Raw genomic sequence first — 72089 nt, forward strand, 5'->3', positions numbered from 1 at the left:
AAAAATTAACGGCTAATGGCAAATATATTTCTTCAAATGGCAAAAAGTGCTACGTGTCAGAGCTCTTCAAATCTGTATTAATATTTATCATGTTGGGTGAGGTTTAGAAGTTATCCCGTGAAAACCTCACCCAGCAGGAACTACTTTCGTGTTTATGCATCAGAAATGCTTTAAAAATAATTAACGACTTTAAGGCTTAATAAAAAATTAACCGCTAATGGCAAAAATCAGAAATCCTATAAAAAATAATTAACACTTTAAGCTGAATAAAAAATTAACGGCTAATGGCAAAAATCAGAAATCCTATAAAAATAATTAACGACTTTAAGGCTTAATAAAAAATTAACGGCTAATGGCAAAAATCAGAAATCCTATAAAAATAATTAACGACTTTAAGGCTTAATAAAAAATTTACGACTAATGGCAAAAATATTTTTTCTAATGGCAAAAAGTGCTACATGTCAGAGCTCTTCAAATCTGTATTAATATTTATCATGGGGGGGGGGGGTGAGGTTAAGAAGTTATCCCGTGAAAACCTCACCCAGCCGGAACTACTTTCGTGTTTATGCATCAGAAATCCGATAAAAATAATTAACGACTTGAAGGTTTAATAAAAAATTAATGGCTAATGGCAAAAATATTTCATCTAATGGCAAAAAGTGTTACATGTCAGAGGTCTTCAAATCTGTATTAATATTTATCATGGGGGTGAGGTTAAGAAGTTATCCCGTGAAAATCTCACCCAACCGGAACTACTTTCGTGTTTATGCATCAGAAATCCGATAAAAATAATTAACGACTTGAAGGCTTAATAAAAAATTAACGGCTAATGGCAAAAATATTTCTTCTAATGGCAAAAAGTGCTACATGTCAGAGTTCTTCAAATCTGTATTAATATTTATCATGGGGGGTGAGGTTAAGTAGTTATCCCGTGAAAACCACACCAATGCTTTCGTGTTTATGTATCAGAAATCCTATAAAAATAATTAACGAATTTAAGGCTTAATAAAAAATTAACGGCTAATGGCAAAAATCAGAAATCCTATAAAAATAATTAACGACTTTAAGGCTTAATAAAAAATTAACTGTTATTGGGAAAAATATTTCTAATGGCAAAAAGTGCTACATGTCAGAGCTCTTCAAATCTGTATTAATATTTATCATGGGGGGGTGAGGTTAAGAAGTTTTCCCGTGAAAACCTCACCCAGCCGGAACTACTTTCGTGTTTATGCATCAGAAATCCTATAAAAATAATTACGAATTTAAGGCTTAATAAAAAATTAACGGCTCATGGCAACAATATTTCTTCTAATGGCAAAAAGTGCTACATGTCAGAGCTCTTCAAATCTGTATTAATATTTATCATGGGGGTGAGGTTAAGAAGTTATCCCCGCGAAAACCTCACCCAGCCGGAACTACTTTCGTGTTTATGCATCAGAAATCCTATAGAAATAATTAACAACTTTAAGGCTGAATAAAAAATTAACGGCTAATGGCAAACATATTTCTTCTAATGGCAAAAAGTGCTACATGTCAGAGGTTTTCAAATCTGTATTAATATTTATCATGGGGGGTGAGGTTAAGAAGTTATCCCGTGAATACCTCACCCAGCCGGAACTACTTTCGTGTTTATGCATAAGAAATCCTATCAAAATAATTAACGAATTTAAGGCTTAATAAAAAATTAACGGCTAATGGCAAAAATATTTCTTCTAATGGCAAAAAGTGTTACATGTCATAGGTCTTCAAATCTGTATTAATATTTATCATGGGGGTGAGATTAAGAAGTTATCCCGTGAAAACCTCACCCAGCCGGAACTACTTTCGTCTTTATGCATCAGAAATCCGATAAAAATAATTAACGACTTGAAGGCTTAATAAAAAATTAACGGCTAATGGCAAAAATATTCTTCTAATGGCAAAAAGTGCTACATGTCAGAGCTCTTCAAATCTGTATTAATATTTATCATGGGGGTGAGGTTAAGAAGTTATCTCGTGAAAACCTCACCCAGCTGGAACTACTTTCGTGTTTATGCATCAGAAATCCTATAAAAATAATTAACGACTTTAAGGCTTAATAAAAAATTAACGGCTAATGGCAATATATTTCTTCTTATGGTAAAAAGTGCTACATGTCAGAGCTCTTCAAATCTGTATTAATATTTATCATGGGGGGTGAGGTTAAGAAGTTATCCCGTGAAAACCTAACCCAGCCGGAACTACTTTCGTGTTTATGCATCAAAATCCGATCAAATTAATTAACGACTTTAAGGCTTAATAAAAATTTAACGACTAATGGCAAAAGTATTTGTTCTAATGGCAAAAAGTGCTACATGTCAGAGCTCTTCAAATCTGTATTAATATTTATCATGGGGGGGGGGTGAGGTTAAGAAGTTTTCCGTGAAAACCTCACCCAGCCGGAACTACTTTCGTGTTTATGCATCAGAAATCCTATAAAAATAATTAACGAATTTAAGGCTTAATAAAAATTAACGGCTCATGGCAACAATATTTCTTCTAATGGCTAAAAGTGCTACATGTCAGAGCTTTTCAAATCTGTATTAATAATGATCATGGGGGTGAGGTTAAGAAGTTATCCCGTGAAAACCTCACCCAACCGGAACTACTTTCGTGTTTATGCATCAGAAATCCGATACAAATAATTAACGACTTGAAGGCTTAATGAAAAATTAACGGCTAATGGCAAAAATATTTCTTCTAATGGCAAAAAGTGCTACATGTCAGAGCTCTTCAAATCTGTATTAATATTTATCATGGGGGGTGAGGTTAAGAAGTTATCTCGTGAAAACCTCATCCAGCCGGAACTACTTTCGTGTTTATACATCAGAAATCCTATAAAAATAATTAACGACTTTAAGGCTTAATAAAAAATTAACGGCTAATGGCAACAATATTTCTTCTAATGGCAAAAAGTGCTACATGTCAGAGCTCTTCAAATCTGTATTAATATTGATCATGGGGGTAAGGTTAAGAAGTTATCCCGTGAAAACATCACCCAGCCGGAACTACTTTCGAGTTTATGCATCAGAAATCCTATAAAAAAATTAACGATTTAAGGCTGAATAAAAAATTAACGGCTAATGGCAAATATATTTCTTCAAATGGCAAAAAGTGCTACGTGTCAGAGCTCTTCAAATCTGTATTAATATTTATCATGGGGGGTGAGGTTTAGAAGTTATCCCGTGAAAACCTCACCCAGCAGGAACTACTTTCGTGTTTATGCATCAGAAATGCTTTAAAAATAATTAACGACTTTAAGGCTTAATAAAAAATTAACCGCTAATGGCAAAAATCAGAAATCCTATAAAAAATAATTAACGACTTTAAGCTTAATAAAAAATTAACGGCTAATGGCAAAAATCAGAAATCCTATAAAAATAATTAACGACTTTAAGGCTTAATAAAAAATTAACGGCTAATGGCAAAAATCAGAAATCCTATAAAAATAATTAACGACTTTAAGGCTTAATAAAAAATTTACGACTAATGGCAAAAATATTTTTTCTAATGGCAAAAAGTGCTACATGTCAGAGCTCTTCAAATCTGTATTAATTTTTATCATGGGGGGGGGGGGGGTGAGGTTAAGAAGTTATCCCGTGAAAACCTCACCCAGCCGGAACTACTTTCGTGTTTATGCATCAGAAATCCGATAAAAATAATTAACGACTTGAAGGTTTAATAAAAAATTAACGGCTAATGGCAAAAATATTTCATCTAATGGCAAAAAGTGTTACATGTCAGAGGTCTTCAAATCTGTATTAATATTTACCATGGGGGTGAGGTTAAGAAGTTATCCCGTGAAAATCTCACCCAACCGGAACTACTTTCGTGTTTATGCATCAGAAATCCGATACAAATAATTAACGACTTGAAGGCTTAATAAAAAATTAACGGCTAATGGCAAAAATATTTCTTCTAATGGCAAAAAGTGCTACATGTCAGAGCTCTTCAAATCTGTATTAATATTTATCATGGGGGGTGAGGTTAAGAAGTTATCTCGTGAAAACCTCACCCAGCCGGAACTACTTTCGTGTTTATGCATCAGGAATCCGATAAAAATAATTAACGACTTTAAGGCTTAATAAAAAATTAACACTAATGGCAACAATATTTCTTCTAATGGCAAAAAGTGCTACATGTCAGAGCTCTTCAAATCTGTATTAATATTTATCATGGGGGTAAGGTTAAGAAGTTATCTCGTGAAAACCTCACCCAGCTGGAACTACTTTCGTGTTTATGCATCAGAAATCCTATAAAAATAATTAACGACTTTAAGGCTTAATAAAAAATTAACGGCTAATGGCAATATATTTCTTCTTATGGTAAAAAGTGCTACATGTCAGAGCTCTTCAAATCTGTATTAATATTTATCATGGGGGGTGAGGTTAAGAAGTTATCCCGTGAAAACCTAACCCAGCCGGAACTACTTTCGTGTTTATGCATCAAAATCCGATCAAATTAATTAACGACTTTAAGGCTTAATAAAAATTTAACGACTAATGGCAAAAGTATTTCTTCTAATGGCAAAAAGTGCTACATGTCAGAGCTCTTCAAATCTGTATTAATATTTATCATGGGGGGGGGGGGGTGAGGTTAAGAAGTTTTCCCGTGAAAACCTCACCCAGCCGGAACTACTTTCGTGTTTATGCATCAGAAATCCTATAAAAATAATTAACGAATTTAAGGCTTAATAAAAATTAACGGCTCATGGCAACAATATTTCTTCTAATGGCTAAAAGTGCTACATGTCAGAGCTTTTCAAATCTGTATTAATAATGATCATGGGGGTGAGGTTAAGAAGTTATCCCGTGAAAACCTCACCCAACCGGAACTACTTTCGTGTTTATGCATCAGAAATCCGATACAAATAATTAACGACTTGAAGGCTTAATGAAAAATTAACGGCTAATGGAAAAAAATATTTCTTCTAATGGCAAAAAGTGCTACATGTCAGAGCTCTTCAAATCTGTATTAATATTTATCATGGGGGGTGAGGTTAAGAAGTTATCTCGTGAAAACCTCATCCAGCCGGAACTACTTTCGTGTTTATGCATCAGAAATCCTATAAAAAAATTAACGATTTAAGGCTGAATAAAAAAATAACGGCTAATGGCAAATATATTTCTTCAAATGGCAAAAAGTGCTACGTGTCAGAGCTCTTCAAATCTGTATTAATATTTATCATGGGGGGTGAGGTTTAGAAGTTATCCCGTGAAAACCTCACCCAGCAGGAACTACTTTCGTGTTTATGCATCAGAAATGCTTTAAAAATAATTAACGACTTTAAGGCTTAATAAAAAATTAACCGCTAATGGCAAAAATCAGAAATCCTATAAAAAATAATTAACGACTTTAAGCTTAATAAAAAATTAACGGCTAATGGCAAAAATCAGAAATCCTATAAAAATAATTAACGACTTTAAGGCTTAATAAAAAATTAACGGCTAATGGCAAAAATCAGAAATCCTATAAAAATAATTAACGACTTTAAGGCTTAATAAAAAATTTACGACTAATGGCAAAAATATTTTTTCTAATGGCAAAAAGTGCTACATGTCAGAGCTCTTCAAATCTGTATTAATATTTATCATGGGGGGGGGGGGGGGGTGAGGTTAAGAAGTTATCCCGTGAAAACCTCACCCAGCCGGAACTACTTTCGTGTTTATGCATCAGAAATCCGATAAAAATAATTAACGACTTGAAGGTTTAATAAAAAATTAACGGCTAATGGCAAAAATATTTCATCTAATGGCAAAAAGTGTTACATGTCAGAGGTCTTCAAATCTGTATTAATATTTATCATGGGGGTGAGGTTAAGAAGTTATCCCGTGAAAATCTCACCCAACCGGAACTACTTTCGTGTTTATGCATCAGAAATCCGATAAAAATAATTAACGACTTGAAGGCTTAATAAAAAATTAACGGCTAATGGCAAAAATATTTCTTCTAATGGCAAAAAGTGCTACATGTCAGAGCTCTTCAAATCTGTATTAATATTTATCATGGGGGGTGAGGTTAAGAAGTTATCTCGTGAAAACCTCACCCAGCCGGAACTACTTTCGTGTTTATGCATCAGGAATCCGATAAAAATAATTAACGAATTTAAGGCTTAATAAAAAATTAACACTAATGGCAACAATATTTCTTCTAATGGCAAAAAGTGCTACATGTCAGAGCTCTTCAAATCTGTATTAATATTTATCATGGGGGTAAGGTTAAGAAGTTATCTCGTGAAAACCTCACCCAGCTGGAACTACTTTCGTGTTTATGCATCAGAAATCCTATAAAAATAATTAACGACTTTAAGGCTTAATAAAAAATTAACGGCTAATGGCAATATATTTCTTCTTATGGTAAAAAGTGCTACATGTCAGAGCTCTTCAAATCTGTATTAATATTTATCATGGGGGGTGAGGTTAAGAAGTTATCCCGTGAAAACCTAACCCAGCCGGAACTACTTTCGTGTTTATGCATCAAAATCCGATCAAATTAATTAACGACTTTAAGGCTTAATAAAAATTTAACGACTAATGGCAAAAGTATTTCTTCTAATGGCAAAAAGTGCTACATGTCAGAGCTCTTCAAATCTGTATTAAAATTTATCATGGGGGGGGGGGGGTGAGGTTAAGAAGTTTTCCCGTGAAAACCTCACCCAGCCGGAACTACTTTCGTGTTTATGCATCAGAAATCCTATAAAAATAATTAACGAATTTAAGGCTTAATAAAAATTAACGGCTCATGGCAACAATATTTCTTCTAATGGCTAAAAGTGCTACATGTCAGAGCTTTTCAAATCTGTATTAATAATGATCATGGGGGTGAGGTTAAGAAGTTATCCCGTGAAAACCTCACCCAACCGGAACTACTTTCGTGTTTATGCATCAGAAATCCGATACAAATAATTAACGACTTGAAGGCTTAATGAAAAATTAACGGCTAATGGCAAAAATATTTCTTCTAATGGCAAAAAGTGCTACATGTCAGAGCTCTTCAAATCTGTATTAATATTTATCATGGGGGGTGAGGTTAAGAAGTTATCTCGTGAAAACATCACCCAGCCGGAACTACTTTCGAGTTTATGCATCAGAAATCCTATAAAAAAATTAACGACTTTAAGGCTGAATAAAAAATTAACGGCTAATGGCAAATATATTTCTTCAAATGGCAAAAAGTGCTACGTGTCAGAGCTCTTCAAATCTGTATTAATATTTATCATGGGGGGTGAGGTTTAGAAGTTATCCCGTGAAAACCTCAGCCAGCAGGAACTACTTTCGTGTTTATGCATCAGAAATGCTTTAAAAATAATTAACGACTTTAAGGCTTAATAAAAAATTAACCGCTAATGGCAAAAATCAGAAATCCTATAAAAAATAATTAACGACTTTAAGCTTAATAAAAAATTAACGGCTAATGGCAAAAATCAGAAATCCTATAAAAATAATTAACGACTTTAAGGCTTAATAAAAAATTAACGGCTAATGGCAAAAATCAGAAATCCTATAAAAATAATTAACGACTTTAAGGCTTAATAAAAAATTTACGACTAATGGCAAAAATATTTTTTCTAATGGCAAAAAGTGCTACATGTCAGAGCTCTTCAAATCTGTATTAATATTTATCATGGGGGGGGGGGGGTGAGGTTAAGAAGTTATCCCGTGAAAACCTCACCCAGCCGGAACTACTTTCGTGTTTATGCATCAGAAATCCGATAAAAATAATTAACGACTTGAAGGTTTAATAAAAAAATTAACGGCTAATGGCAAAAATATTTCATCTAATGGCAAAAAGTGTTACATGTCAGAGGTCTTCAAATCTGTATTAATATTTATCATGGGGGTGAGGTTAAGAAGTTATCCCGTGAAAATCTCACCCAACCGGAACTAATTTCGTGTTTATGCATCAGAAATCCGATAAAAATAATTAACGACTTGAAGGCTTAATAAAAAATTAACGGCTAATGGCAACAATATTTCTTCTAATGGCAAAAAGTGCTACATGTCAGAGCTCTTCAAATCTGTATTAATATTTATCATGGGGGGTGAGGTTAAGAAGTTATCTCGTGAAAACCTCACCCAGCCGGAACTACTTTCGTGTTTATGCATCAGGAATCCGATAAAAATAATTAACGACTTTAAGGCTTAATAAAAAATTAACACTAATGGCAACAATATTTCTTCTAATGGCAAAAAGTGCTACATGTCAGAGCTCTTCAAATCTGTATTAATATTGATCATGGGGGTAAGGTTAAGAAGTTATCCCGTGAAAACCTCACCCAGTCGGAACTACTTTCGATTTTATGCATCAGAAATCCTATAAAAAAATTAACGACTTTAAGGCTGAATAAAAAATTAACGGCTAATGGCAAATATATTTCTTCAAATGGCAAAAAGTGCTACGTGTCAGAGGTCTTGAAATCTGTATTAATATTTATCATGGGGGGTGAGGTTTAGAAGTTATCCCGTGAAAACCTCACCCAGCAGGAACTACTTTTGTGTTTATGCATCAGAAATGCTTTAAAAATAATTAACGACTTTAAGGCTTAATAAAAAATTAACCGCTAATGGCAAAAATCAGAAATCCTATAGAAATAATTAACGACTTTAAGGCTTAATAAAAAATTAACGGCTAATGGCAAAAATCAGAAATCCTATAAAAATAATTAATGACTTTAAGGCTTAATAAAAAATTAACGGCTAATGGCAAAAATCAGAAATCCTATAAAAATAATTAACGACCTTAAGATTTAATAAAAAATTAACGACTAATGGCAAAAATATTTCTTCTAATGGCAAAAAGTGCTACATGTCAGAGCTCTTCAAATCTGTATTAATATTTATCATGGGGGGGGGTGAGGTTAAGAAGTTATCCCCGTGAAAACCTCACCCAGCCGGAACTACTTTCGTGTTTATGCATCAGAAATCTGATAAAAATAATTAACGACTTGAAGGCTTAATAAAAAATTAACGGCTAATGGCAAAAATCAGAAATCCTATAAAAATAATTTACGACTTTAAGGCTAAATAAAAAATTAACGGCTAATGGCAAAAATATTTCTTCTAATGGCAAAAAGTGCTACATGTCAGAGCTCTTCAAATCTGTATTAATATTTATCATGGGGGTGAGGTTAAGTAGTTCTCCCGTGAAAACCACATCAAGGCTTTCGTGTTTATGTATCAGAAATCCTATAAAAATAATTAACGACTTGAAGGCTTAATAAAAAATTAACGGCTAATGGCAAAAATATTTCTTCTAATGGCAAAAAGTGCTACATGTCAGAGCTCTTCAAATCTGTATTAATATTTATCATGGGGGGTGAGGTTAAGAAGTTATCTCGTGAAAACCTCACCCAACCGGAAATACTTTCGTGTTTATGCATCAGAAATCGGATAAAAATAATTAACCTTTTTAAGGCTTAATGAAAAATTAACACTAATGGCAAAAATATTTCTTCTAATGGCAAAAAGTGCTACATGTCAGAGCTCTTCATATCTGTATTAATATTGATCATGGGGGTAAGGTTAAGAAGTTATCCCATGAAAACCTCACCCAACCGGAACTACTTTCGAGTTTATGCATCAGAAATCCTATAAAAAAATTAACGACTTTAAGGCTGAATAAAAAATTAACGGCTAATGGCAAATATATTTCTTCAAATGGCAAAAAGTGCTACGTGTCAGAGCTCTTCAAATCTGTATTAATATTTATCATGGGGGGTGAGGTTTAGAAGTTATCCCGTGAAAACCTCACCCAGCAGGAACTACTTTCGTGTTTATGCATCAGAAATGCTTTAAAAATAATTAACGACTTTAAGGCTTAATAAAAAATTAACCGCTAATGGCAAAAATCAGAAATCCTATCGAAATAATTAACGACTTTAAGGCTTAATAAAAAATTAACGGCTAATGGCAAAAATCAGAAATCCTATAAAAATAATTAACGACTTTAAGGCTTAATAAAAAATTAACGGCTAATGGCAAAAATCAGAAATCCTATAAAAATAATTAACGACTTTAAGGCTTAATAAAAAATTAACGACTAATGGCAAAAATATTTCTTCTAATGGCAAAAAGTGCTACATGTCAGAGCTCTTCAAATATGTATTAATATTTATCATGGGGGGGGGGGGGGTGAGGTTAAGAAGTTATCCCCGTGAAAACCTCACCCAGCCGGAACTACTTTCGTTTTAAGCATCAGAAATCCGATAAAAATAATTAACGACTTGAAGGCTTAATAAAAAATTAACGGCTAATGGCAAAAATCAGAAATCCTATAAAAATAAGTAACGACTTTAAGGCTTAATAAAAAATTAACGACTAATGGCAAAAATATTTCTTCTAATGGCAAAAAGTGTTACATGTCAAAGGTCTTCAAATCTGTATTAATATTTATCATGGGGGTGAGGTTAAGAAGTTATCCCGTGAAAACCTCACCCAGCCGGAACTACTTTCGTGTTTATGCATCAGAAATCCGATAAAAATAATTAACGACTTGAAGGCTTAATAAAAAATTAACGGCTAATGGCAAAAATATATCTTCTAATGGCAAAAAGTGTTACATGTCAGAGGTCTTCAAATCTGTATTAATATTGATCATGGGGGTGAGGTTAAGAAGTTATCCCGTGAAAACCTCACCCAGCCGGAACTACTTTCGTGTTTATGCATCAGAAATCCGATCAAAATAATTAACGACTTGAAGGCTTAATAAAAAATTAACAGCTAATGGCAAAAATCAGAAATCCTATAAAAATAATTTACGACTTTAAGGCTTAATAAAAAATAACGGCTAATGGCAAAAATATTTCTTCTAATGGCAAAAAGTGCTACATGTCAGAGCTCTTCAAATCTGTATTAATATTTATCATGGGGGGTGAGGTTAAGTAGTTATCCCGTGAAAACCACACCAAGGCTTTCGTGTTTATGTATCAGAAATCCTATAAAAATAATTAACGAATTTAAGGCTTAATAAAAAAATTAAAGGCTAATGGCAAAAATCAGAAATCCTATAAAAATATTAACGACTTGAAGGCTTAATAAAAAATTAACGACTAATGGCAAAAATATTTCTTCTAATGGCAAAAAGTGCTACATGTCAGAGCTCTTCAAATTTGTATTAATATTTATCATGGGAGGGGGGGTGAGGTTAAGAAGTTTTCCCGTGAAAACCTCACCCAACCGGAACTACTTTCGTGTTTATGCATCAGAAATCCGATAAAAATAATTAACAAATTTAAGGCTTAATAAAAAATTAACGGCTAATGGCAAAAATATTACTTCTAATGGCAAAAAGTGCTACATGTCAGAGCTCTTCAAATCTGTATTAATATTTATCATGGGGGGTGAAGTTAAGAAGTTATCCCGTGAATACCTCACCCAGCCGGAACTACTTTCGTGTTTATGCATAAGAAATCCTATCAAAATAATTAACGAATTTAAGGCTTAATAAAAAATTAACGGCTAATAGCAAAAATTTTTCTTCTAATGGCAAAAAGTTCTACATGTGAGAGGTCTTCAAATCTGTATTAATATTTATCATGGGGGTGAGTTTAAGAAGTTATCCCGTGAAAACCTCACCCAACCGGAACTACTTTCGTGTTTATGCATCAGAAATCCGATAAAAATAATTAACGACTTGAAGACTTAATAAAAAATTAACGGCTAATGGCAAAAATATTACTTCTAATGGCAAAAAGTGCTACATGTCAGAGCTCTTCAAATCTGTATTAATATTGATCATGGGGGTAAGGTTAAGAAGTTATCCCGTGAAAACCTCACCCAGCCGGAACTACTTTCGAGTTGAAGCATCAGAAATAACATAAAAAAATTAACGATTTTAAGGCTTAATAAAAAATTAACGGCTAATGGCAAAAATCAGAAATCCTATAAAAATAATTAACGAATTTAAGGCTTAATAAAAAATTAACGACCAATGGCAAAAATATTTCTTCTAATGGCAAAAAGTGCTACATGTCAGAGCTCTTCAAATCTGTATTAATATTTATCATGGGGGGGGGGGGGGTTGAGGTTAAGTAGTTATCCCGTGAAAACCTCACCCAGCCGGAACTATTTTTGTGTTTATGCATCAGAAATCCGATAAAAATAATTAACGACTTGAAGGCTTAATAAAAAATTAACAGCTAATGGCAAAAATCAGAAATCCTATAAAAATAATTTACGACTTTAAGGCTTAATAAAAAATTAACGGCTAATGGCAAAAATATTTCTTCTAATGGCAAAAAGTGTTACATGTCAAAGGTCTTCAAATCTGTATTAATATTTATCATGGGGGTGAGGTTAAGAAGTTATCCCGTGAAAACCTCACCCAGCCGGAACTACTTTCGTGTTTATGCATCAGAAATCCGATAAAAATAATTAACGACTTGAAGGCTTAATAAAAAATTAACGGCTAATGGCAAAAATATATCTTCTAATGGCAAAAAGTGTTACATGTCAGAGGTCTTCAAATCTGTATTAATATTGATCATGGGGGTGAGGTTAAGAAGTTATCCCGTGAAAACCTCACCCAGCCGGAACTACTTTCGTGTTTATGCATCAGAAATCCGATCAAAATAATTAACGACTTGAAGGCTTAATAAAAAATTAACAGCTAATGGCAAAAATCAGAAATCCTATAAAAATTATTTACGACTTTAAGGCTTAATAAAAAATAACGGCTAATGGCAAAAATATTTCTTCTAATGGCAAAAAGTGCTACATGTCAGAGCTCTTCAAATCTGTATTAATATTTATCATGGGGGGTGAGGTTAAGTAGTTATCCCGTGAAAACCACACCAAGGCTTTCGTGTTTATGTATCAGAAATCCTATAAAAATAATTAACGAATTTAAGGCTTAATAAAAAAATTAACGGCTAATGGCAAAAATCAGAAATCCTATAAAAATATTAACGACTTGAAGGCTTAATAAAAAATTAACGACTAATGGCAAAAATATTTCTTCTAATGGCAAAAAGTGCTACATGTCAGAGCTCTTCAAATTTGTATTAATATTTATCATGGGAGGGGGGGTGAGGTTAAGAAGTTTTCCCGTGAAAACCTCACCCAACCGGAACTACTTTCGTGTTTATGCATCAGAAATCCGATAAAAATAATTAACAAATTTAAGGCTTAATAAAAAATTAACGGCTAATGGCAAAAATATTACTTCTAATGGCAAAAAGTGCTACATGTCAGAGCTCTTCAAATCTGTATTAATATTTATCATGGGGGGTGAAGTTAAGAAGTTATCCCGTGAATACCTCACCCAGCCGGAACTACTTTCGTGTTTATGCATAAGAAATCCTATCAAAATAATTAACGAATTTAAGGCTTAATAAAAAATTAACGGCTAATAGCAAAAATATTTCTTCTAATGGCAAAAAGTTCTACATGTGAGAGGTCTTCAAATCTGTATTAATATTTATCATGGGGGTGAGTTTAAGAAGTTATCCCGTGAAAACCTCACCCAACCGGAACTACTTTCGTGTTTATGCATCAGAAATCCGATAAAAATAATTAACGACTTGAAGACTTAATAAAAAATTAACGGCTAATGGCAAAAATATTACTTCTAATGGCAAAAAGTGCTACATGTCAGAGCTCTTCAAATCTGTATTAATATTGATCATGGGGGTAAGGTTAAGAAGTTATCCCGTGAAAACCTCACCCAGCCGGAACTACTTTCGAGTTGAAGCATCAGAAATAACATAAAAAAATTAACGATTTTAAGGCTTAATAAAAAATTAACGGCTAATGGCAAAAATCAGAAATCCTATAAAAATAATTAACGAATTTAAGGCTTAATAAAAAATTAACGACCAATGGCAAAAATATTTCTTCTAATGGCAAAAAGTGCTACATGTCAGAGCTCTTCAAATCTGTATTAATATTTATCATGGGGGGGGGTTGAGGTTAAGTAGTTATCCCGTGAAAACCTCACCCAGCCGGAACTATTTTTGTGTTTATGCATCAGAAATCCGATAAAAATAATTAACGACTTGAAGGCTTAATAAAAAATTAACAGCTAATGGCAAAAATCAGAAATCCTATAAAAATAATTTACGACTTTAAGGCTTAATAAAAAATTAACGGCTAATGGCAAAAATATTTCTTCTAATGGCAAAAAGTGCTACATGTCAGAGCTCTTCAAATCTGTATTAATATTTATCATGGGGGGTGAGGTTAAGTAGTTATCCCGTGAAAACCACACCAAGGCTTTCGTGTTTATGTATCAGAAATCCTATCAAAATAATTAACGAATTTAAGGCTTAATAAAAAAATTAACGGCTAATGGCAAAAATCAGAAATCCTATAAAAATAATTAATGACTTTAAGGCTTAATAAAAAATTAACGACTAATGGCAAAAATATATTCTTCTAATGGCAAAAAGTGCTACATGTCAGAGCTCTTCAAATCTGTATTAATATTTATCATGGGGGGGGTGAGGTTAAAAAGTTTTCCCGTGAAAACCTCACCCAACCGGAACTACTTTCGTGTTTATGCATCAGAAATCCGATAAAAATAATTAACGAATTTAAGGCTTGATAAAAAATTAACGGCTCATGGCAACAATATTTCTTCTAATGGCAAAAATTGCTACATGTCAGAGCTCTTCAAATCTGTATTAATATTGATCATGGGGGTGAGGTTAAGAAGTTATCCCGTGAAAACCTCACCCAGCCGGAACTACTTTCGTGTTTATGCATCAGAAATCCTATAAAAATAATTAACGACTTGAAGGCTTAATAGAAAATTAACGGCTAATGGCAAACATATTTCTTCTATTGGCAAAAAGTGCTACATGTCAGAGGTTTTCAAATCTGTATTAATATTTATCATGGTGGGTGAAGTTAACAAGTTATCCCGTGAATACCTCACCCAGCCGGAACTACTTTTGTGTTTATGCATAAGAAATCCTATCAAAATAATTAACGAATTTAAGGCTTAATAAAAAATTAACGGCTAATGGCAAAAATATTTCTTCTAATGGCAAAAAGGTCTACATGTGAGAGGTCTTCAAATCTGTATTAATATTTATCATGGGGGTGAGTTTAAGAAGTTATCCCGTGAAAACCTCACCCAACCGGAACTACTTTCGTGTTTATGCATCAGAAATCCGATAAAAATAATTAACGACTTTAAGGCTTAATAAAAAATTAACGGCTAATGGCAAAAATATTTCTTCTAATGGCAAAAAGTGCTACATGTCAGAAGTTTTCAAATCTGTATTAATATTTATCATGGGGGGTGAAGTTAAAAAGTTATCCCGTGAAAACCTCACCCAGCCGGAACTACTTTCGTGTTTATGCATCAGAAATCCTATCAAAATAATTAACGAATTTAAGGCTTGATAAAAAATTAACGGCTCATGGCAACAATACTTCTTCTAATGGCAAAAATTGCTACATGTCAGAGCTCTTCAAATCTGTATTAATATTTATCATGGGAGGGGGGGTGAGGTTAAGAAGTTTTCCCGTGAAAACCTCACCCAACCGGAACTACTTCCGTGTTTATGCATCAGAAATCCGATAAAAATATTTAACGAATTTAAGGCTTGATAAAAAATTAACGGCTCATGGCAACAATATTTCTTCTAATGGCAAAAAGTGCTACATGTCAGAGCTCTTCAAATCTGTATTAATATTGATCATGGGGGTGAGGTTAAGAAGTTATCCCGTGAAAACCTCACCCAGCCAGAACTACTTTCGTGTTTATGCATCAGAAATCCGATAAAAATAGTTAACGACTTTAAGGCTTAATAAAAAATTAACGGTTAATGGCAAAAATATTTCTTCTATTGGCAAAAAGTGCTACATGTCAGAGGTTTTCAAATCTGTATTAATATTTATCATGGGGGGGGGGGTGAAGTTATGAAGTTATCCCGTGAAAACCTCACCCAACCGGAACTACTTTCGTGTTTATGCATCAGAAATCCTATAAAAATAATTGACGACTTGAAGGCTTAATAAAAAATTAACGGCTAATGGCAAAAATATTACTTCTAATGGCAAAAAGTGCTACATGTCAGAGCTCTTCAAATCTGTATTAATATTTATCATGGGGGTGAGGTTAAGAAGTTATCCCGTGAAAACCCCAACCAGCCGGAACTACTTTCGTGTTTATGCATCAGAAATCCGATAAAAATAATTAACGACTTGAAGGCTTAATAGAAAATTAACGGCTAATGGCAAACATATTTCTTCTATTGGCAAAAAGTGCTACATGTCAGAGGTTTTCAAATCTGTATTAATATTTATCATGGGGGGTGAAGTTAAGAAGTTATCCCGTGAATACCTCACCCAGCCGGAACTACTTTCGTGTTTATGCATAAGAAATCCTATCAAAATAATTAACGAATTTAAGGCTTAATAAAAAATTAACGGCTAATGGCAAAAATATTTCTTCTAATGGTAAAAAGTTCTACATGTCAGAGCTCTTCAAATCTGTATTAATATTTATCATGGGGGTGAGTTTAAGAAGTTATCCCGTGAAAACCTCACCCAGCCGGAACTACTTTCGAGTTTATGCATCAGAAATCCGATAAAAATAATTAACGACTTTAAGGCTTAATAAAAAATTAACGGCTAATGGCAAAAATCAGAAATCCTATAAAAATAATTAACGACTTTAAGGCTTAATAAAAAATTAACGGCTAATGGCAAAAATCAGAAATCCTATAAAAATAATTAACGACTTTAAGGCTTAATAAAAAATTAACGACTAATGGCAAAAATATTTCTTCTAATGGCAAAAAGTGCTACATGTCAGAGCTCTTCAAATATGTATTAATATTTATCATGGGGGGGGTGAGGTTAAGAAGTTATCCCCGTGAAAACCTCACCCAGCCGGAACTACTTTCGTGTTTATGCATCAGAAATCCGATAAAAATAATTAACGACTTGAAGGCTTAATAAAAAATTAACGGCTAATGGCAAAAATCAGAAATCCTATAAAAATAATTAACGACTTTAAGGCTTAATAAAAAATTAACGACTAATGGCAAAAATATTTCTTCTAATGGCAAAAAGTGTTACATGTCAAAGGTCTTCAAATCTGTATTAATATTTATCATGGGGGTGAGGTTAAGAAGTTATACCGTGAAAACCTCACCCAGCCGGAACTACTTTCGTGTTTATGCATCAGAAATCCGATAAAAATAATTAACGACTTGAAGGCTTAATAAAAAATTAACGGCTAATGGCAAAAATATTTCTTCTAATGGCAAAAAGTGTTACATGTCAGAGGTCTTCAAATCTGTATTAATATTGATCATGGGGGTGAGGTTAAGAAGTTATCCCGTGAAAACCTCACCCAGCCGGAACTACTTTCGTGTTTATGCATCAGAAATCCGATAAAAATAATTAACGACTTGAAGGCTTAATAAAAAATTAACAGCTAATGGCAAAAATCAGAAATCCTATAAAAATAATTTACGACTTTAAGGCTTAATAAAAAATTAACGGCTAATGGCAAAAATATTTCTTCTAATGGCAAAAAGTGCTACATGTCAGAGCTCTTCAAATCTGTATTAATATTTATCATGGGGGGTGAGGTTAAGTAGTTATCCCGTGAAAACCACACCAAGGCTTTCGTGTTTATGTATCAGAAATCCTATAAAAATAATTAACGAATTTAAGGCTTAATAAAAAAATTAACAGCTAATGGCAAAAATCAGAAATCCTATAAAAATATTAACGACTTGAAGGCTTAATAAAAAATTAACGACTAATGGCAAAAATATTTCTTCTAATGGCAAAAAGTGCTACATGTCAGAGCTCTTCAAATTTGTATTAATATTTATCATGGGAGGGGGGTGAGGTTAAAAAGTTTTCCCGTGAAAACCTCACCCAACCGGAACTACTTTCGTGTTTATGCATCAGAAATCCGATAAAAATAATTAACAAATTTAAGGCTTAAAAAAAAATTAACGGCTAATGGCAAAAATATTACTTCTAATGGCAAAAAGTGCTACATGTCAGAGCTCTTCAAATCTGTATTAATATTTATCATGGGGGTGAGGTTAAGAAGTTATCCCGTGAAAACCCCACCCAGCCGGAACTACTTTCGTGTTTATGCATCAGAAATCCTATAAAAATAATTAACGACTTCAAGGCTTAATAGAAAATTAACGGCTAATGGCAAACATATTTCTTCTATTGGCAAAAAGTGCTACATGTCAGAGGTTTTCAAATCTGTATTAATATTTATCATGGGGGGTGAAGTTAAGAAGTTATCCCGTGAATACCTCACCCAGCCGGAACTACTTTCGTGTTTATGCATAAGAAATCCTATCAAAATAATTAACGAATTTAAGGCTTAATAAAAAATTAACGGCTAATAGCAAAAATATTTCTTCTAATGGCAAAAAGTTCTACATGTGAGAGGTCTTCAAATCTGTATTAATATTTATCATGGGGGTGAGTTTAAGAAGTTATCCCGTGAAAACCTCACACAACCGGAACTACTTTCGTTTTTATGCATCAGAAATCCGATAAAAATAATTAACGACTTGAAGGCTTAATAAAAAATTAACGGCTAATGGCAAAAATATTACTTCTAATGGCAAAAAGTGCTACATGTCAGAGCTCTTCAAATCTGTATTAATATTTATCATGGGGGTAAGGTTAAGAAGTTATCCCGTGAAAACCTCACCCAGCCGGAACTACTTTCGAGTTGATGCAAATAAAAAATTAACGGCTAATAGCAAAAATATTTCTTCTAATGGCAAAAAGTTCTACATGTGAGAGGTCTTCAAATCTGTATTAATATTTATCATGGGGGTGAGTTTAAGAAGTTATCCCGTGAAAACCTCACCCAACCGGAACTACTTTCGTGTTTATGCATCAGAAATCCGATAAAAATAATTAACGACTTGAAGGCTTAATAAAAAATTAACGGCTAATGGCAAAAATATTACTTCTAATGGCAAAAAGTGCTACATGTCAGAGCTCTTCAAATCTGTATTAATATTTATCATGGGGGGTGAGGTTAAGTAGTTATCCCGTGAAAACCACACCAAGGCTTTCGTGTTTATGTATCAGAAATCCTATCAAAATAATTAACGAATTTAAGGCTTAATAAAAAAATTAACGGCTAATGGCAAAAATCAGAAATCCTATAAAAATAATTAATGACTTTAAGGCTTAATAAAAAATTAACGACTAATGGCAAAAATATATTCTTCTAATGGCAAAAAGTGCTACATGTCAGAGCTCTTCAAATCTGTATTAATATTTATCATGGGGGGGGGGGGGTGAGGTTAAAAAGTTTTCCCGTGAAAACCTCACCCAGCCGGAACTACTTTCGTGTTTATGCATCAGAAATCCGATAAAAATTAATAACGAATTTAAGGCTTAATAAAAAATTAACGGCTCATGGCAACAATATTTCTTCTAATGGCAAAAAGTGCTACATGTCAGAGCTCTTCAAATCTGTATTAATATTGATCATGGGGGTGAGGTTAAGAAGTTATCCCGTGAAAACCTCACCCAGCCGGAACTACTTCCGTGTTTATGCATCAGAAATCCTATAAAAATAATTAACGACTTTAAGGCTTAATAAAAAATTAACGGCTAATGGCAAAAATATTTCTTCTAATGGCAAAAAGTGCTACATGTCAGAGGTTTTCAAATCTGTATTAATATTTATCATGGGGGGTGAAGTTAAGAAGTTATCCCGTGAAAACCTCACCCAGCCGGAACTACTTTCGTGTTTATGCATCAGAAATCCTATCAAAATAATTAACGACTTTAAGGCTTAATAAAAAATTAACGGCTAATGGCAAAATCAGAAATCCTATCAAAATAATTAACGACTTTAAGGCTTAATAAAAAATTAACGACTAATGGCAAAAATATTTCTTCTAATGGCAAAAAGTGCTACATGTCAGAGCTCTTCAAATCTGTATTAATATTTATCATGGGAGGGGGGGTGAGGTTAAGAAGTTTTCCCGTGAAAACCTCACCCAACCGGAACTACTTTCGTGTTTATGCATCAGAAATCCGATAAAAATAATTAACGAATTTAAGGATTGATAAAAAATTAACGGCTCATGGCAACAATATTTCTTCTAATGGCAAAAAGTTCTACATGTGAGAGGTCTTCAAATCTGTATTAATATTGATCATGGGGGTGAGTTTAAGAAGTTATCCCGTGAAAACCTCACCCAACCGGAACTACTTTCGTGTTTATGCATCAGAAATCCGATAAAAATAATTAACGACTTTAAGGCTTAATAAAAAATTAACGGCTAATGGCAAAAATATTTCTTCTAATGGCAAAAAGTGCTACATGTCAGAGGTTTTCAAATATGTATTAATATTTATCATGGGGGGTGAAGTTAAGAAGTTATCCCGTGAAAACCTCACCCAGCCGGAACTACTTTCGTGTTTATGCATCAGAAATCCTATCAAAATAATTAACGAATTTAAGGCTTGATAAAAAATTAACGGCTCATGGCAACAGTATTTCTTCTAATGGCAAAAATTGCTACATGTCAGAGCTCTTCAAATCTGTATTAATATTTATCATGGGAGGGGGGGGGTGAGGTTAAGAAGTTTTCCCGTGAAAACCTCACCCAACCGGAACTACTTCCGTGTTTATGCATCAGAAATCCGATAAAAATAATTAACGAATTTAAGGCTTGATAAAAAATTAACGGCTCATGGCAACAATATTTCTTCTAATGGCAAAAAGTGCTACATGTCAGAGCTCTTCAAATCTGTATTAATATTGATCATGGGGGTGAGGTTAAGAAGTTATCCCGTGAAAACCTCACCCAGCCAGAACTACTTTCGTGTTTATGCATCAGAAATCCGATAAAAATAGTTAACGACTTTAAGGCTTAATAAAAAATTAACGGCTAATGGCAAAAATATTTCTTCTATTGGCAAAAAGTGCTACATGTCAGAGGTTTTCAAATCTGTATTAATATTTATCATGGGGGGGGGGGTGAAGTTAAGAAGTTATCCCGTGAAAACCTCACCCAACCGGAACTACTTTCGTGTTTATGCATCAGAAATACGATAAAAATAATTGACGACTTGAAGGCTTAATAAAAAATTAACGGCTAATGGCAAAAATATTACTTCTAATGGCAAAAAGTGCTACATGTCAGAGCTCTTCAAATCTGTATTAATATTTATCATGGGGGTGAGGTTAAGAAGTTATCCCGTGAAAACCCCAACCAGCCGGAACTACTTTCGTGTTTATGCATCAGAAATCCGATCAAAATAATTAACGACTTGAAGGCTTAATAGAAAATTAACGGCTAATGGCAAACATATTTCTTCTATTGGCAAAAAGTGCTACATGTCAGAGGTTTTCAAATCTGTATTAATATTTATCATGGGGGGTGAAGTTAAGAAGTTATCCCGTGAATACCTCACCCAGCCGGAACTACTTTCGTGTTTATGCATAAGAAATCCTATCAAAATAATTAACGAATTTAAGGCTTAATAAAAAATTAACGGCTAATGGCAAAAATATTTCTTCTAATGGCAAAAAGTTCTACATGTCAGAGCTCTTCAAATCTGTATTAATATTTATCATGGGGGTGAGTTTAAGAAGTTATCCCGTGAAAACCTCACCCAGCCGGAACTACTTTCGTGTTTATGCATCAGAAATCCGATAAAAATAATTAACGACTTTAAGGCTTAATAAAAAATTAACGGCTAATGGCAAAAATATTACTTCTAATGGCAAAAAGTGCTACATGTCAGAGCTCTTCAAATCTGTATTAATATTGATCATGGGGGGTGGTTGAGGTTCAGTAGTTATCCCGTGAAAACCTCACCCAGCCGGAACTACTTTCGTGTTTATGCATCAGAAATCCGATAAAAATAATTAACGACTTGAAGGCTTAATAAAAAATTAACAGCTAATGGCAAAAATCAGAAATCCTATAAAAGTAATTTACGACTTTAAGGCTTAATAAAAAATTAACGGCTAATGGCAAAAATATTTCTTTTAATGGCAAAAAGTGCTACATGTCAGAGCTCTTCAAATCTGTATTAATATTTATCATGGGGGGTGAGGTTAAGTAGTTATCCCGTGAAAACCACACCAAGGCTTTCGTGATTATGTATCAGAAATCCTATAAAAATAATTAACGAATTTAAGGCTTAATAAAAAAATTAACGGCTAATGGCAAAAATCAGAAATCCTATAAAAATAATTAACGACTTTAAGGCTTAATAAAAAATTAACGACTAATGACAAAAATATATTCTTCTAATGGCAAAAAATGCTACATGTCAGAGCTCTTCAAATCTGTATTAATATTTATCATGGGGGGGGGGGGTGAGGTTAAGAAGTTTTCCCGTGAAAACCTCACCCAGCCGGAACTACTTTCGTGTTTATGCATCAGAAATCCGATAAAAATAATTAACGAATTTAAGGCTTAATAAAAAATTAACGGCTCATGGCAACAATATTTCTTCTAATGGCAAAAAGTGCTACATGTCAGAGCTTTTCAAATCTGTATTAATATTGATCATGGGGGTGAGGTTAAGAAGTTATCCCGTGAAAACCTCACCCAGCCGGAACTACTTTCGTGTTTATGCATCAGAAATCCTATCAAAATAATTAACGACTTTAAGGCTTAATAAAAAATTAACGGCTAATGGCAAAAATCAGAAATCCTATCAAAATAATTAACGACTTTAAGGCTTAATAAAAAATTAACGGCTAATGGCAAAAATATTTCTTCTAATGGCAAAAAGTGCTACATGTCAGAGCTCTTCAAATCTGTATTAATATTTATCATGGGGGGTGAGATTAAGTAGTTATCCCGTGAAAACCACACCAAGGCTTTCGTGTTTATGTATCAGAAATCCTATAAAAATAATTAACGAATTTAAGGCTTAATAAAAAATTAACGGCTAATGGCAAAAATCAGAAATCCTATAAAAATAATTAACGACTTTAAGGCTTAATAAAAAAATTAACGGCTAATGGCAAAAATATTTCTTTTAATGGCAAAAAGTGTTACATGTCAGAGCTCTTCAAATATGTATTAATATTGATCATGGGGGTGAGGTTAAGAAGTTATCCCGTGAAAACCTCACCCAGCCGGAACTACTTTCGTGTTTATGCATCAGAAATCCGATAAAAATAATTAACGACTTGAAGGCTTCATAAAAAATTAACGGCTAATGGCAAAAATATTTCTTCTAATGCCAAAAAGTGTTACATGTCAGAGCTCTTCAAAACTGTATTAATATTGATCATGGGGGTGAGGTTAAGAAGTTATCCCGTGAAAACCTCACCCAGCCGGAACTACTTTCGAGTTCATGCATCAGAAATCCTATCAAAATAATTAACGACTTTAAGGCTTAATAAAAAATTAACGGCTAATGGCAAAAATCAGAAATCCTATAAAAATAATTAACGACTTTAAGGCTTAATAAAAAATTAACGGCTAATGGCAAAAATATTTCTTCTAATGGCAAAAAGTGCTACATGTCAGAGCTCTTCAAATCTGTATTAATATTTATCATGGGGGGGTGAGGTTAAGTAGTTATCCCGTGAAAACCTCACCCAGCCGGAACTACTTTCGTGTTTATGCATCAGAAATCCGATAAAAATATTTAACGACTTGAAGGCTTAATAAAAAATTAACAGCTAATTGCAAAAATCAGAAATCCTATAAAAATAATTTACGACTTTAAGGCTTAATAAAAAAATAACGGCTAATGGCAAAAATATTTCTTCTAATGGCAAAAAGTGCTACATTGCAGAGCTCTTCAAATCTGTATTAATATTTATCATGGGGGGTGAGGTTAAGTAGTTATCCCGTGAAAACCACACCAAGGATTTCGTGTTTATGTATCAGAAATCCTATAAAAATAATTAACGAATTTAAGGCTTAATAAAAAAATTAACGGCTAATGGCAAAAATCAGAAATCCTATAAAAATAATTAACGACTTTAAGGCTTAATAAAAAATTAACGACTAATGGCAAAAATATTTCTTCTAATGGCAAAAAGTGCTACATGTCAGAGCTCTTCAAATCTGTATTAATATTTATCATGGGGGGGGGGGGGTGAGGTTAAGAAGTTTTCCCGTGAAAACCTCACCCAGCCGGAACTACTTTCGTGTTTATGCATCAGAAATCCGATAAAAATAATTAACGAATTTAAGGCTTAATAAAAAATTAACGGCTCATGGCAACAATATTTCTTCTAATGGCAAAAAGTACTACATGTCAGAGCTCTTCAAATCTGTATTAATATTGATCATGGGGGTGAGGTTAAGAAGTTATCCCGTGAAAACCTCACCCAGCCGGAACTACTTTCGTGTTTATGCATCAGAAATCCGATAAAAATAATTAACGACTTTAAGGCTTAATAAAAAATTAACGCCTAATGGCAAACATATTTCTTCTAATGGCAAAAAGTGCTACATGTCAGAGGTTTTCAAATCTGTATTAATATTTATCATGGGGGGTGAAGTTAAGAAGTTATCCCGTGAATACCTCACCCAGCCGGAACTACTTTCGTGTTTATGCATAAGAAATCCTATCAAAATAATTAACGAATTTAAGGCTTAATAAAAAATTAACGGCTAATGGCAAACATATTTCTTCTAATGGCAAAAAGTTCTACATGTGAGAGGTCTTCAAATCTGTATTAATATTTATCATGGGGGTGAGTTTAAGAAGTTATCCCGTGAAAACATCACCCAACCGGAACTACTTTCGTGTTTATGCATCAGAAATCCGATAAAAATAATTAACGACTTGAAGGCTTAATAAAAAATTAACGGCTAATGTCAAAAATATTACTTCTAATGGCAAAAAGTGCTACATGTCAGAGCTCTTCAAATCTGTATTAATATTGATCATGGGGGTAAGGTTAAGAAGTTATCCCGTGAAAACCTCACCCAGCCGGAACTACTTTCGAGTTTATGCATCAGAAATAATATAAAAAAATTAACGATTTTAAGGCTTAATAAAAAAATTAACGGCTAATGGCAAAAATCAGAAATCCTATAAAAATAATTAACGACTTTAAGGCTTAATAAAAAATTAACGACCAATGGCAAAAATATTTCTTCTAATGGCAAAAAGTGCTACATGTCAGAGCTCTTCAAATCTGTATTAATATTTATCATGGGGGGGGGGGGGGTGGTTGAGGTTAAGTAGTTATCCCGTGAAAACCTCACCCAGCCGGAACTACTTTCGTGTTTATGCATCAGAAATCCGATAAAAATAATTAACGACTTGAAGGCTTAATAAAAAATTAACAGCTAATGGCAAAAATCAGAAATCCTATAAAAATAATTTACGACTTTAAGGCTTAATAAAAAATTAACGGCTAATGGCAAAAATATTTCTTCTAATGGCAAAAAGTGCTACATGTCAGAGCTCTTCAAATCTGTATTAATATTTATCATGGGGGGTGAGGTTAAGTAGTTATCCCGTGAAAACCACACCAAGGCTTTCGTGATTATGTATCAGAAATCCTATAAAAATAATTAACGAACTTAAGGATTAATAAAAAAAATTAACGGCTAATGGCAAAAATCATAAATCCTATAAAAATAATTAACGACTTTAAGGCTTAATAAAAAATTAACGACTAATGGCAAAAATATATTCTTCTAATGGCAAAAAGTGCTACATGTCAGAGCTCTTCAAATCTGTATTAATATTTATCATGGGGGGGGGGGGTGAGGTTAAGAAGTTATCCCGTGAAAACCTCACCCAGCCGGAACTACTTTCGTGTTTTTGCATCAGAAATCCGATAAAAATAATTAACGACTTGAAGGCTTAATAAAAAATTAACAGCGAATGGCAAAAATCAGAAATCGTATAAAAATAATTAACGACTTTAAGGCTTAATAAAAAAATAACGACTAATGGCAAAAATATTTCTTCTAATGGCAAAAAGTGCTACATGTCAGAGCTCTTCAAATCTGTATTAATATTTATCATGGGGGGGGGTGAGGTTAAGAAGTTATCCCGTGAAAACCTCACCCAGACGGAACTACTTTTGTGTTTATGCATCAGAAATCCGATAAAAATATTTAACGACTTGAAGGCTTAATAAAAAATTAACAGCTAATGGCAAAAATCAGAAATCGTATAAAAATAATTAACGACTTTAAGGCTTAATAAAAAAATAACGACTAATGGCAAAAATATTTCTTCAAATGACAAAAAGTGCTACATGTCAGAGCTCTTCAAATCTGTATTAATATTAATCATGGGGGGGGGGGGGGTGAGGTTAAGAAGTTATCCCGTGAAAACCTCACCCAGACGGAACTACTTTCGTGTTTATGCATCAGAAATCCTATAAAAATAATTAACGAATTTAAGGCTTAATAAAAAATTAACGGCTAATGGCAACAATATTTCTTCTAATGGCAAAAAGTGCTACAGGTCAGAGCTCTTCAAATCTGTATTAATATTGATCATGGGGGGGTGAGGTTAAGTAGTTATTCCGTGAAAACTGCACCAAGGCTTCCGTGTTTATGCATCAGAAATCCGATAAAAATATTTAACGACTTGAAGGCTTAATAAAAAATTAACAGCGAATGGCAAAAATCAGAAATCGTATAAAAATAATTAACGACTTTAAGGCTTAATAAAAAAATAACGACTAATGGCAAAAATATTTCTTCTAATGGCAAAAAGTGCTACATGTCAGAGCTCTTCAAATCTGTATTAATATTTATCATGGGGGGGTGAGGTTAAGTAGTTATTCCGTGAAAACTGCACCAAGGCTTCCGTGTTTATGCATCAGAAATCCTATAATAATAATTAACGACTTTAAGGCTTAATAAAACATTAACGGCTAATGGCAAAAATCAGAAATCCTATAAAATTAATTAACGACTTTAAGGCTTAATAAAAAAATAACGACTAATGGCAAAATATTTCTTCTAATGGCAAAAAGTGCTACATGTCAGAGCTCTTCAAATCTATATTAATATTTATCATGGGGGGGGGGTGAGGTTAAGAAGTTATCCCGTGAAAACCTCACCCAGCCGGAACTACTTTCGTGTTTATGTATCAGAAATCCTATAAAAATAATTAACGAATTTCAGGCTTAATAAAAAATTAACGGCTAATGGCAAAAATCAGAAATCGTATAAAAATAATTAACGACTTTAAGGCTTAATAAAAAAAATAACGGCTAATGGCAAAAATATTTCTTCTAATGGCAAAAAGTGCTACATGTCAGAGCTCTTCAAATCTGTATTAATATTTATCATGGGGGGTGAGGTTAAGAAGTTATCCCGTGAAAACCCCACCCATCCGGAACTACTTTCGTGTTTATGCATCAGAAATCCTATTGAAATAATTAACGACTTTAAGGCTGAATAAAAAATTAACGGCTAATGGCAAAAATATTTCTTCTAATGGCAAAAAGTGCTACATGTCAGAGGTTTTCAAATCTGTATTAATATTTATCATGGGGGGTGAGGTTAAGAAGTTATCCCGTGAATACCTCACCCAGCCGGAACTACTTTCGTGTTTATGCATAAGAAATCCTATCAAAATAATTAACGAATTTAAGGCTTAATAAAAAAATTAACGACTAATGGCAAAAATATTTCTTCTAATGGCAAAAAGTGTTACATGTCAGAGGTCTTCAAATCTGTATTAATATTTATCATGGGGGGGTGAGGTTAAGTAGTTATTCCGTGAAAACTGCACCAAGGCTTCCGTGTTTATGCATCAGAAATCCTATAATAATAATTAACGACTTTAAGGCTTAATAAAACATTAACGGCTAATGGCAAAAATCAGAAATCCTATAAAATTAATTAACGACTTTAAGGCTTAATAAAAAAATAACGACTAATGGCAAAATATTTCTTCTAATGGCAAAAAGTGCTACATGTCAGAGCTCTTCAAATCTATATTAATATTTATCATGGGGGGGGGGGGTGAGGTTAAGAAGTTATCCCGTGAAAACCTCACCCAGCCGGAACTACTTTCGTGTTTATGTATCAGAAATCCTATAAAAATAATTAACGAATTTCAGGCTTAATAAAAAATTAACGGCTAATGGCAAAAATCAGAAATCGTATAAAAATAATTAACGACTTTAAGGCTTAATAAAAAAAATAACGGCTAATGGCAAAAATATTTCTTCTAATGGCAAAAAGTGCTACATGTCAGAGCTCTTCAAATCTGTATTAATATTTATCATGGGGGGTGAGGTTAAGAAGTTATCCCGTGAAAACCCCACCCATCCGGAACTACTTTCGTGTTTATGCATCAGAAATCCTATTGAAATAATTAACGACTTTAAGGCTGAATAAAAAATTAACGGCTAATGGCAAAAATATTTCTTCTAATGGCAAAAAGTGCTACATGTCAGAGGTTTTCAAATCTGTATTAATATTTATCATGGGGGGTGAGGTTAAGAAGTTATCCCGTGAATACCTCACCCAGCCGGAACTACTTTCGTGTTTATGCATAAGAAATCCTATCAAAATAATTAATGACTTTAAGGCTTAATAAAAAATTAACGGCTAATGGCAAAAATCAGAAATCCTATAAAAATAATTAACGACTTTAAGGCTTAATAAAAAATTAACGGCTAATGGCAAAAATATTTCTTCTAATGGCAAAAAGTGCTACATGTCAGAGCTCTTCAAATCTGTATTAATATTTATCATGGGGGGGTGAGGTTAAGTAGTTATCCCGTGAAAACCTCACCCAGCCGGAACTACTTTCGTGTTTATGCATCAGAAATCCGATAAAAATATTTAACGACTTGAAGGCTTAATAAAAAATTAACAGCTAATTGCAAAAATCAGAAATCCTATAAAAATAATTTACGACTTTAAGGCTTAATAAAAAAATAACGGCTAATGGCAAAAATATTTCTTCTAATGGCAAAAAGTGCTACATTGCAGAGCTCTTCAAATCTGTATTAATATTTATCATGGGGGGTGAGGTTAAGTAGTTATCCCGTGAAAACCACACCAAGGATTTCGTGTTTATGTATCAGAAATCCTATAAAAATAATTAACGAATTTAAGGCTTAATAAAAAAATTAACGGCTAATGGCAAAAATCAGAAATCCTATAAAAATAATTAACGACTTTAAGGCTTAATAAAAAATTAACGACTAATGGCAAAAATATTTCTTCTAATGGCAAAAAGTGCTACATGTCAGAGCTCTTCAAATCTGTATTAATATTTATCATGGGGGGGGGGGTGAGGTTAAGAAGTTTTCCCGTGAAAACCTCACCCAGCCGGAACTACTTTCGTGTTTATGCATCAGAAATCCGATAAAAATAATTAACGAATTTAAGGCTTAATAAAAAATTAACGGCTCATGGCAACAATATTTCTTCTAATGGCAAAAAGTACTACATGTCAGAGCTCTTCAAATCTGTATTAATATTGATCATGGGGGTGAGGTTAAGAAGTTATCCCGTGAAAACCTCACCCAGCCGGAACTACTTTCGTGTTTATGCATCAGAAATCCTATAAAAATAATTAACGAATTTAAGGCTTAATAAAAAATTAACGGCTAATGGCAACAATATTTCTTCTAATGGCAAAAAGTGCTACAGGTCAGAGCTCTTCAAATCTGTATTAATATTGATCATGGGGGGGTGAGGTTAAGTAGTTATTCCGTGAAAACTGCACCAAGGCTTCCGTGTTTATGCATCAGAAATCCGATAAAAATATTTAACGACTTGAAGGCTTAATAAAAAATTAACAGCGAATGGCAAAAATCAGAAATCGTATAAAAATAATTAACGACTTTAAGGCTTAATAAAAAAATAACGACTAATGGCAAAAATATTTCTTCTAATGGCAAAAAGTGCTACATGTCAGAGCTCTTCAAATCTGTATTAATATTTATCATGGGGGGGTGAGGTTAAGTAGTTATTCCGTGAAAACTGCACCAAGGCTTCCGTGTTTATGCATCAGAAATCCTATAATAATAATTAACGACTTTAAGGCTTAATAAAACATTAACGGCTAATGGCAAAAATCAGAAATCCTATAAAATTAATTAACGACTTTAAGGCTTAATAAAAAAATAACGACTAATGGCAAAATATTTCTTCTAATGGCAAAAAGTGCTACATGTCAGAGCTCTTCAAATCTATATTAATATTTATCATGGGGGGGGGGTGAGGTTAAGAAGTTATCCCGTGAAAACCTCACCCAGCCGGAACTACTTTCGTGTTTATGTATCAGAAATCCTATAAAAATAATTAACGAATTTCAGGCTTAATAAAAAATTAACGGCTAATGGCAAAAATCAGAAATCGTATAAAAATAATTAACGACTTTAAGGCTTAATAAAAAAAATAACGGCTAATGGCAAAAATATTTCTTCTAATGGCAAAAAGTGCTACATGTCAGAGCTCTTCAAATCTGTATTAATATTTATCATGGGGGGTGAGGTTAAGAAGTTATCCCGTGAAAACCCCACCCAGCCGGAACTACTTTCGTGTTTATGCATCAGAAATCCTATTGAAATAATTAACGACTTTAAGGCTGAATAAAAAATTAACGGCTAATGGCAAAAATATTTCTTCTAATGGCAAAAAGTGCTACATGTCAGAGGTTTTCAAATCTGTATTAATATTTATCATGGGGGGTGAGGTTAAGAAGTTATCCCGTGAATACCTCACCCAGCCGGAACTACTTTCGTGTTTATGCATAAGAAATCCTATCAAAATAATTAACGAATTTAAGGCTTAATAAAAAAATTAACGACTAATGGCAAAAATATTTCTTCTAATGGCAAAAAGTGTTACATGTCAGAGGTCTTCAAATCTGTATTAATATTTATCATGGGGGGGTGAGGTTAAGTAGTTATTCCGTGAAAACTGCACCAAGGCTTCCGTGTTTATGCATCAGAAATCCTATAATAATAATTAACGACTTTAAGGCTTAATAAAACATTAACGGCTAATGGCAAAAATCAGAAATCCTATAAAATTAATTAACGACTTTAAGGCTTAATAAAAAAATAACGACTAATGGCAAAATATTTCTTCTAATGGCAAAAAGTGCTACATGTCAGAGCTCTTCAAATCTATATTAATATTTATCATGGGGGGGGGGGGGGGTGAGGTTAAGAAGTTATCCCGTGAAAACCTCACCCAGCCGGAACTACTTTCGTGTTTATGTATCAGAAATCCTATAAAAATAATTAACGAATTTCAGGCTTAATAAAAAATTAACGGCTAATGGCAAAAATCAGAAATCGTATAAAAATAATTAACGACTTTAAGGCTTAATAAAAAAAATAACGGCTAATGGCAAAAATATTTCTTCTAATGGCAAAAAGTGCTACATGTCAGAGCTCTTCAAATCTGTATTAATATTTATCATGGGGGGTGAGGTTAAGAAGTTATCCCGTGAAAACCCCACCCATCCGGAACTACTTTCGTGTTTATGCATCAGAAATCCTATTGAAATAATTAACGACTTTAAGGCTGAATAAAAAATTAACGGCTAATGGCAAAAATATTTCTTCTAATGGCAAAAAGTGCTACATGTCAGAGGTTTTCAAATCTGTATTAATATTTATCATGGGGGGTGAGGTTAAGAAGTTATCCCGTGAATACCTCACCCAGCCGGAACTACTTTCGTGTTTATGCATAAGAAATCCTATCAAAATAATTAATGACTTTAAGGCTTAATAAAAAATTAACGGCTAATGGCAAAAATCAGAAATCCTATAAAAATAATTAACGACTTTAAGGCTTAATAAAAAATTAACGGCTAATGGCAAAAATATTTCTTCTAATGGCAAAAAGTGCTACATGTCAGAGCTCTTCAAATCTGTATTAATATTTATCATGGGGGGGTGAGGTTAAGTAGTTATCCCGTGAAAACCTCACCCAGCCGGAACTACTTTCGTGTTTATGCATCAGAAATCCGATAAAAATATTTAACGACTTGAAGGCTTAATAAAAAATTAACAGCTAATTGCAAAAATCAGAAATCCTATAAAAATAATTTACGACTTTAAGGCTTAATAAAAAAATAACGGCTAATGGCAAAAATATTTCTTCTAATGGCAAAAAGTGCTACATTGCAGAGCTCTTCAAATCTGTATTAATATTTATCATGGGGGGTGAGGTTAAGTAGTTATCCCGTGAAAACCACACCAAGGATTTCGTGTTTATGTATCAGAAATCCTATAAAAATAATTAACGAATTTAAGGCTTAATAAAAAAATTAACGGCTAATGGCAAAAATCAGAAATCCTATAAAAATAATTAACGACTTTAAGGCTTAATAAAAAATTAACGACTAATGGCAAAAATATTTCTTCTAATGGCAAAAAGTGCTACATGTCAGAGCTCTTCAAATCTGTATTAATATTTATCATGGGGGGGGGGGGGGTGAGGTTAAGAAGTTTTCCCGTGAAAACCTCACCCAGCCGGAACTACTTTCGTGTTTATGCATCAGAAATCCGATAAAAATAATTAACGAATTTAAGGCTTAATAAAAAATTAACGGCTCATGGCAACAATATTTCTTCTAATGGCAAAAAGTACTACATGTCAGAGCTCTTCAAATCTGTATTAATATTGATCATGGGGGTGAGGTTAAGAAGTTATCCCGTGAAAACCTCACCCAGCCGGAACTACTTTCGTGTTTATGCATCAGAAATCCGATAAAAATAATTAACGACTTTAAGGCTTAATAAAAAATTAACGCCTAATGGCAAACATATTTCTTCTAATGGCAAAAAGTGCTACATGTCAGAGGAATTCAAATCTGTATTAATATTTATCATGGGGGGTGAAGTTAAGAAGTTATCCCGTGAATACCTCACCCAGCCGGAACTACTTTCGTGTTTATGCATAAGAAATCCTATCAAAATAATTAACGAATTTAAGGCTTAATAAAAAATTAACGGCTAATGGCAAACATATTTCTTCTAATGGCAAAAAGTTCTACATGTGAGAGGTCTTCAAATCTGTATTAATATTTATCATGGGGGTGAGTTTAAGAAGTTATCCCGTGAAAACATCACCCAACCGGAACTACTTTCGTGTTTATGCATCAGAAATCCGATAAAAATAATTAACGACTTGAAGGCTTAATAAAAAATTAACGGCTAATGTCAAAAATATTACTTCTAATGGCAAAAAGTGCTACATGTCAGAGCTCTTCAAATCTGTATTAATATTGATCATGGGGGTAAGGTTAAGAAGTTATCCCGTGAAAACCTCACCCAGCCGGAACTACTTTCGAGTTTATGCATCAGAAATAATATAAAAAAATTAACGATTTTAAGGCTTAATAAAAAAATTAACGGCTAATGGCAAAAATCAGAAATCCTATAAAAATAATTAACGACTTTAAGGCTTAATAAAAAATTAACGACCAATGGCAAAAATATTTCTTCTAATGGCAAAAAGTGCTACATGTCAGAGCTCTTCAAATCTGTATTAATATTTATCATGGGGGGGGGGGGTGGTTGAGGTTAAGTAGTTATCCCGTGAAAACCTCACCCAGCCGGAACTACTTTCGTGTTTATGCATCAGAAATCCGATAAAAATAATTAACGACTTGAAGGCTTAATAAAAAATTAACAGCTAATGGCAAAAATCAGAAATCCTATAAAAATAATTTACGACTTTAAGGCTTAATAAAAAATTAACGGCTAATGGCAACAATATTTCTTCTAATGGCAAAAAGTGCTACATGTCAGAGCTCTTCAAATCTGTATTAATATTTATCATGGGGGGTGAGGTTAAGTAGTTATCCCGTGAAAACCACACCAAGGCTTTCGTGATTATGTATCAGAAATCCTATAAAAATAATTAACGAACTTAAGGATTAATAAAAAAAATTAACGGCTAATGGCAAAAATCATAAATCCTATAAAAATAATTAACGACTTTAAGGCTTAATAAAAAATTAACGACTAATGGCAAAAATATATTCTTCTAATGGCAAAAAGTGCTACATGTCAGAGCTCTTCAAATCTGTATTAATATTTATCATGGGGGGGGGGGTGAGGTTAAGAAGTTATCCCGTGAAAACCTCACCCAGCCGGAACTACTTTCGTGTTTTTGCATCAGAAATCCGATAAAAATAATTAACGACTTGAAGGCTTAATAAAAAATTAACAGCGAATGGCAAAAATCAGAAATCGTATAAAAATAATTAACGACTTTAAGGCTTAATAAAAAAATAACGACTAATGGCAAAAATATTTCTTCTAATGGCAAAAAGTGCTACATGTCAGAGCTCTTCAAATCTGTATTAATATTTATCATGGGGGGGTGAGGTTAAGAAGTTATCCCGTGAAAACCTCACCCAGACGGAACTACTTTTGTGTTTATGCATCAGAAATCCGATAAAAATATTTAACGACTTGAAGGCTTAATAAAAAATTAACAGCTAATGGCAAAAATCAGAAATCGTATAAAAATAATTAACGACTTTAAGGCTTAATAAAAAAATAACGACTAATGGCAAAAATATTTCTTCAAATGACAAAAAGTGCTACATGTCAGAGCTCTTCAAATCTGTATTAATATTAATCATGGGGGGGGGGGGGTGAGGTTAAGAAGTTATCCCGTGAAAACCTCACCCAGACGGAACTACTTTCGTGTTTATGCATCAGAAATCCTATAAAAATAATTAACGAATTTAAGGCTTAATAAAAAATTAACGGCTAATGGCAACAATATTTCTTCTAATGGCAAAAAGTGCTACAGGTCAGAGCTCTTCAAATCTGTATTAATATTGATCATGGGGGGGTGAGGTTAAGTAGTTATTCCGTGAAAACTGCACCAAGGCTTCCGTGTTTATGCATCAGAAATCCGACAAAAATATTTAACGACTTGAAGGCTTAATAAAAAATTAACAGCGAATGGCAAAAATCAGAAATCGTATAAAAATAATTAACGACTTTAAGGCTTAATAAAAAAATAACGACTAATGGCAAAAATATTTCTTCTAATGGCAAAAAGTGCTACATGTCAGAGCTCTTCAAATCTGTATTAATATTTATCATGGGGGGGTGAGGTTAAGTAGTTATTCCGTGAAAACTGCACCAAGGCTTCCGTGTTTATGCATCAGAAATCCTATAATAATAATTAACGACTTTAAGGCTTAATAAAACATTAACGGCTAATGGCAAAAATCAGAAATCCTATAAAATTAATTAACGACTTTAAGGCTTAATAAAAAAATAACGACTAATGGCAAAATATTTCTTCTAATGGCAAAAAGTGCTACATGTCAGAGCTCTTCAAATCTATATTAATATTTATCATGGGGGGGGGGGGTGAGGTTAAGAAGTTATCCCGTGAAAACCTCACCCAGCCGGAACTACTTTCGTGTTTATGTATCAGAAATCCTATAAAAATAATTAACGAATTTCAGGCTTAATAAAAAATTAACGGCTAATGGCAAAAATCAGAAATCGTATAAAAATAATTAACGACTTTAAGGCTTAATAAAAAAAATAACGGCTAATGGCAAAAATATTTCTTCTAATGGCAAAAAGTGCTACATGTCAGAGCTCTTCAAATCTGTATTAATATTTATCATGGGGGGTGAGGTTAAGAAGTTATCCCGTGAAAACCCCACCCATCCGGAACTACTTTCGTGTTTATGCATCAGAAATCCTATTGAAATAATTAACGACTTTAAGGCTGAATAAAAAATTAACGGCTAATGGCAAAAATATTTCTTCTAATGGCAAAAAGTGCTACATGTCAGAGGTTTTCAAATCTGTATTAATATTTATCATGGGGGGTGAGGTTAAGAAGTTATCCCGTGAATACCTCACCCAGCCGGAACTACTTTCGTGTTTATGCATAAGAAATCCTATCAAAATAATTAACGAATTTAAGGCTTAATAAAAAAATTAACGACTAATGGCAAAAATATTTCTTCTAATGGCAAAAAGTGTTACATGTCAGAGGTCTTCAAATCTGTATTAATATTTATCATGGGGGGGGGTGAGGTTAAGAAGTTATCCCGTGAAAACCTCACCCAACCGGAACTACTTTCGTGTTTATGCATCAGAAATCCGATAAAAATAATTAACGACTTTAAGGCTTAATAAAAAATTAACTTCCAATGGCAAAAATATTTCTTCTAATGGCAAAAAGTGCAACATGTCAGAGCTCTTTAAATCTGTATTAATATTCATCATGGGGGTGAGGTTAAGAAGCTATCCCGTGAAAACCTCACCCAGCCGGAACTACTTTCGTGTTTATGCATCAGAAATCTTATCAAAATAATTAACGACTTTAAGGCTTAATAAAAAATGAACGGCTAATGGCAAAAATATTTCTTCTAATGGCAAAAAGTGCTACATGTCAGAGCTCTTCAAATCTGTATTAATATTTATCATGGGGGGGGGGGGTGAGGTTAAGAAGTTATCCCGTGAAAACCTCACCCAGCCGGAACTACTTTCGTGTTTATGTATCAGAAATCCTATAAAAATAATTAACGAATTTAAGGCTTAATAAAAAATTAACGGCTAATGGCAAAAATCAGAAATCGTATAAAAATAATTAACGACTTTAAGGCTTAATAAAAAAATAACGACTAATGGCAAAAATATTTCTTCTAATGGCAAAAAGTGCTACATGTCAGAGCTCTTCAAATCTGTATTAATATTTATCATGGGGGGGGGGGGTGAGGTTAAGAAGTTATCCCGTGAAAACCTCACCCAGACGGAACTAATTTCGTGTTTATGCATCAGAAATCCGATAAAAATAATTAACGAATTTAAGGCTTAATAAAAAATTAACGGCTAATGACAACAATATTTCTTCTAATGGCAAAAAGTGCTACAGGTCAGAGCTCTTCAAATCTGTATTAATATTTATCATGGGGGATGAGGTTAAGAAGTTATCCCGTGAAAACCTCACCCAGCCGGAACTACTTTCGAGTTTATGCATCAGAAATCCTATAAAAAAATTAACGACTTTAAGGCTGAATAAAAAAATTAACGGTTAATGGCAAATATATTTCTTCAAATGGCAAAAAGTGCTACGTGTCAGAGCTCTTCAAATCTGTATTAATATTTATCATGGGGGGTGAGGTTAAGAAGTTATCCCGTGAAAACCACACCAAGGCTTCCGTGTTTATGCATCAGAAATCCTATAAAAATAATTAACGACTTTAAGGCTTAATAAAACATTAACGGCTAATGGCAAAAATCAGAAATCCTATAAAAATAATTAACGACTTTAAGGCTTAATAAAAAAATAACGACTAATGGCAAAATATTTCTTCTAATGGCAAAAAGTGCTACATGTCAGAACTCTTCAAATCTGTATTAATATTTATCATGGGGGTGAGGTTAAGAAGTTATCCCGTGAAAACCCCACCCAACCGGAACTACTTTCGTGTTTATGCATCAGAAATCCTATTGAAATAATTAACGACTTTAAGGCTGAATAAAAAATTAACGGCTAATGGCAAAAATATTTCTTCTAATGGCAAAAGGTGCTACATGTCAGAGGTTTTCAAATCTGTATTAATATTTATCATGGATGAGGTTAAGAAGTTATCCCGTGAATACCTCACCCAGCCGGAACTACTTTCGTGTTTATGCATAAGAAATCCTATCAAAATAATTAACGAATTTAAGGCTTAATAAAAAAATTAACGACTAATGGCAAAAATATTTCTTCTAATGGCAAAAAGTGTTACATGTCAGAGCTCTTCAAATCTGTATTAATATTTATCATGGGGGTGAGGTTAAGAAGTTATACCGTGAAAACCTCACCCAACCGGAACTACTTTCGTGTTTATGCATCAGAAATCCGATAAAAATAATTAACGACTTTAAGGCTTAATAAAAAATTAACTTCCAATGGCAAAAATATTTCTTCTAATGGCAAAAAGTGCTACATGTCAGAGCTCTTTAAATCTGTATTAATATTCATCATGGGGGTGAGGTTAAGAAGCTATCCCGTGAAAACCTCACCCAGCCGGAACTACTTTCGTGTTTATGCATCAGAAATCTTATCAAAATAATTAACGACTTTAAGGCTTAATAAAAAATTAACGGCTAATGGCAAAAATATTTCTTCTAATGGCAAAAAGTGCTACATGTCAGAGCTCTTCAAATCTGTATTAATATTTATCATGGGGGGGGGGGGTGAGGTTAAGAAGTTATCCCGTGAAAACCTCACCCAGCCGGAACTACTTTCGTGTTTATGTATCAGAAATCCTATAAAAATAATTAACGAATTTAAGGCTTAATAAAAAATTAACGGCTAATGGCAAAAATCAGAAATCGTATAAAAATAATTAACGACTTGAAGGCTTAATAAAAAAAATATCGACTAATGGCAAAAATATTTCTTCTAATGGCAAAAAGTGCTACATGTCAGAGCTCTTCAAATATGTATTAATATTTATCATGGGCTGGTGAGGTTAAGAAGTTATCCCGTGAAAACCTCACCCAGACAGAACTACTTTCGTGTTTATGCATCAGAAATCCTATAAAAATAATTAACGAATTTAAGGCTTAATAAAAAATTAACGGCTAATGGCAACAATATTTCTTCTAATGGCAAAAAGTGCTACAGGTCAGAGCTCTTCAAATCTGTATTAATATTTATCATGGGGGATGAGGTTAAGAAGTTATCCCGTGAAAACCTCACCCAGCCGGAACTACTTTCGAGTTTATGCATCAGAAATCCTATAAAAAAATTAACGACTTTAAGGCTGAATAAAAAAATTAACGGCTAATGGCAAATATATTTCTTCAAATGGCAAAAAGTGCTACGTATCAGAGCTCTTCAAATCTGTATTAATATTTATCATGGGGGGTGAGGTTAAGAAGTTATCCTGTGAAAACCTCACCCAGCCGGAACTACTTTCGAGTTGATGCAAATAAAAAATTAACGGCTAATAGCAAAAATATTTCTTCTAATGGCAAAAAGTTCTACATGTGAGAGGTCTTCAAATCTGTATTAATATTTATCATGGGGGTGAGTTTAAGAAGTTATCCCGTGAAAACCTCACCCAACCGGAACTACTTTCGTGTTTATGCATCAGAAATCCGATAAAAATAATTAACGACTTGAAGGCTTAATAAAAAATTAACGGCTAATGGCAAAAATATTACTTCTAATGGCAAAAAGTGCTACATGTCAGAGCTCTTCAAATCTGTATTAATATTTATCATGGGGGGTGAGGTTAAGTAGTTATCCCGTGAAAACCACACCAAGGCTTTCGTGTTTATGTATCAGAAATCCTATCAAAATAATTAACGAATTTAAGGCTTAATAAAAAAAATTAACGGCTAATGGAAAAAATCAGAAATCCTATAAAAATAATTAATGACTTTAAGGCTTAATAAAAAATTAACGACTAATGGCAAAAATATATTCTTCTAATGGCAAAAAGTGCTACATGTCAGAGCTCTTCAAATCTGTATTAATATTTATCATGGGGGGGGGGGGTGAGGTTAAAAAGTTTTCCCGTGAAAACCTCACCCAGCCGGAACTACTTTCGTGTTTATGCATCAGAAATCCGATAAAAATTAATAACGAATTTAAGGCTTAATAAAAAATTAACGGCTCATGGCAACAATATTTCTTCTAATGGCAAAAAGTGCTACATGTCAGAGCTCTTCAAATCTGTATTAATATTGATCATGGGGGTGAGGTTAAGAAGTTATCCCGTGAAAACCTCACCCAGCCGGAACTACTTCCGTGTTTATGCATCAGAAATCCTATAAAAATAATTAACGACTTTAAGGCTTAATAAAAAATTAACGGCTAATGGCAAAAATATTTCTTCTAATGGCAAAAAGTGCTACATGTCAGAGGTTTTCAAATCTGTATTAATATTTATCATGGGGGGTGAAGTTAAGAAGTTATCCCGTGAAAACCTCACCCAGCCGGAACTACTTTCGTGTTTATGCATCAGAAATCCGATAAAAATAATTAACGACTTGAAGGCTTAATAGAAAATTAACGGCTAATGGCAAACATATTTCTTCTATTGGCAAAAAGTGCTACATGTCAGAGGTTTTCAAATCTGTATTAATATTTATCATGGTGGGTGAAGTTAACAAGTTATCCCGTGAATACCTCACCCAGCCGGAACTACTTTTGTGTTTATGCATAAGAAATCCTATCAAAATAATTAACGAATTTAAGGCTTAATAAAAAATTAACGGCTAATGGCAAAAATATTTCTTCTAATGGCAAAAAGTTCTACATGTGAGAGGTCTTCAAATCTGTATTAATATTTATCATGGGGGTGAGTTTAAGAAGTTATCCCGTGAAAACCTCACCCAACCGGAACTACTTTCGTGTTTATGCATCAGAAATCCGATAAAAATAATTAACGACTTTAAGGCTTAATAAAAAATTAACGGCTAATGGCAAAAATATTTCTTCTAATGGCAAAAAGTGCTACATGTCAGAAGTTTTCAAATCTGTATTAATATTTATCATGGGGGGTGAAGTTAAAAAGTTATCCCGTGAAAACCTCACCCAGCCGGAACTACTTTCGTGTTTATGCATCAGAAATCCTATCAAAATAATTAACGAATTTAAGGCTTGATAAAAAATTAACGGCTCATGGCAACAATACTTCTTCTAATGGCAAAAATTGCTACATGTCAGAGCTCTTCAAATCTGTATTAATATTTATCATGGGAGGGGGGGTGAGGTTAAGAAGTTTTCCCGTGAAAACCTCACCCAACCGGAACTACTTCCGTGTTTATGCATCAGAAATCCGATAAAAATAATTAACGAATTTAAGGCTTGATAAAAAATTAACGGCTCATGGCAACAATATTTCTTCTAATGGCAAAAAGTGCTACATGTCAGAGCTCTTCAAATCTGTATTAATATTGATCATGGGGGTGAGGTTAAGAAGTTATTCCGTGAAAACCTCACCCAGCCAGAACTACTTTCGTGTTTATGCATCAGAAATCCGATAAAAATAGTTAACGACTTTAAGGCTTAATAAAAAATTAACGGTTAATGGCAAAAATATTTCTTCTATTGGCAAAAAGTGCTACATGTCAGAGGTTTTCAAATCTGTATTAATATTTATCATGGGGGGGGGGGTGAAGTTATGAAGTTATCCCGTGAAAACCTCACCCAACCGGAACTACTTTCGTGTTTATGCATCAGAAATACGATAAAAATAATTGACGACTTGAAGGCTTAATAAAAAATTAACGGCTAATGGCAAAAATATTACTTCTAATGGCAAAAAGTGCTACATGTCAGAGCTCTTCAAATCTGTATTAATATTTATCATGGGGGTGAGGTTAAGAAGTTATCCCGTGAAAACCCCAACCAGCCGGAACTACTTTCGTGTTTATGCATCAGAAATCCGATAAAAATAATTAACGACTTGAAGGCTTAATAGAAAATTAACGGCTAATGGCAAACATATTTCTTCTATTGGCAAAAAGTGCTACATGTCAGAGGTTTTCAAATCTGTATTAATATTTATCATGGGGGGTGAAGTTAAGAAGTTATCCCGTGAATACCTCACCCAGCCGGAACTACTTTCGTGTTTATGCATAAGAAATCCTATCAAAATAATTAACGAATTTAAGGCTTAATAAAAAATTAACGGCTAATGGCAAAAATATTTCTTCTAATGGTAAAAAGTTCTACATGTCAGAGCTCTTCAAATCTGTATTAATATTTATCATGGGGGTGAGTTTAAGAAGTTATCCCGTGAAAACCTCACCCAGCCGGAACTACTTTCGAGTTTATGCATCAGAAATCCGATAAAAATAATTAACGACTTTAAGGCTTAATAAAAAATTAACGGCTAATGGCAAAAATCAGAAATCCTATAAAAATAATTAACGACTTTAAGGCTTAATAAAAAATTAACGGCTAATGGCAAAAATCAGAAATCCTATAAAAATAATTAACGACTTTAAGGCTTAATAAAAAATTAACGACTAATGGCAAAAATATTTCTTCTAATGGCAAAAAGTGCTACATGTCAGAGCTCTTCAAATATGTATTAATATTTATCATGGGGGGGGTGAGGTTAAGAAGTTATCCCCGTGAAAACCTCACCCAGCCGGAACTACTTTCGTGTTTATGCATCAGAAATCCGATAAAAATAATTAACGACTTGAAGGCTTAATAAAAAATTAACGGCTAATGGCAAAAATCAGAAATCCTATAAAAATAATTAACGACTTTAAGGCTTAATAAAAAATTAACGACTAATGGCAAAAATATTTCTTCTAATGGCAAAAAGTGTTACATGTCAAAGGTCTTCAAATCTGTATTAATATTTATCATGGGGGTGAGGTTAAGAAGTTATCCCGTGAAAACCTCACCCAGCCGGAACTACTTTCGTGTTTATGCATCAGAAATCCGATAAAAATAATTAACGACTTGAAGGCTTAATAAAAAATTAACGGCTAATGGCAAAAATATTTCTTCTAATGGCAAAAAGTGTTACATGTCAGAGGTCTTCAAATCTGTATTAATATTGATCATGGGGGTGAGGTTAAGAAGTTATCCCGTGAAAACCTCACCCAGCCGGAACTACTTTCGTGTTTATGGATCAGAAATCCGATAAAAATAATTAACGACTTGAAGGCTTAATAAAAAATTAACAGCTAATGGCAAAAATCAGAAATCCTATAAAAATAATTTACGACTTTAAGGCTTAATAAAAAATTAACGGCTAATGGCAAAAATATTTCTTCTAATGGCAAAAAGTGCTACATGTCAGAGCTCTTCAAATCTGTATTAATATTTATCATGGGGGGTGAGGTTAAGTAGTTATCCCGTGAAAACCACACCAAGGCTTTCGTGTTTATGTATCAGAAATCCTATAAAAATAATTAACGAATTTAAGGCTTAATAAAAAAATTAACAGCTAATGGCAAAAATCAGAAATCCTATAAAAATAATTAACGACTTCAAGGCTTAATAGAAAATTAACGGCTAATGGCAAACATATTTCTTCTATTGGCAAAAAGTGCTACATGTCAGAGGTTTTCAAATCTGTATTAATATTTATCATGGGGGGTGAAGTTAAGAAGTTATCCCGTGAATACCTCACCCAGCCGGAACTACTTTCGTGTTTATGCATAAGAAATCCTATCAAAATAATTAACGAATTTAAGGCTTAATAAAAAATTAACGGCTAATAGCAAAAATATTTCTTCTAATGGCAAAAAGTTCTACATGTGAGAGGTCTTCAAATCTGTATTAATATTTATCATGGGGGTGAGTTTAAGAAGTTATCCCGTGAAAACCTCACCCAACCGGAACTACTTTCGTTTTTATGCATCAGAAATCCGATAAAAATAATTAACGACTTGAAGGCTTAATAAAAAATTAACGGCTAATGGCAAAAATATTACTTCTAATGGCAAAAAGTGCTACATGTCAGAGCTCTTCAAATCTGTATTAATATTTATCATGGGGGTAAGGTTAAGAAGTTATCCCGTGAAAACCTCACCCAGCCGGAACTACTTTCGAGTTGATGCAAATAAAAAATTAACGGCTAATAGCAAAAATATTTCTTCTAATGGCAAAAAGTTCTACATGTGAGAGGTCTTCAAATCTGTATTAATATTTATCATGGGGGTGAGTTTAAGAAGTTATCCCGTGAAAACCTCACCCAACCGGAACTACTTTCGTGTTTATGCATCAGAAATCCGATAAAAATAATTAACGACTTGAAGGCTTAATAAAAAATTAACGGCTAATGGCAAAAATATTACTTCTAATGGCAAAAAGTGCTACATGTCAGAGCTCTTCAAATCTGTATTAATATTTATCATGGGGGGTGAGGTTAAGTAGTTATCCCGTGAAAACCACACCAAGGCTTTCGTGTTTATGTATCAGAAATCCTATCAAAATAATTAACGAATTTAAGGCTTAATAAAAAAATTAACGGCTAATGGCAAAAATCAGAAATCCTATAAAAATAATTAATGACTTTAAGGCTTAATAAAAAATTAACGACTAATGGCAAAAATATATTCTTCTAATGGCAAAAAGTGCTACATGTCAGAGCTCTTCAAATCTGTATTAATATTTATCATGGGGGGGGGGGTGAGGTTAAAAAGTTTTCCCGTGAAAACCTCACCCAGCCGGAACTACTTTCGTGTTTATGCATCAGAAATCCGATAAAAATTAATAACGAATTTAAGGCTTAATAAAAAATTAACGGCTCATGGCAACAATATTTCTTCTAATGGCAAAAAGTGCTACATGTCAGAGCTCTTCAAATCTGTATTAATATTGATCATGGGGGTGAGGTTAAGAAGTTATCCCGTGAAAACCTCACCCAGCCGGAACTACTTCCGTGTTTATGCATCAGAAATCCTATAAAAATAATTAACGACTTTAAGGCTTAATAAAAAATTAACGGCTAATGGCAAAAATATTTCTTCTAATGGCAAAAAGTGCTACATGTCAGAGGTTTTCAAATCTGTATTAATATTTATCATGGGGGGTGAAGTTAAGAAGTTATCCCGTGAAAACCTCACCCAGCCGGAACTACTTTCGTGTTTATGCATCAGAAATCCTATCAAAATAATTAACGAATTTAAGGCTTAATAAAAAAATAACGGCTAATGGCAAAATCAGAAATCCTATCAAAATAATTAACGACTTTAAGGCTTAATAAAAAATTAACGACTAATGGCAAAAATATTTCTTCTAATGGCAAAAAGTGCTACATGTCAGAGCTCTTCAAATCTGTATTAATATTTATCATGGGAGGGGGGGGTGAGGTTAAGAAGTTTTCCCGTGAAAACCTCACCCAACCGGAACTACTTTCGTGTTTATGCATCAGAAATCCGATAAAAATAATTAACGAATTTAAGGATTGATAAAAAATTAACGGCTCATGGCAACAATATTTCTTCTAATGGCAAAAAGTTCTACATGTGAGAGGTCTTCAAATCTGTATTAATATTGATCATGGGGGTGAGTTTAAGAAGTTATCCCGTGAAAACCTCACCCAACCGGAACTACTTTCGTGTTTATGCATCAGAAATCCGATAAAAATAATTAACGACTTTAAGGCTTAATAAAAAATTAACGGCTAATGGCAAAAATATTTCTTCTAATGGCAAAAAGTGCTACATGTCAGAGGTTTTCAAATATGTATTAATATTTATCATGGGGGGTGAAGTTAAGAAGTTATCCCGTGAAAACCTCACCCAGCCGGAACTACTTTCGTGTTTATGCATCAGAAATCCTATCAAAATAATTAACGAATTTAAGGCTTGATAAAAAATTAACGGCTCATGGCAACAGTATTTCTTCTAATGGCAAAAATTGCTACATGTCAGAGCTCTTCAAATCTGTATTAATATTTATCATGGGAGGGGGGGGGTGAGGTTAAGAAGTTTTCCCGTGAAAACCTCACCCAACCGGAACTACTTCCGTGTTTATGCATCAGAAATCCGATAAAAATAATTAACGAATTTAAGGCTTGATAAAAAATTAACGGCTCATGGCAACAATATTTCTTCTAATGGCAAAAAGTGCTACATGTCAGAGCTCTTCAAATCTGTATTAATATTGATCATGGGGGTGAGGTTAAGAAGTTATCCCGTGAAAACCTCACCCAGCCAGAACTACTTTCGTGTTTATGCATCAGAAATCCGATCAAAATAGTTAACGACTTTAAGGCTTAATAAAAAATTAACGGCTAATGGCAAAAATATTTCTTCTATTGGCAAAAAGTGCTACATGTCAGAGGTTTTCAAATCTGTATTAATATTTATCATGGGGGGGGGTGAAGTTAAGAAGTTATCCCGTGAAAACCTCACCCAACCGGAACTACTTTCGTGTTTATGCATCAGAAATACGATAAAAATAATTGACGACTTGAAGGCTTAATAAAAAATTAACGGCTAATGGCAAAAATATTACTTCTAATGGCAAAAAGTGCTACATGTCAGAGCTCTTCGAATCTGTATTAATATTTATCATGGGGGTGAGTTTAAGAAGTTATCCCGTGAAAACCTCACCCAGCCGGAACTACTTTCGTGTTTATGCATCAGAAATCCGATAAAAATAATTAACGACTTTAAGGCTTAATAAAAAATTAACGGCTAATGGCAAAAATATTACTTCTAATGGCAAAAAGTGCTACATGTCAGAGCTCTTCAAATCTGTATTAATATTGATCATGGGGGGGGTGGTTGAGGTTCAGTAGTTATCCCGTGAAAACCTCACCCAGCCGGAACTACTTTCGTGTTTATGCATCAGAAATCCGATAAAAATAATTAACGACTTGAAGGCTTAATAAAAAATTAACAGCTAATGGCAAAAATCAGAAATCCTATAAAAGTAATTTACGACTTTAAGGCTTAATAAAAAATTAACGGCTAATGGCAAAAATATTTCTTTTAATGGCAAAAAGTGCTACATGTCAGAGCTCTTCAAATCTGTATTAATATTTATCATGGGGGGTGAGGTTAAGTAGTTATCCCGTGAAAACCACACCAAGGCTTTCGTGATTATGTATCAGAAATCCTATAAAAATAATTAACGAATTTAAGGCTTAATAAAAAAATTAACGGCTAATGGCAAAAATCAGAAATCCTATAAAAATAATTAACGACTTTAAGGCTTAATAAAAAATTAACGACTAATGACAAAAATATATTCTTCTAATGGCAAAAAATGCTACATGTCAGAGCTCTTCAAATCTGTATTAATATTTATCATGGGGGGGGGGGGGTGAGGTTAAGAAGTTTTCCCGTGAAAACCTCACCCAGCCGGAACTACTTTCGTGTTTATGCATCAGAAATCCGATAAAAATAATTAACGAATTTAAGGCTTAATAAAAAATTAACGGCTCATGGCAACAATATTTCTTCTAATGGCAAAAAGTGCTACATGTCAGAGCTTTTCAAATCTGTATTAATATTGATCATGGGGGTGAGGTTAAGAAGTTATCCCGTGAAAACCTCACCCAGCCGGAACTACTTTCGTGTTTATGCATCAGAAATCCTATCAAAATAATTAACGACTTTAAGGCTTAATAAAAAATTAACGGCTAATGGCAAAAATCAGAAATCCTATCAAAATAATTAACGACTTTAAGGCTTAATAAAAAATTAACGGCTAATGGCAAAAATATTTCTTCTAATGGCAAAAAGTGCTACATGTCAGAGCTCTTCAAATCTGTATTAATATTTATCATGGGGGGTGAGATTAAGTAGTTATCCCGTGAAAACCACACCAAGGCTTTCGTGTTTATGTATCAGAAATCCTATAAAAATAATTAACGAATTTAAGGCTTAATAAAAAATTAACGGCTAATGGCAAAAATCAGAAATCCTATAAAAATAATTAACGACTTTAAGGCTTAATAAAAAAATTAACGGCTAATGGCAAAAATATTTCTTTTAATGGCAAAAAGTGTTACATGTCAGAGCTCTTCAAATATGTATTAATATTGATCATGGGGGTGAGGTTAAGAAGTTATCCCGTGAAAACCTCACCCAGCCGGAACTACTTTCGTGTTTATGCATCAGAAATCCGATAAAAATAATTAACGACTTGAAGGCTTCATAAAAAATTAACGGCTAATGGCAAAAATATTTCTTCTAATGCCAAAAAGTGTTACATGTCAGAGCTCTTCAAAACTGTATTAATATTGATCATGGGGGTGAGGTTAAGAAGTTATCCCGTGAAAACCTCACCCAGCCGGAACTACTTTCGAGTTTATGCATCAGAAATCCTATCAAAATAATTAACGACTTTAAGGCTTAATAAAAAATTAACGGCTAATGGCAAAAATCAGAAATCCTATAAAAATAATTAACGACTTTAAGGCTTAATAAAAAATTAACGGCTAATGGCAAAAATATTTCTTCTAATGGCAAAAAGTGCTACATGTCAGAGCTCTTCAAATCTGTATTAATATTTATCATGGGGGGGGTGAGGTTAAGTAGTTATCCCGTGAAAACCTCACCCAGCCGGAACTACTTTCGTGTTTATGCATCAGAAATCCGATAAAAATATTTAACGACTTGAAGGCTTAATAAAAAATTAACAGCTAATGGCAAAAATCAGAAATCCTATAAAAATAATTTACGACTTTAAGGCTTAATAAAAAAATAATGGCTAATGGCAAAAATATTTCTTCTAATGGCAAAAAGTGCTACATTGCAGAGCTCTTCAAATCTGTATTAATATTTATCATGGGGGGTGAGGTTAAGTAGTTATCCCGTGAAAACCACACCAAGGATTTCGTGTTTATGTATCAGAAATCCTATAAAAATAATTAACGAATTTAAGGCTTAATAAAAAAATTAACGGCTAATGGCAAAAATCAGAAATCCTATAAAAATAATTAACGACTTTAAGGCTTAATAAAAAATTAACGACTAATGGCAAAAATATTTCTTCTAATGGCAAAAAGTGCTACATGTCAGAGCTCTTCAAATCTGTATTAATATTTATCATGGGGGGGGGGTGAGGTTAAGAAGTTTTCCCGTGAAAACCTCACCCAGCCGGAACTACTTTCGTGTTTATGCATCAGAAATCCGATAAAAATAATTAACGAATTTAAGGCTTAATAAAAAATTAACGGCTCATGGCAACAATATTTCTTCTAATGGCAAAAAGTACTACATGTCAGAGCTCTTCAAATCTGTATTAATATTGATCATGGGGGTGAGGTTAAGAAGTTATCCCGTGAAAACCTCACCCAGCCGGAACTACTTTCGTGTTTATGCATCAGAAATCCGATAAAAATAATTAACGACTTTAAGGCTTAATAAAAAATTAACGCCTAATGGCAAACATATTTCTTCTAATGGCAAAAAGTGCTACATGTCAGAGGTTTTCAAATCTGTATTAATATTTATCATGGGGGGTGAAGTTAAGAAGTTATCCCGTGAATACCTCACCCAGCCGGAACTACTTTCGTGTTTATGCATAAGAAATCCTATCAAAATAATTAACGAATTTAAGGCTTAATAAAAAATTAACGGCTAATGGCAAACATATTTCTTCTAATGGCAAAAAGTTCTACATGTGAGAGGTCTTCAAATCTGTATTAATATTTATCATGGGGGTGAGTTTAAGAAGTTATCCCGTGAAAACATCACCCAACCGGAACTACTTTCGTGTTTATGCATCAGAAATCCGATAAAAATAATTAACGACTTGAAGGCTTAATAAAAAATTAACGGCTAATGTCAAAAATATTACTTCTAATGGCAAAAAGTGCTACATGTCAGAGCTCTTCAAATCTGTATTAATATTGATCATGGGGGTAAGGTTAAGAAGTTATCCCGTGAAAACCTCACCCAGCCGGAACTACTTTCGAGTTTATGCATCAGAAATAATATAAAAAAATTAACGATTTTAAGGCTTAATAAAAAATTAACGGCTAATGGCAAAAATCAGAAATCCTATAAAAATAATTAACGACTTTAAGGCTTAATAAAAAATTAACGACCAATGGCAAAAATATTTCTTCTAATGGCAAAAAGTGCTACATGTCAGAGCTCTTCAAATCTGTATTAATATTTATCATGGGGGGGGGGTGGTTGAGCTTAAGTAGTTATCCCGTGAAAACCTCACCCAGCCGGAACTACTTTCGTGTTTATGCATCAGAAATCCGATAAAAATAATTAACGACTTGAAGGCTTAATAAAAAATTAACGGCTAATGGCAAAAATCAGAAATCCTATAAAAATAATTTACGACTTTAAGGCTTAATAAAAAATTAACGGCTAATGGCAAAAATATTTCTTCTAATGGCAAAAAGTGCTACATGTCAGAGCTCTTCAAATCTGTATTAATATTTATCATGGGGGGTGAGGTTAAGTAGTTATCCCGTGAAAACCACACCAAGGCTTTCGTGATTATGTATCAGAAATCCTATAAAAATAATTAACGAACTTAAGGATTAATAAAAAAAATTAACGGCTAATGGCAAAAATGATAAATCCTATAAAAATAATTAACGGCTTTAAGGCTTAATAAAAAATTAACGACTAATGGCAAAAATATATTCTTCTAATGGCAAAAAGTGCTACATGTCAGAGCTCTTCAAATCTGTATTAATATTTATCATGGGGGGGGGGGGGGGGTGAGGTTAAGAAGTTATCCCGTGAAAACCTCACCCAGCCGGAACTACTTTCGTGTTTATGCATCAGAAATCCGATAAAAATAATTAACGACTTGAAGGCTTAATAAAAAATTAACAGCGAATGGCAAAAATCAGAAATCGTATAAAAATAATTAACGACTTTAAGGCTTAATAAAAAAATAACGACTAATGGCAAAAATATTTCTTCTAATGGCAAAAAGTGCTACATGTCAGAGCTCTTCAAATCTGTATTAATATTTATCATGGGGGGGTGAGGTTAAGAAGTTATCCCGTGAAAACCTCACCCAGACGGAACTACTTTTGTGTTTATGCATCAGAAATCCGATAAAAATATTTAACGACTTGAAGGCTTAATAAAAAATTAACAGCTAATGGCAAAAATCAGAAATCGTATAAAAATAATTAACGACTTTAAGGCTTAATAAAAAAATAACGACTAATGGCAAAAATATTTCTTCAAATGACAAAAAGTGCTACATGTCAGAGCTCTTCAAATCTGTATTAATATTAATCATGGGGGGGGGGGGGTGAGGTTAAGAAGTTATCCCGTGAAAACCTCACCCAGACGGAACTACTTTCGTGTTTATGCATCAGAAATCCTATAAAAATAATTAACGAATTTAAGGCTTAATAAAAAATTAACGGCTAATGGCAACAATATTTCTTCTAATGGCAAAAAGTGCTACAGGTCAGAGCTCTTCAAATCTGTATTAATATTTATCATGGGGGGGTGAGGTTAAGTAGTTATTCCGTGAAAACTGCACCAAGGCTTCCGTGTTTATGCATCAGAAATCCGATAAAAATATTTAACGACTTGAAGGCTTAATAAAAAATTAACAGCGAATGGCAAAAATCAGAAATCGTATAAAAATAATTAACGACTTTAAGGCTTAATAAAAAAATAACGACTAATGGCAAAAATATTTCTTCTAATGGCAAAAAGTGCTACATGTCAGAGCTCTTCAAATCTGTATTAATATTTATCATGGGGGGGTGAGGTTAAGTAGTTATTCCGTGAAAACTGCACCAAGGCTTCCGTGTTTATGCATCAGAAATCCTATAAAAATAATTAACGACTTTAAGGCTTAATAAAACATTAACGGCTAATGGCAAAAATCAGAAATCCTATAAAATTAATTAACGACTTTAAGGCTTAATAAAAAAATAACGACTAATGGCAAAATATTTCTTCTAATGGCAAAAAGTGCTACATGTCAGAGCTCTTCAAATCTATATTAATATTTATCATGGGGGGGGGGTGAGGTTAAGAAGTTATCCCGTGAAAACCTCACCCAGCCGGAACTACTTTCGTGTTTATGTATCAGAAATCCTATAAAAATAATTAACGAATTTCAGGCTTAATAAAAAATTAACGGCTAATGGCAAAAATCAGAAATCGTATAAAAATAATTAACGACTTTAAGGCTTAATAAAAAAAATAACGGCTAATGGCAAAAATATTTCTTCTAATGGCAAAAAGTGCTACATGTCAGAGCTCTTCAAATCTGTATTAATATTTATCATGGGGGGTGAGGTTAAGAAGTTATCCCGTGAAAACCCCACCCATCCGGAACTACTTTCGTGTTTATGCATCAGAAATCCTATTGAAATAATTAACGACTTTAAGGCTGAATAAAAAATTAACGGCTAATGGCAAAAATATTTCTTCTAATGGCAAAAAGTGCTACATGTCAGAGGTTTTCAAATCTGTATTAATATTTATCATGGGGGGTGAGGTTAAGAAGTTATCCCGTGAATACCTCACCCAGCCGGAACTACTTTCGTGTTTATGCATAAGAAATCCTATCAAAATAATTAACGAATTTAAGGCTTAATAAAAAAATTAACGACTAATGGCAAAAATATTTCTTCTAATGGCAAAAAGTGTTACATGTCAGAGGTCTTCAAATCTGTATTAATATTTATCATGGGGGGGGGGGTGAGGTTAAGAAGTTATCCCGTGAAAACCTCACCCAACCGGAACTACTTTCGTGTTTATGCATCAGAAATCCGATAAAAATAATTAACGACTTTAAGGCTTAATAAAAAATTAACTTCCAATGGCAAAAATATTTCTTCTAAAGGCAAAAAGTGCTACATGTCAGAGCTCTTTAAATCTGTATTAATATTCATCATGGGGGTGAGGTTAAGAAGCTATCCCGTGAAAACCTCACCCAGCCGGAACTACTTTCGTGTTTATGCATCAGAAATCTTATCAAAATAATTAACGACTTTAAGGCTTAATAAAAAATGAACGGCTAATGGCAAAAATATTTCTTCTAATGGCAAAAAGTGCTACATGTCAGAGCTCTTCAAATCTGTATTAATATTTATCATGGGGGGTGGGGTGAGGTTAAGAAGTTATCCCGTGAAAACCTCACCCAGCCGGAACTACTTTCGTGTTTATGTATCAGAAATCCTATAAAAATAATTAACGAATTTAAGGCTTAATAAAAAATTAACGGCTAATGGCAAAAATCAGAAATCGTATAAAAATAATTAACGACTTTAAGGCTTAATAAAAAAATAACGACTAATGGCAAAAATATTTCTTCTAATGGCAAAAAGTGCTACATGTCAGAGCTCTTCAAATCTGTATTAATATTTATCATGGGGGGGGGGGGGTGAGGTTAAGAAGTTATCCCGTGAAAACCTCACCCAGACGGAACTAATTTCGTGTTTATGCATCAGAAATCCGATAAAAATAATTAACGAATTTAAGGCTTAATAAAAAATTAACGGCTAATGACAACAATATTTCTTCTAATGGCAAAAAGTGCTACAGGTCAGAGCTCTTCAAATCTGTATTAATATTTATCATGGGGGATGAGGTTAAGAAGTTATCCCGTGAAAACCTCACCCAGCCGGAACTACTTTCGAGTTTATGCATCAGAAATCCTATAAAAAAATTAACGACTTTAAGGCTGAATAAAAAAATTAACGGTTAATGGCAAATATATTTCTTCAAATGGCAAAAAGTGCTACGTGTCAGAGCTCTTCAAATCTGTATTAATATTTATAATGGGGGGTGAGGTTAAGAAGTTATCCCGTGAAAACTACACCAAGGCTTCCGTGTTTATGCATCAGAAATCCTATAAAAATAATTAACGACTTTAAGGCTTAATAAAACATTAACGGCTAATGGCAAAAATCAGAAATCCTATAAAAATAATTAACGACTTTAAGGCTTAATAAAAAAATAACGACTAATGGCAAAATATTTCTTCTAATGGCAAAAAGTGCTACATGTCAGAACTCTTCAAATCTGTATTAATATTTATCATGGGGGGTGAGGTTAAGAAGTTATCCCGTGAAAACCCCACCCAACCGGAACTACTTTCGTGTTTATGCATCAGAAATCCTATTGAAATAATTAACGACTTTAAGGCTGAATAAAAAATTAACGGCTAATGGCAAAAATATTTCTTCTAATGGCAAAAGGTGCTACATGTCAGAGGTTTTCAAATCTGTATTAATATTTATCATGGATGAGGTTAAGAAGTTATCCCGTGAATACCTCACCCAGCCGGAACTACTTTCGTGTTTATGCATAAGAAATCCTATCAAAATAATTAACGAATTTAAGGCTTAATAAAAAAATTAACGACTAATGGCAAAAATATTTCTTCTAATGGCAAAAAGTGTTACATGTCAGAGCTCTTCAAATCTGTATTAATATTTATCATGGGGGTGAGGTTAAGAAGTTATACCGTGAAAACCTCACCCAACCGGAACTACTTTCGTGTTTATGCATCAGAAATCCGATAAAAATAATTAACGACTTTAAGGCTTAATAAAAAATGAACTTCCAATGGCAAAAATATTTCTTCTAATGGCAAAAAGTGCTACATGTCAGAGCTCTTTAAATCTGTATTAATATTCATCATGGGGGTGAGGTTAAGAAGCTATCCCGTGAAAACCTCACCCAGCCGGAACTACTTTCGTGTTTATGCATCAGAAATCTTATCAAAATAATTAACGACTTTAAGGCTTAATAAAAAATTAACGGCTAATGGCAAAAATATTTCTTCTAATGGCAAAAAGTGCTACATGTCAGAGCTCTTCAAATCTGTATTAATATTTATCATGGGGGGGGGGGTGAGGTTAAGAAGTTATCCCGTGAAAACCTCACCCAGCCGGAACTACTTTCGTGTTTATGTATCAGAAATCCTATAAAAATAATTAACGAATTTAAGGCTTAATAAAAAATTAACGGCTAATGGCAAAAATCAGAAATCGTATAAAAATAATTAACGACTTGAAGGCTTAATAAAAAAAATATCGACTAATGGCAAAAATATTTCTTCTAATGGCAAAAAGTGCTACATGTCAGAGCTCTTCAAATATGTATTAATATTTATCATGGGCTGGTGAGGTTAAGAAGTTATCCCGTGAAAACCTCACCCAGACAGAACTACTTTCGTGTTTATGCATCAGAAATCCTATAAAAATAATTAACGAATTTAAGGCTTAATAAAAAATTAACGGCTAATGGCAACAATATTTCTTCTAATGGCAAAAAGTGCTACAGGTCAGAGCTCTTCAAATCTGTATTAATATTTATCATGGGGGATGAGGTTAAGAAGTTATCCCGTGAAAACCTCACCCAGCCGGAACTACTTTCGAGTTTATGCATCAGAAATCCTATAAAAAAATTAACGACTTTAAGGCTGAATAAAAAAATTAACGGCTAATGGCAAATATATTTCTTCAAATGGCAAAAAGTGCTACGTATCAGAGCTCTTCAAATCTGTATTAATATTTATCATGGGGGGTGAGGTTAAGAAGTTATCCCGTGAAAACCTCACCCAGCTGGAACTACTTTCGTGTTTATGCATCAGAAATGCTTTAAAAATAATTAACGACTTTAAGGCTTAATAAAAAATTAACGGCTAATGGCAAAAATCAGAAATCCTATAAAAATAATTAACGACTTTAAGGCTTAATAAAAAAATAACGACTAATGGCAAAATATTTCTTCTAATGGCAAAAAGTGCTACATGTCAGAACTCTTCAAATCTGTATTAATATTTATCATGGGGGGGGGGGGTGAGGTTAAGAAGTTTTCCCGTGAAAACCTCACCCAGCCGGAACTAATATCGTGTTTATGCATCAGAAATCTTATCAAAATAATTAACGACTTTAAGGCTTAATAAAAAATTAACTTCTAATGGCAAAAATATTTCTTCTAATGGCAAAAAGTGCTGCATGTCAGAGCTCTTTAAATCTGTATTAATATTCATCATGGGGGTGAGGTTAAGAAGTTATCTCGTGAAAACCTCACCCAGCCGGAACTACTTTCGTGTTTATGCATCAGAAATCCTATAAAAATAATTAACGACTTTAAGGCTTAATAAAAAAAATAACGGCTAATGGCAAAAATATTTCTTCTAATGGCAAAAAGTGCTACATGTCAGATCTCTTCAAATCTGTATTAATATTTATCATGGGGGGTGAGGTTTAGAAGTTATCCCGTGAAAACCCCACCCAGCTGGAACTACTTTCGTGTTTATGCATCAGAAATCCTATTGAAATAATTAACGACTTTAAGGCTGAATAAAAAATTAACCGCTAATGACAAAAATATTTCTTCTAATGGCAAAAAGTGCTACATGTCAGAGGTTTTCAAATCTGTATTAATATTTATCATGGGGGGTGAGGTTAAGAAGTTATCCCGTGAATACCTCACCCAGCCGGAACTACTTTCGTGTTTATGCATAAGAAATCCTATCAAAATAATTAACGAATTTAAGGCTTAATAAAAAAATTAACGACTAATGGCAAAAATATTTCTTCTAATGGCAAAAAGTGTTACATGTCAGAGCTCTTCAAATCTGTATTAATATTTATCATGGGGGTGAGGTTAAGAAGTTATACCGTGAAAACCTCACCCAACCGGAACTACTTTCGTGTTTATGCATCAGAAATCCGATAAAAATAATTAACGACTTTAAGGCTTAATAAAAAATTAACTTCTAATGGCAAAAATATTTCTTCTAATGGCAAAAAGTGCTACATGTCAGAGCTCTTTAAATCTGTATTAATATTCATCATGGGGGTGAGGTTAAGAAGCTATCCCGTGAAAACCTCACCCAGCCGGAACTACTTTCGTGTTTATGCATCAGAAATCTTATCAAAATAATTAACGACTTTAAGGCTTAATAAAAAATTAACGGCTAATGGCAAAAATATTTCTTCTAATGACAAAAAGTGCTACATGTCAGAGCTCTTCAAATCTGTATTAATATTTATCATGGGGGGTGAGGTTAAGAAGTTATCCCGTGAAAACCTCACCCAACCGGAACTACTTTCGTGTTTATGTATCAGAAATCCTATAAAAATAATTAACGAATTTAAGGCTTAATAAAAAATTAACGGCTAATGGCAAAAATCAGAAATCGTATAAAAATAATTAACGACTTTAAGGCTTAATAAAAAAATAACGACTAATGGCAAAAATATTCCTTCTAATGGCAAAAAGTGCTACATGTCAGAGCTCTTCAAATCTGTATTAATATTTATCATGGGCTGGTGAGGTTAAGAAGTTATCCCGTGAAAACCTCACCCAGACAGAACTACTTTCGTGTTTATGGATCAGAAATCCTATAAAAATAATTAACGAATTTAAGGCTTAATAAAAAATTAACGGCTAATGGCAACAATATTTCTTCTAATGGCAAAAAAGTGCTACAGGTCAGAGCTCTTCAAATCTGTATTAATATTTATCATGGGGGATGAGGTTAAGAAGTTATCCCGTGAAAACCTCACCCAGCCGGAACTACTTTCGAGTTTATGCATCAGAAATCCTATAAAAAAATTAACGACTTTAAGGCTGAATAAAAAAAATAACGGCTAATGGCAAATATATTTCTTCAAATGGCAAAAAGTGCTACGTGTCAGAGCTCTTCAAATCTGTATTAATATTTATCATGGGGGGTGAGGTTAAGAAGTTATCCCGTGAAAACCTCACCCAGCTGGAACTACTTTCGTGTTTATGCATCAGAAATGCTTTAAAAATAATTAACGACTTTAAGGCTTAATAAAAAAATTAACGGCTAATGGCAAAAATCAGAAATCCTATAAAAATAATTAACGACTTTAAGGCTTAATAAAAAAATAATGACTAATGGCAACAATATTTCTTCTAATGGCAAAAAGTGCTACATGTCAGAGCTTTTCAAATCTGTATAAATATTTATCATGGGGGTGAGGTTAAGAAGTTATCCCGTGAAAACCCCACCCAGCCGGAACTACTTTCGTGTTTATGCATCAGAAATCCGATAAAAATAATTAACGACTTTAAGGCTTAATAAAAAATTAATGGCTAATGGCAAAAATATTTCTTCTAATGACAAAAAGTGCTACATGTCAGAGCTCTTTAAATCTGTATTAATATTGATCATGGGGGTGAGGTTAAGAAGTTATCCCGTGAAAACCTCACCCAGCCGGAACTACTTTCGTGTTTATGCATCAGAAATTTTATCAAAATAATTAACGACTTTAAGGCTTAATAAAAAATTAACGGCTAATGGCAAAAATATTTCTTCTAATGGCAAAAAGTGCTACATGTCAGAGCTCTTCAAATCTGTATTAATATTTATCATGGGGGGTGAGGTTAAGAAGTTATCCCGTGAAAACCTCACCCAGCCGGAACTACTTTCGTGTTTATGTATCAGAAATCCTATAAAAATAATTAACGAATTTAAGGCTTAATAAAAAATTAACGGCTAATGGCAACAATATTTCTTCTAATGGCAAAAAGTGCTACAGGTCAGAGCTCTTCAAATCTGTATTAATATTTATCATGGGGGATGAGGTTAAGAAGTTATCCCGTGAAAACCTCACCCAGCCGGAACTACTTTCGAGTTTATGCATCAGAAATCCTATAAAAAAATTAACGACTTTAAGGCTGAATAAAAAAAATTAACGGCTAATGGCAAATATATTTCTTCAAATGGCAAAAAGTGCTACGTGTCAGAGCTCTTCAAATCTGTATTAATATTTATCATGGGGGGTGAGGTTAAGAAGTTATCCCGTGAAAACCTCACCCAGCTGGAACTACTTTCGTGTTTATGCATCAGAAATGCTTTAAAAATAATTAACGACTTTAAGGCTTAATAAAAAAATTAACGGCTAATGGCAAAAATCAGAAATCCTATAAAAATAATTAACGACTTTAAGGCTTAATAAAAAAATAATGACTAATGGCAACAATATTTCTTCTAATGGCAAAAAGTGCTACATGTCAGAGCTTTTCAAATCTGTATAAATATTTATCATGGGGGTGAGGTTAAGAAGTTATCCCGTGAAAACCCCACCCAGCCGGAACTACTTTCGTGTTTATGCATCAGAAATCCGATAAAAATAATTAACGACTTTAAGGCTTAATAAAAAATTAATGGCTAATGGCAAAAATATTTCTTCTAATGACAAAAAGTGCTACATGTCAGAGCTCTTTAAATCTGTATTAATATTGATCATGGGGGTGAGGTTAAGAAGTTATCCCGTGAAAACCTCACCCAGCCGGAACTACTTTCGTGTTTATGCATCAGAAATCTTATCAAAATAATTAACGACTTTAAGGCTTAATAAAAAATTAAGGGCTAATGGCAAAAATCTTTCTTCTAATGGCAAAAAGTGCTACATGTCAGAGCTCTTCAAATCTGTATTAATATTTATCATGGGGGGTGAGGTTAAGAAGTTATCCCGTGAAAACCTCACCCAGCCGGAACTACTTTCGTGTTTATGTATCAGAAATCCTATAAAAATAATTAACGAATTTAAGGCTTAATAAAAAATTAACGGCTAATGGCAACAATATTTCTTCTAATGGCAAAAAGTGCTACAGGTCAGAGCTCTTCAAATCTGTATTAATATTTATCATGGGGGATGAGGTTAAGAAGTTATCCCGTGAAAACCTCACCCGGCCGGAACTACTTTCGAGTTTATGCATCAGAAATCCTATAAAAAAATTAACGACTTTAAGGCTGAATAAAAAAAATTAACGGCTAATGGCAAATATATTTCTTCAAATGGCAAAAAGTGCTACGTGTCAGAGCTCTTCAAATCTGTATTAATATTTATCATGGGGGGTGAGGTTAAGAAGTTATCCCGTGAAAACCTCACCCAGCTGGAACTACTTTCGTGTTTATGCATCAGAAATGCTTTAAAAATAATTAACGACTTTAAGGCTTAATAAAAAAATTAACGGCTAATGGCAAAAATCAGAAATCCTATAAAAATAATTAACGACTTTAAGGCTTAATAAAAAAATAATGACTAATGGCAACAATATTTCTTCTAATGGCAAAAAGTGCTACATGTCAGAGCTTTTCAAATCTGTATAAATATTTATCATGGGGGTGAGGTTAAGAAGTTATCCCGTGAAAACCCCACCCAGCCGGAACTACTTTCGTGTTTATGCATCAGAAATCCGATAAAAATAATTAACGACTTTAAGGCTTAATAAAAAATTAATGGCTAATGGCAAAAATATTTCTTCTAATGACAAAAAGTGCTACATGTCAGAGCTCTTTAAATCTGTATTAATATTGATCATGGGGGTGAGGTTAAGAAGTTATCCCGTGAAAACCTCACCCAGCCGGAACTACTTTCGTGTTTATGCATCAGAAATCTTATCAAAATAATTAACGACTTTAAGGCTTAATAAAAAATTAAGGGCTAATGGCAAAAATCTTTCTTCTAATGGCAAAAAGTGCTACATGTCAGAGCTCTTCAAATCTGTATTAATATTTATCATGGGGGGTGAGGTTAAGAAGTTATCCCGTGAAAACCTCACCCAGCCGGAACTACTTTCGTGTTTATGTATCAGAAATCCTATAAAAATAATTAACGAATTTAAGGCTTAATAAAAAATTAACGGCTAATGGCAACAATATTTCTTCTAATGGCAAAAAGTGCTACAGGTCAGAGCTCTTCAAATCTGTATTAATATTTATCATGGGGGATGAGGTTAAGAAGTTATCCCGTGAAAACCTCACCCGGCCGGAACTACTTTCGAGTTTATGCATCAGAAATCCTATAAAAAAATTAACGACTTTAAGGCTGAATAAAAAAAATTAACGGCTAATGGCAAATATATTTCTTCAAATGGCAAAAAGTGCTACGTGTCAGAGCTCTTCAAATCTGTATTAATATTTATCATGGGGGGTGAGGTTAAGAAGTTATCCCGTGAAAACCTCACCCAGCTGGAACTACTTTCGTGTTTATGCATCAGAAATGCTTTAAAAATAATTAACGACTTTAAGGCTTAATAAAAAAATTAACGGCTAATGGCAAAAATCAGAAATCCTATAAAAATAATTAACGACTTTAAGGCTTAATAAAAAAATAATGACTAATGGCAACAATATTTCTTCTAATGGCAAAAAGTGCTACATGTCAGAGCTTTTCAAATCTGTATAAATATTTATCATGGGGGTGAGGTTAAGAAGTTATCCCGTGAAAACCCCACCCAGCCGGAACTACTTTCGTGTTTATGCATCAGAAATCCGATAAAAATAATTAACGACTTTAAGGCTTAATAAAAAATTAATGGCTAATGGCAAAAATATTTCTTCTAATGACAAAAAGTGCTACATGTCAGAGCTCTTTAAATCTGTATTAATATTGATCATGGGGGTGAGGTTAAGAAGTTATCCCGTGAAAACCTCACCCAGCCGGAACTACTTTCGTGTTTATGCATCAGAAATCTTATCAAAATAATTAACGACTTTAAGGCTTAATAAAAAATTAAGGGCTAATGGCAAAAATCTTTCTTCTAATGGCAAAAAGTGCTACATGTCAGAGCTCTTCAAATCTGTATTAATATGTATCATGGGGGGTGAGGTTAAGAAGTTATCCCGTGAAAACCTCACCCAGCCGGAACTACTTTCGTGTTTATGTATCAGAAATCCTATAAAAATAATTAACGAATTTAAGGCTTAATAAAAAATTAACGGCTAATGGCAAAAATATTTCTTCTAATGGCAAAAAGTGCTACATGTCAGAGCTCTTCAAATCTGTATTAATATTTATCATGGGGGGTGAGGTTAAGAAGTTATCCCGTGAAAACCTCACCCAGCCGGAACTACTTTCGTGTTTATGTATCAGAAATCCTATAAAAATAATTAACGAATTAAAGGCTTAATAAAAAATTAACGGCTAATGGCAACAATATTTCTTCTAATGGCAAAAAGTGCTACAGGTCAGAGCTCTTCAAATCTGTATTAATATTTATCATGGGGGATGAGGTTAAGAAGTTATCCCGTGAAAACCTCACCCAGCCGGAACTACTTTCGAGTTTATGCATCAGAAATCCTATAAAAAAATTAACGACTTTAAGGCTGAATAAAAAAAATTAACGGCTAATGGCAAATATATTTCTTCAAATGGCAAAAAGTGCTACGTGTCAGAGCTCTTCAAATCTGTATTAATATTTATCATGGGGGGTGAGGTTAAGAAGTTATCCCGTGAAAACCTCACCCAGCTGGAACTACTTTCGTGTTTATGCATCAGAAATGCTTTAAAAATAATTAACGACTTTAAGGCTTAATAAAAAAATTAACGGCTAATGGCAAAAATCAGAAATCCTATAAAAATAATTAACGACTTTAAGGCTTAATAAAAAATTAACGGCTAATGGCAAAAATATTTCTTCTAATGGAAAAAGTGCTACATGTCAGAGCTCTTCAAATCTGTATTAATATGTATGATGGGTGGTGAGGTTAAGTAGTTATCCCGTGAAAACCACACCAAGGCTTTCGTGTTTATGTATCAGAAATCCTATAAAAATAATTAACGACTTTAAAGCTTAATAAAAAATTAACGGCTAATGGCAAAAATATTTCTTCTAATGGAAAAAAAAGTGCTACATGTCAGAGCTCTTCAAATCTGTATTAATATTTATCATGGGGGGTGAGGTTAAGTAGTTATCCCGTGAAAACTACACCAAGGCTTTCGTGTTTATGCATCAGAAATCCTATAAAAATAATTAACGACTTTCAGGCTTAATAAAAAAATTAACGACTAATGGCAAAATATTTCTTCTAATGGCAAAAAGTGCTACATGTCAGAGCTTTTCAAATCTGTATTAATATTTATCATGGGGGTGAGGTTAAGAAGTTATCCCGTGAAAACCCCACCCAGCCGGAACTACTTTCGTGTTTATGCATCAGAAATCCGATAAAAATAATTAACGACTTTAAGGCTTAAAAAAAAATTAATGGCTAATGGCAAAAATATTTCTTCTAATGGCAAAAAGTGCTACATGTCAGAACTCTTCAAATCTGTATTAATATTTATCATGGGGGGTGAGGTTAAGAAGTTATTCCGTGAAAACCCCACCCAGCCGGAACTACTTTCGTGTGTATGCATCAGAAATGCTTTAAAAATAATTAACGACTTTAAGGCTTAATAAAAAATTAACGGCTAATGGCAAAAATCAGAAATCCTATAAAAAAAATTAACGACTTTCAGGCTTAATAAAAAAATTAACGACTAATGGCAAAATATTTCTTCTAATGGCAAAAAGTGCTACATGTCAGAGCTCTTCAAATCTCTATTAATATTTATCATGGGGGGGTGAGGTTAAGAAGTTTTCCCGTGAAAACCTCACCCAGCCGGAACTACTTTCGTGTTTATGCATCAGAAATCTTATCAAAATAATTAACGACTTTAAGGCTTAATAAAAAATTAACGGCTAATGGCAAAAATATTTCTTCTAATGGCAAAAAGTGCTACATGTCAGAGCTCTTCAAATCTCTATTAATAGTTATCATGGGGGTGAGGTTAAGAAGTTATCCCGTGAAAACCCCACCCAGCCGGAACTACTTTCGTGTTTATGCATCAGAAATCCGATAAAAATAATTAACGACTTTAAGGCTTAAAAAAAAATTAATGGCTAATGGCAAAAATATTTCTTCTAATGGCAAAAAGTGCTACATGTCAGAACTCTTCAAATCTGTATTAATATTTATCATGGGGGGTGAGGTTAAGAAGTTATTCCGTGAAAACCCCACCCAGCCGGAACTACTTTCGTGTGTATGCATCAGAAATGCTTTAAAAATAATTAACGACTTTAAGGCTTAATAAAAAATTAACGGCTAATGGCAAAAATCAGAAATCCTATAAAAATAATTAACGACTTTAAGGCTTAATAAAAAATTGACGGCTAATGGCAAAAATATTTCTTCTAATGGCAAAAAGTGCTACATGTCAGAGCTCTTCAAATCTGTATTAATATTTATCATGGGGGGTGAGGTTAAGTAGTTATCCCGTGAAAACTACACCAAGGCTTTCGTGTTTATGCATCAGAAATCCTATAAAAATAATTAACGACTTTAAGGCTTAATAAAAAATCAACGTCTAATGGCAAAAATCAGAAATCCTATCAAAATAATTAACGACTTTAAGGCTTAATAAAAAAATAACGACTAATGGCAAAATATTTCTTCTAATGACAAAAAGTGCTACATGTCAGAGCTCTTCAAATCTCTATTAATATTTATCATGGGGGGGGGGGGTGAGGTTAAGAAGTTTTCCCGTGAAAACCTCACCCAGCCGGAACTACTTTCGTGTTTATGCATCAGAAATCTTATCAAAATAATTAACGACTTTAAAGCTTAATAAAAAATTAACTTCTAATGGCAAAAATATTTCTTCTAATGGCAAAAAGTGCTACATGTCAGAGATCTTTAAATCTGTATTAATATTGATCATGGGGGTGAGGTTAAGAAGTTATCCCGTGAAAACCTCACCCAGCCGGAACTACTTTCGTGTTTATGCATCAGAAATCTTATCAAAATAATTAACGACTTTAAGGCTTAATAAAAAATTAACGGCTAATGGGAAAAATAATTCTTCTAATGGCATAAAGTGCTACATGTCAGAGCTCTTCAAATCTGTATTAATATTTATCATGGGGGGGGGGTGAGGTTAAGAAGTTATCCTGTGAAAACCTCACCCAGCCGGAACTACTTTCGTGTTTATGTATCAGAAATCCTATAAAAATAATTAACGAATTTAAGGCTTAATAAAAAATTAACGGCTAATGGCAAAAATCAGAAATCGTATAAAAATAATTAACGACTTTAAGGCTTAATAAAAAAATAACGACTAATGGCAAAAATATTTCTTCTAATGGCAAAAAGTGCTACATGTCAGAGCTCTTCAAATATGTATTAATATTTATCATGGGCTGGTGAGGTTAAGAAGTTATCCCGTGAAAACCTCACCCAGACAGAACTACTTTCGAGTTTATGCATCAGAAATCCTATAAAAATAATTAACGAATTTAAGGCTTAATAAAAAATTAACGGCTAATGGCAACAATATTTCTTCTAATGGCAAAAAGTGCTACAGGTCAGAGCTCTTCAAATCTGTATTAATATTTATCATGGGGGATGAGGTTAAGAAGTTATCCCGTGAAAACCTCACCCAGCCGGAACTACTTTCGAGTTTATGCATCAGAAATCCTATAAAAAAATTAACGACTTTAAGGCTGAATAAAAAAATTAACGGCTAATGGCAAATATATTTCTTCAAATGGCAAAAAGTGCTACGTATCAGAGCTCTTCAAATCTGTATTAATATTTATCATGGGGGGTGAGGTTAAGAAGTTATCCCGTGAAAACCTCACCCAGCTGGAACTACTTTCGTGTTTATGCATCAGAAATGCTTTAAAAATAATTAACGACTTTAAGGCTTAATAAAAAATTAACGGCTAATGGCAAAAATTAGAAATCCTATAAAAATAATTAACGACTTTAAGGCTTAATAAAAAAATAACGACTAATGGCAAAATATTTCTTCTAATGGCAAAAAGTGCTACATGTCAGAACTCTTCAAATCTGTATTAATATTTATCATGGGGGGGGGGTGAGGTTAAGAAGTTTTCCCGTGAAAACCTCACCCAGCCGGAACTAATATCGTGTTTATGCATCAGAAATCTTATCAAAATAATTAACGACTTTAAGGCTTAATAAAAAATTAACGGCTAATGGCAAAAATATTTCTTCTAATGGCAAAAAGTGCTACATGTCAGAGCTCTTTAAATCTGTATTAATATTCATCATGGGGGTGAGGTTAAGAAGTTATCTCGTGAAAACCTCACCCAGCCGGAACTACTTTCGTGTTTATGCATCAGAAATCCTATAAAAATAATTAACGACTTTAAGGCTTAATAAAAAAAATAACGGTTAATGGCAAAAATATGTCTTCTAATGGCAAAAAGTGCTACATGTCAGATCTCTTCAAATCTGTATTAATATTTATCATGGGGGGTGAGGTTAAGAAGTTATCCCGTGAAAACCCCACCCAGCCGGAACTACTTTCGTGTTTATGCATCAGAAATCCTATAAAAATAATTAACGAATTTAAGGCTTAATAAAAAATTAACGGCTAATGGCAACAATATTTCTTCTAATGGCAAAAAGTGCTACAGGTCAGAGCTCTTCAAATCTGTATTAATATTTATCATGGGGGATGAGGTTAAGAAGTTATCCCGTGAAAACCTCACCCAGCCGGAACTACTTTCGAGTTTATGCATCAGAAATCCTATAAAAAAATTAACGACTTTAAGGCTGAATAAAAAAATTAACGGCTAATGGCAAATATATTTCTTCAAATGGCAAAAAGTGCTACGTATCAGAGCTCTTCAAATCTGTATTAATATTTATCATGGGGGGTGAGGTTAAGAAGTTATCCCGTGAAAACCTCACCCAGCTGGAACTACTTTCGTGTTTATGCATCAGAAATGCTTTAAAAATAATTAACGACTTTAAGGCTTAATAAAAAATTAACGGCTAATGGCAAAAATTAGAAATCCTATAAAAATAATTAACGACTTTAAGGCTTAATAAAAAAATAACGACTAATGGCAAAATATTTCTTCTAATGGCAAAAAGTGCTACATGTCAGAACTCTTCAAATCTGTATTAATATTTATCATGGGGGGGGGGGTGAGGTTAAGAAGTTTTCCCGTGAAAACCTCACCCAGCCGGAACTAATATCGTGTTTATGCATCAGAAATCTTATCAAAATAATTAACGACTTTAAGGCTTAATAAAAAATTAACGGCTAATGGCAAAAATATTTCTTCTAATGGCAAAAAGTGCTACATGTCAGAGCTCTTTAAATCTGTATTATTATTCATCATGGGGGTGAGGTTAAGAAGTTATCTCGTGAAAACCTCACCCAGCCGGAACTACTTTCGTGTTTATGCATCAGAAATCCTATAAAAATAATTAACGACTTTAAGGCTTAATAAAAAAAATAACGGCTAATGGCAAAAATATTTCTTCTAATGGCAAAAAGTGCTACATGTCAGATCTCTTCAAATCTGTATTAATATTTATCATGGGGGGTGAGGTTAAGAAGTTATCCCGTGAAAACCCCACCCAGCCGGAACTACTTTCGTGTTTATGCATCAGAAATCCTATTGAAATAATTAACGACTTTAAGGCTGAATAAAAAATTAACCGCTAATGACAAAAATATTTCTTCTAATGGCAAAAAGTGCTACATGTCAGAGGTTTTCAAATCTGTATTAATATTTATCATGGGGGGTGAGGTTAAGAAGTTACCCCGTGAATACCTCACCCAGCCGGAACTACTTTCGTGTTTATGCATAAGAAATCCTATCAAAATAATTAACGAATTTAAGGCTTAATAAAAAAATTAACGACTAATGGCAAAAATATTTCTTCTAATGGCAAAAAGTGTTACATGTCAGAGCTCTTCAAATCTGTATTAATATTTATCATGGGGGTGAGGTTAAGAAGTTATACCGTGAAAACCTCACCCAACCGGAACTACTTTCGTGTTTATGCATCAGAAATCCGATAAAAATAATTAACGACTTTAAGGCTTAATAAAAAATTAACTTCTAATGGCAAAAATATTTCTTCTAATGGCAAAAAGTGCTACATGTCAGAGCTCTTTAAATCTGTATTAATATTCATCATGGGGGTGAGGTTAAGAAGCTATCCCGTGAAAACCTCACCCAGCAGGAACTACTTTCGTGTTTATGCATCAGAAATCTTATCAAAATAATTAACGACTTTAAGGCTTAATAAAAAATTAACGGCTAATGGCAAAAATCAGAAATCGTATAAATATAATTAACGGCTTTAAGGCTTAATAAAAAAATAACGACTAATGGCAAAAATATTTCTTCTAATGGCAAAAAGTGCTACATGTCAGAGCTCTTCAAATCTGTATTAATATTTATCATGGGCTGGTGAGGTTAAGAAGTTATCCCGTGAAAACCTCACCCAGACAGAACTACTTTCGTGTTTATGGATCAGAAATCCTATAAAAATAATTAACGAATTTAAGGCTTAATAAAAAATTAACGGCTAATGGCAACAATATTTCTTCTAATGGCAAAAAGTGCTACATGTCAGAGCTTTTCAAATCTGTATAAATATTTATCATGGGGGTGAGGTTAAGAAGTTATCCCGTGAAAACCCCACCCAGCCGGAACTACTTTCGTGATTATGCATCAGAAATCCGATAAAAATAATTAACGACTTTAAGGCTTAACAAAAAATTAATGGCTAATGGCAAAAATATTTCTTCTAATGACAAAAAGTGCTACATGTCAGAGCTCTTTAAATCTGTATTAATATTGATCATGGGGGTGAGGTTAAGAAGTTATCCCGTGAAAACCTCACTCAGCCGGAACTACTTTCGTGTTTATGCATCAGAAATCTTATCAAAATAATTAACGACTTTAAGGCTTAATAAAAAATTAACGGCTAATGGCAAAAATATTTCTTCTAATGGCAAAAAGTGCTACATGTCAGAGCTCTTCAAATCTGTATTAATATTTATCATGGGGGGTGAGGTTAAGAAGTTATCCCGTGAAAACCTCACCCAGCCGGAACTACTTTCGTGTTTATGTATCAGAAATCCTATAAAAATAATTAACGAATTAAAGGCTTAATAAAAAATTAACGGCTAATGGCAACAATATTTCTTCTAATGGCAAAAAGTGCTACAGGTCAGAGCTCTTCAAATCTGTATTAATATTTATCATGGGGGATGAGGTTAAGAAGTTATCCCGTGAAAACCTCACCCAGCCGGAACTACTTTCGAGTTTATGCATCAGAAATCCTATAAAAAAATTAACGACTTTAAGGCTGAATAAAAAAAATTAACGGCTAATGGCAAATATATTTCTTCAAATGGCAAAAAGTGCTACGTGTCAGAGCTCTTCAAATCTGTATTAATATTTATCATGGGGGGTGAGGTTAAGAAGTTATCCCGTGAAAACCTCACCCAGCTGGAACTACTTTCGTGTTTATGCATCAGAAATGCTTTAAAAATAATTAACGACTTTAAGGCTTAATAAAAAAATTAACGGCTAATGGCAAAAATCAGAAATCCTATAAAAATAATTAACGACTTTAAGGCTTAATAAAAAATTAACGGCTAATGGCAAAAATATTTCTTCTAATGGAAAAAGTGCTACATGTCAGAGCTCTTCAAATCTGTATTAATATGTATGATGGGTGGTGAGGTTAAGTAGTTATCCCGTGAAAACCACACCAAGGCTTTCGTGTTTATGTATCAGAAATCCTATAAAAATAATTAACGACTTTAAGGCTTAATAAAAAATTAACGGCTAATGGCAAAAATATTTCTTCTAATGGAAAAAAAGTGCTACATGTCAGAGCTCTTCAAATCTGTATTAATATTTATCATGGGGGGTGAGGTTAAGTAGTTATCCCGTGAAAACTACACCAAGGCTTTCGTGTTTATGCATCAGAAATCCTATAAAAATAATTAACGACTTTAAGGCTTAATAAAAAATTAACGGCTAATGGCAAAAATCAGAAATCCTATAAAAAAAATTCACGACTTTAAGGCTTAATAAAAAAATTAACGACTAAAGGCAAAATATTTCTTCTAATGGCAAAAAGTGCTACATATCAGAGCTCTTCAAATCTCTATTAATATTTATCATGGGGGGGGGGGGTGAGGTTAAGAAGTTTTCCCGTGAAAACCTCACCCAGCCGGAACTACTTTCGTGTTTATGCATCAGAAATCTTATCAAAATAATTAACGACTTTAAGGCTTAATAAAAAATTAACGGCTAATGGCAAAAATATTTCTTCTAATGGCAAAAAGTGCTACATGTCAGAGCTTTTCAAATCTGTATTAATATTTATCATGGGGGTGAGGTTAAGAAGTTATCCCGTGAAAACCCCACCCAGCCGGAACTACTTTCGTGTTTATGCATCAGAAATCCGATAAAAATAATTAACGACTTTAAGGATTAATAAAAAATTAATGGCTAATGGCAAAAATATTTCTTCTAATGGCAAAAAGTGCTACATGTCAGAACTCTTCAAATCTGTATTAATATTTATCATGGGGGGTGAGGTTAAGAAGTTATTCCGTGAAAAGCCCACCCAGCCGGAACTACTTTCGTGTGTATGCATCAGAAATGCTTTAAAAATAATTAACGACTTTAAGGCTTAATAAAAAATTAACGGCTAATGGCAAAAATCAGAAATCCTATAAAAATAATTAACGACTTTAAGGCTTAATAAAAAATTGACGGCTAATGGCAAAAATATTTCTTCTAATGGCAAAAAGTGCTACATGTCAGAGCTCTTCAAATCTGTATTAATATTTATCATGGGGGTGAGGTTAAGTAGTTATCCCGTGAAAACTACACCAAGGCTTTCGTGTTTATGCATCAGAAATCCTATAAAAATAATTAACGACTTTAAGGCTTAATAAAAAATCAACGTCTAATGGCAAAAATCAGAAATCCTATAAAAATAATTAACGACTTTAAGGCTTAATAAAAAGATAACGACTAATGGCAAAATATTTCTTCTAATGACAAAAAGTGGTACATGTCAGAGATCTTTAAATCTGTATTAATATTGATCATGGGGGTGAGGTTAAGAAGTTTTCCCGTGAAAACCTCACCCAGCCGGAACTAATTTCGTGTTTATGCATCAGAAATCTTATCAAAATAATTAACGACTTTAAGGCTTAATAAAAAATTAACGGCTAATGGGAAAAATAATTCTTCTAATGGCATAAAGTGCTACATGTCAGAGCTCTTCAAATCTGTATTAATATTTATCATGGGGGGTGAGGTTAAGAAGTTATCCCGTGAAAACCTCACCCAGCCGGAACTACTTTCGTGTTTATGTATCAGAAATTCTATAAAAATAATTAACGAATTTAAGGCTTAATAAAAAATTAACGGCTAATGACAAAAATCAGAAATCCTATAAAAATAATGAACGACTTTAAGGCTTAATAAAAAATTAATGACTAATGGCAAAAATATTTCTTCTAATGGCAAAAAGTGCTACATGTCAGAGGTCTTCAAATCTGTATTAATATTTATCATGGGGGGGGGGTGAGGTTAAGAAGTTATCCCGTGAAAACCTCACCCAGCAGGAACTACTTTCGAGTTTATGCATCAGAAATCCTATAAAAAAATTAAGGACTTTAAGGCTTAATAAAAAATTAACGACTAATGGCAAAAATATTTCTTCTAATGGCAAAAAGTGCTACATGTCAGAGCTCTTCAAATCTGTATTAATATTTATCATGGGGGGTGAGGTAAAGAAGTTATCCCGTGAAAACCTCACCCAGCTGGAACTACTTTCGTGTTTATGCATCAGAAATGCTATAAAAATAATTAACGACTTTAAGGCTTAATAAAAAATTAACGGCTAATGGCAAAAATCAGAAATCCTATAAAAATAATTAACGACTTTAAGGCTTAATAAAAAATTAACGGCTAATGGCAAAAATATTTCTTCTAATGGCAAAAAGTGCTACATGTCAGAGCTCTTCAAATCTGTATTAATATTTATGATGGGGGGTAAGGTTAAGTAGTTATCCCGTGAAAACCACACCAAGGCTTTCGTGTTTATGTATCAGAAATCCTATCAAAATAATTAACGACTTTAAGGCTTAATAAAAAATTAACGGCTAATGGCAACAATATTTCTTCTAATGGCAAAAAGTGCTACATGTCAGAGCTTTTCAAATCTGTATTAATATTGATCATGGGGGTGAGGTTAAGAAGTTATCCCGTGAAAACCTCACCCAGCAGGAACTACTTTCGAGTTTATGCATCAGAAATCCTATAAAAAAATTAAGGACTTTAAGGCTTAATAAAAAATTAACGGCTAATGGCAAATATATTTCTTCAAATGGCAAAAAGTGTTACGTGTCAGAGCTCTTCAAATCTGTATTAATATTTATCAGGGGGGGGTGAGATTTAGAAGTTATCCCGTGAAAACCTCACCCAGCAGGTACTACTTTCGTGTTTATGCATCAGAAATGCTTTAAAAATAATTAACGACTTTAAGGCTTAATAAAAAATTAACGGCTAATGGCAAAAATCAGAAATCCTATAAAATTAATTAACGACTTTAAGGCTTAATAAAAAATTGACGGCTAATGGCAAAAATATTTCTTCTAATGGCAAAAAGTGCTACATGTCAGAGCTCTTCAAATCTGTATTAATATTTATCATGGGGGGTGAGGTTAAGTAGTTATCCCGCGAAAACTACACCAAGGCTTTCGTGTTTATGCATCAGAAATCCTATAAAAATAATTAACGACTTTAAGGCTTAATAAAAAATTAACGGCTAATGGCAAAAATCAGAAATCCTATAAAAATAATTAACGACTTTAAGGCTTAATAAAAAATTAACGACTAATGGCAAAATATTTCTTCTAATGGCAAAAAGTGCTACATGTCAGAACTCTTCAAATCTCTATTAATATTTATCATGGGGGGGGGGGGGGTGGTGAGGTTAAGAAGTTTTCCCGTGAAAACCTCACCCAGCCGGAACTATTTTCGTGTTTATGCATCAGAAATCTTATCAAAATAATTAACGACTTTAAGGCTTAATAAAAAATTAACTTCTAATGGCAAAAATATTTCTTCTAATGGCAAAAAGTGCTACATGTCAGAGCTCTTTAAATCTGTATTAATATTGATCATGGGGGTGAGGTTAAGAAGTTATCCCGTGAAAACCTCAC

The sequence above is a fragment of the Ostrea edulis genome, chromosome 8 (assembly GCF_947568905.1).
Source record: "Ostrea edulis chromosome 8, xbOstEdul1.1, whole genome shotgun sequence".
Lineage (NCBI taxonomy): Eukaryota > Metazoa > Mollusca > Bivalvia > Ostreida > Ostreidae > Ostrea > Ostrea edulis.